This window comes from Atractosteus spatula, chromosome 2 (genome assembly GCF_055471065.1).
Source record: "Atractosteus spatula isolate fAtrSpa1 chromosome 2, fAtrSpa1.hap1, whole genome shotgun sequence".
NCBI classification, from domain to species: Eukaryota; Metazoa; Chordata; class Actinopteri; order Semionotiformes; family Lepisosteidae; genus Atractosteus; species Atractosteus spatula.
Genome location: NC_142707.1, coordinates 11903556 through 11974114, shown reverse-complemented (window position 1 = coordinate 11974114; position 70559 = coordinate 11903556). Strand labels below are relative to the sequence as shown.

The following is a 70559-nucleotide window of genomic DNA, read 5'->3' as shown; positions in this document are numbered from 1 at the left end:
TTTAAAATGGCTCACTGGCTCCGTTAGGCTCTGATCTCTCTGTGTTTCCTCTTTCAGGTGGTTTTCAGATGTTCCACAGATTGTACCCACAGCACTGTGAGAGTGGTACCAGTGTGTCTGCCCGTTGGCTCGCCCCCCCTGCCTCAGTGTTGGGTCTCGGGGGGCTCCGCTTGGGTTCCCTGGGCTCTGATGGGGACTCAGACCCAGACCGAGACCCGCTGAGTGGGACAGGCCCGGAATCAGACAACCCCAGCCCCAGCTCCCAGCCTCCATTCCCTGTGCAGATCCTGCCTAACCTCTACCTGGGCTGTGCTAAACACTCCGCTGATCGAGACACGCTGTCCAAACTGGGAATCCGTTACATCCTCAACGTCACCCCTAATCTGCCCAACATTTTCGAGAAGAACGGAGATTTCCGATACAAGCAGATCCCCATTTCTGACCACTGGAGTCAGAACCTGTCGCAGTTTTTCCCAGAGGCTATCCAGTTCATCGGTGAGTGAACATGATAGCTCAAGGTATTTCTGCAGAGAATGATCACCCTGTTACACATTAAAAGGGGAGATGTGTTATATAATTTGTTAGTTATTACATTTCTTAATCGCTTACTTGTGCTGCTTAACTATACGTATTAGCCTTTTTTGGTCCCTTGATATAGAATTCTGTTCAACACATTAAAAACTTTAAAAATCCCCCCCAAAAAAGAATCTACATTATCACAATGTCCAAGTTTCCTTGATTGTTTTATATGTCACACTGTGCGAATCTGTGTGTGTTCAAATGACATTTTGTATGCTTTATATACAGTATAGGCAAGGGACTGTCACTCCATATGTCCCTTGGAACATCTTACAAAGCAGTGAGGACTAGCCACTGACAGCACAACCTGTTCGTGATCGTGCTGCACGCAGAGGAGGGGAGTGACGAAACAGCTTGGCTTTTGTCTGCTTTGTAAGATGTGTTGCTAGGAACATTTGGAGGTGGACTCACTTGCTATTTTTTTTTAAATTCATTCAGGATTGTGTCACACAACACACGGGTGAATAAACAAGGAAACTCAGATATTAAGGGAAAATATTGGACTTTCATTTTCGGTGGAGTAGTTTTAAGGCCTCTGACTAAAAAAAGTCACACCCTACACAAATACGGTAACAGGTTCATACAAGGATTTCAGAGAAGTGTGCAGTGGCAGTATTCTTCCCTCTTACTCTTTCTGGTCATCCACACATTTTCAGATCTGTTTTTGTTGGAACAGTTACTTGGCCTGGCTGATACAATCAATGCAGAATTAACAACAGAAACTCATATTAAAAGCAGCAGGGCTCCATAAAGAAAAGTGAAATGATTATTACTATTACTATTAATGGAGAGCACCGTTTCATTTACTGTTTGGTAAAAATGATTCGCCAGAACATCAAAGCTTACTTTGAGAAGGAGGCTGATCAGGCATTTTACTTCAAGTACTGTGCAGCGCTGAAAAAAAAACAGGGTGTCACTCTCTTTTTCTGCAGACTTGATGTAATGTGGAGAAGAAAAATCTGATTATAAGTCTTGATTAACTTTTTTCCAGTACCTACTCTGATTCTGCTCATTTGCAGATAAACTGACCTTAATGCATGAAGAATTGGAAATAAATAGAGACAAACGGTGATTTCCCTCTGTTTCCTTGACTTTCACAATGACAGAAAGATGTGTTTTCCTGCAGAGAGAAATTGCTGTCTTTTTATAAGTGACGCCAGAGGTTACATCAAGACTCTTTGACCTCCTGCCTTGATTTAATCTGTTGCCTAAGTCTGACTTGGCAGACGACTGGGAGTCTTAGACTCTTTATTCCCTGTGTCCTTCCCAGCTTCCATTAAACAATGGACCAATTTAGAGATCTCTTTAGCCATTCTTACCAGCAAGCTGTGTCTTACTCTGCAAGGGCTTACTGTAAATTAGGTCATGGTCAAAAATAGCAGCAGTCTTCTCGAAAAACTGCAGTGAGACGAGTTCAGATCCTTAACCCTTTCAGACCAGCAGCCTGGGGCAAAAGACTTTGTACAGTACATCAGCTGATTTTTTCACCACTTCTGGTTTATGGTTCTACTGTTCGTATTGACCAGCTTGTTCACCGCATAACCCCGTTAGGTTCCCGATTGATGATTACAGCAGCCCCTCTGGGGGGAAGCACGATGCTGTGATAGACTTATCACATGCCTTTGCACACACCAGCCTTTTCTGTCCTGCTGAGTTGCTGTATATGATGACATTGCTTCATTGGCAGTCTAATCATACGGCGCAAAAGAGAATTACTCAGAAGTCTGAATGTGCATAACTGAGGAGGAAGGAAGTAAGAGCAATAGCAGATAAGGTCTTAAATGCTCCAGTTACTTTTTTTTAGCTGTTCATTTGACCCAGTTGAATTCATTAATGGGAAGCTCCGAAATGTGGGCAGTGCTATTGAAGAGTTTGGAAGATTAGAATTGCTAAGTAGCTGTTTCCAAATGGATGTTATGCAGGTCTATTAGGATCAGATTGAGAGAATGGCCGCTCAGCAGACCTTCAAGGTATTAATCTGATGAAGAGAAAGAGGTAGATCTAGATAGTGTTAAAAACGTGACTGCAAAGAGAGGTTCTTGCAGGAGAAGGACAGATATTGCAATCGAAATCAATAATAAAGGGGAAGACATTGTGATGGCACGATTCTTGTTAACTTGCTTAACAAATGGCACTTAGACCTCTTATGCATACACATGTTGAAAAAATAAAGATACTGGTGTCGTATACAGTCCAATCACTACAATTCTAAAAGGGGCTTCATTCAGGCCAGTGAAAAGGAAAGGCTTCATTACACAAAGAGTTCTGGGTATCTGGAACTCCCAGACCTGGTACACTTCCAAGCCAGGGAAGACTTTTTAGGCACATATACTGTAAGAATAAGCAGGACACAATTTTAGTTTGACTTAGCTAGCATACTACCAAATGAGCAAGATGGGATGAATGGACTCCACTTGTTTGCATCCTTTGTTCTGTTGCTGGGGTTGAAATGACAACTCTGGTAGTTTTAGGCATATTTTTCTTTTGCGAGCTAGGGTATCGAAAGTGCAAGCTTTTGCTAAAGTTGCCAAGACGCTGCAAAACTCAGTCCTTCTGAAATCTAGTTCACCACAGTGATGCTTTTTTTCCACATACGTAGTATCCAAGCAGTTGTTTCCAAAACTGGAGCTGGTGTATTCATTATTTTGTGGGGCGTCCCTTCCCTCTTTCTTCTCAGACGAAGCCCTGTCCCAGAGGAGTGGGGTGCTGGTGCACTGTCTGGCTGGGGTCAGCCGCTCAGTCACGGTCACCGTGGCGTACCTCATGCAGCGGTTGGGCCTCTCGCTGAACGATGCCTACGACTTTGTGAAGCGCCGCAAGTCCAACATCTCGCCCAACTTCAACTTCATGGGTCAGCTGCTGGATTTTGAAAAGACCCTGCGCAGCCCCTGTGACCAGCTGGCCAATGAGGAGCAGGCCTTCTTCACCCCTCCAGCCAATCAGCATCAAGACCCACCTCCGTCCCCTTGAGGTGGGCGTGCCCAAACGCCGGGTAAATGCTGAATATAATAAACGCACTTGTTAATCCAAGGCTGAGCCATGGTTGATAAAGGATTGTCCATCTGGCCACGACAAAACTGTCCACTGGTGGCCTGATGATTACTCTGCAATGCATTGGAATGTGAGGATAGTGCAGTCAGAAGCGTTTGATTGTACAACATAAATCTGATTATATACAGAGCCAAGACAACACACAAGCACAAAGCTTTTCTTCCGCACTCACATAATCCAAATGTAAGCCAAATGACAATCGACTGTTACATCTTAGGTTTCAACACAGATTTCAACTGAATGTACATAATCCTGCTACTGTCTTGAGATTAAACACAAGACAAAATGAAAAGCTTTTAATATTATATAAAGGAATTGCTTTTGTATAGCAATTTGTTGCTGGGCACATCTTGCTACTGTTTTTTTATCTATTTTTTACATTACGTGGTTGGTTTTATATACTTGCTTATATGGTGATTTTGTTTCATTTCTCTTTGTTTGTAATTTTGATTTTTGTAATTGCTTTCAACCAACTCGACTGTCAATAAAAGCCAATCTTAAAATACTGTTCCTTTCGGGTGATCTCTTTCTGGAGTTTTTAGTTCCTGCAGCACTTTCTGATTCAAAGTAACACATTCTGTCTTCTGGATACAGGCCAGAAGGACTGGTCCCATCATTGTATTTTCATTCACAAGCTGATTTTACAGTCTGAAACCCCAGTCTGCAGCCTTTTAAAATTTCAAAGTTGTCTCAAGTTCAAATGGTTACAGCCCCAGAAGTGAAAGCTGGATGGATCCAACTAACATCTCAGTGCAGTTGCTCGTGCATCTACAGAATTACTGTTAAACTAGCTGCGCAGGTTTCCTGTTATCCTTTGAAGGTGAAAACACAGTAACCATGAAGAATCCAGCTATATTTACATCAGAACCCTACACTGAACAGATCAATACGAATCAATCTTCCTAGTACGAATGGAACTGTCCTAGGTCCTGAATGGTTAGTTCTTAACTCTAATGCAGATTACTTCGGAAAATATCTCATAAGTAGTCTATAAACATTTTGCTTGTACCAAGTCATCTACTAGACATAGGAGCCTTAAAAGACATTGACATTATTGCATCCTTGCGCTAATAAAAATATTCAAACACATGCAGATCTGTGCATCGTAAGAAACAAATTCCTGAAAACTCATTCTTCTTGCAGCTTGGAATAGTCACTTATTCCTTTTTTGCACCAGAATTTCTGGACACTTGCTCCTTGAGTCGACGGTTCACTATAGTTCAATTACCTGCATGGGCAGAGGAGACAAAAACATTCAAACTTCTGCAATGTGTGCCACTGGGCCTTGTGATTCTTCTCTAAGTGCAGATCTCACAGCCCGACTGAAGACAGTGCACTCAAGACAAATGGTGATAATGGTGAAATTGCTAATTCCAATCAAAGGTGTCTCAATTACTGGGCTAGGTGAAGCATCCCCACTTGACTACTAATGCACCCATGCCTTCATCAGGTTTGCCAACTGTGCCAATTACCTATTTATATAATGTAGAGGAGGTCTGGATGACAGTTTCCTGTCTTGGCTTTCAATTAGACCTTTGCCAAATGAGCCAATTTGGCCCCACAGCATAGTTTGAAACTGCCCAGACACTCCGGCCTGGTTTCAAAGACCAAGATTAGCAATAGGTCCAGACTTGTCTACCTCAAAAAGCAGTAGTCCATCCAAGGTTAATGCTAATCAAAGTCTGTGAAACCACTAGTACAAGTAGGGTCAGCTCCTTGGCGTGACAGCCACCAAATCTCCACAGGAAATTTATTCATTAGTCACATTTGAATGCAAATGTTAAAAGCTTTTCTGAAATTGTTTTGATGTGACTTGCCATTAGCTCACCCTGCAAAGGACCAGCAAGTTCGGGTTGCTGGTTGGACTTTACAGTCCAGAAAGGAGTGGTTCAGACGAGGGCTGCACCTTGCACGCAGTGCCGTGCATGTGCAGGGCTGGTGCTCCTCTTTGCCCATGCAGGAAACATGTGTCACTTCCCACAGGAAGCAGGCTACAGGATGCGGCCCGTATTCTGCAGGAAGTGGGCGGCTGTGAGAAAGGAAACGGAGGGAACAGAGTGTGGCCTGTTTTGCTGCGCGGGGGAACTGGATAGTTCGTTTCAAACCGGGCGACCTTTTTGTCTTTTGTGAAAGAGAAGGGCAGCTCTAGAATGTCACTTCCATAAGAGATCCATTCAGTGACTACAGTATTGCTGGTGTTGTTTTTTGCTTATTGTTGCATTTTTTTCCAAAAGCAATACTAATTTGATGACAGGAAGAAAGTAAAACTGAGCAGCAGAGGTTATAGTGTCCCACAACTAGTAAATTGTACTTGTTATCTTTATTTTACAAATGGAATTTAACATTACAGAAATAGCGATTTGATTTGTAGATCAAGGCCATTAAATTGTGCTATACCTTAAGCAATAAAATGGACTTACTTTTGGCATCTGTATTAAACACATTTAAATACCTTTTGTAAAATGAACTAGTCATAACTGCATAAATCTCATGCCCTGTGTCATGGTAGCCTATGCTGGTTTCTTGATCAGTGTTCTTGTTGAAAGTCGGTATTTGAAGGAGTGACACAGGACAGCCTCTACAGGAACAGCAGTACCGAGAGCACCCAACCAGGTCAAGGGATGAAAAATAAAATGAAGTAAATATTTGGATGCTGGCATATCACAATGTCTGGTGGCCAAGAAAAACCTTAAAATCCCACTTCATCAGAAATCCCTCTGCCCAATAAGAAATATAAAATGAGGAATTTGAACTTCATGGAGGATTCACCCATAATGAATTAACTGCAGTCTATTTGTAAAGTAGATAGCAAGGCAAAAGCTCTGTCGTCCCCCAGATGGGGCCTGTTTAATTCAATGCACTGCACCTTCAGTAAACCAGAAGTGTCTTGCTGGCCTTGACTCACCCTGCTTTCTACAATGGAACAGAGGGCTGACAGGAGGGGATTTCCGAGCTCTGCTTTCAGACAACACTGCCACCCAGCAAGGACACCTCTTCCTCTGCCCTGGCCACAGGCTCTAAAAGGCGAAGCAGACTTCATCGACCCTTTCCTGTCTCTCCACCGACCTCACTGCGCCTCTCGCCTTGCAGGTTCTCTGTGTGCAGGGTGCTTTCTCCGTGTCCTTGGGCTGTGCGTGTGTGTTTAAACCATTCGAGATGGAGGCGAAGCAAAAACAGCTTTTAGAAAAAAGAGATTTACAGTAAAATACAGTCTTCACCACTGCTGCCACATGATGAGGCTAGCCACTAGGTGGGGTCTTTATCCATTTTTGTCCTTTCAGGGGGTTGTCTATTCATCAACTATGGCAATTAATCAAGTTATAAAGCATCACATTTTTGTGGAGAAGTGCAATGAGCATTCATCACCAGAAAAATAAATAACAGTTAGAAACAGACATGTGCCAAAACACCTCATTCGCAAAAGGACAATTCATAAGTTCAGTTTCCTGTGATGTTGTGATTGGACAAAGAGATAATTAATATTCATTCCCATAAAAGTGCAAATTACAAATACTGCTCTTGGGTGGATCTTCTTTCTAATAGTGTTGCATACCTTGAGTGGTGCCATAACCGGAACTTTAAATAGGTGGGTCTAGGCAAAAACAGATACCAGCTCAGCTACAAAGTAAAATAAAAACAGTGCTCTTTATTTTACAGTGCAGGGATACATACTTAAACACAAACAAAAACCAAACTCTTCTTCTAAGTTCTAACTGCACTTTTTCACTTCCTTTTCTAAGTAACTGGGCAGCTATGTTGTTTACGAGCTCCAAAACGCTTCTCAAACACAATCTTTTTTCAGCTAAAGTGTAGAAAAAAATCATTTTTCATGTCCATAGGCTCATGGCTGGGAGCTTCTCGGTCCCATTCTCCTTTGGTACAGCCTAAAATGAGAGCCTCAGCTTCCTAGTTTTAAATGTCACCTGATCAATTATATTCTTCCAATTGGTCAGGTGATGGGGCTTGCCAGGTTATCCCCCTTTGCTTTCTGGGAAATGTGGTTTAGATGAGAATCTCCATCTTGTCTGTATTGATGACCCTCTTGCAAAAGATTAAACACACTGAAAGCAGTTCAGTCGACATCAATTCACAATTGATACCCAAAGACAATATTTATATTTGGAAAAATATTTTGAAACTGGACTGTTTGGCTTTGTTGGACAGATGTGAATTTGGTGTTGCTGGATATTTGATGCTGGATTATTAACCAGTAGGTGGTCTGAGGGCATCTCAAAATTGCAGGGCCAGTGTAGCTCCAGTAATAAACAGTTCCTCACAATTGCTGCCCCTGTGCACTCAAAACTGGCCAGTCTCCTTTCAGTTTCGATCTGGGCAGTTCCTTTTGCCCTGCAGTTTTTCTCTCTGCAGGTGTGTACGCTGTGTATATGTGTGACTCAGGCAGATCTCTGTTGCCGCAGGGCTCTAGATTTCCCACACACTCAAACCGTACAAGCAAAGATTACATCATATTGGGCGGCGCTCTGCCCTCAGACATTTATGACAATTAGGAAAGAACTGAGTGCTTTCTCGTATTCGATTAGAGGGATATCACTGTAATTCCTCGGAGAGCTGGTAATGGGGAGCATTACATTATCAGGAGCGAGTCTGGCGAAAATGGAAGGTGACATCATCAACGCAAGTGCATTCCATCTCTTTGCACAGTGCATTAGGAGACGGCCCGCATTGAATAATAAAGACAACAATAGGACTGTTCTTATAGTGGTGGGTGGAAGACATAAGATCTGGTGCTCTGTGCAGTATTAACAAAGAATAAAAATAAAACAAAAAGCTTTTATGGCATTTATTGCTCCTTCCGAAAATGAGACCTTTGTCATGTACACTACCGAGTAAACATTTGTGAACTCCCACAGTAATTATGGGAATCACACTTTCTTAGCACGATGCCCTTGTTTAATTGACATTGTTCTTTTCTTAAATAGTCATAAGGGTCAATATTTACTCATTCAATGTGTTTTGAGATGCAAAGGTCTAAGAAGTACAATAGGAGAAAATGAGTAATTAAGATTCAGTCAGTATACTGTACGTGAAATAGTAAGTGAACCCCTGTTTACTTATTACAATTAAACAAGAAAACAAGGACTGTTTGAGTTTGAGTTTGAGTTTGGGCAGTCCAGTCCTCTGTTAAAAGTGAGATACTTTGTGAATTAGGTATTTACCATACAGGTTAGAGAAAGCACATCAAAAGAGATTTCAGAGGACCTCAGAAAAAAAGAAGTTGATGCTCATCAGTCTGGAGATGATTGAAAAACTATGTCTAAACATTTGGGGATCTATGCACTGCAAGACAGGCTACAAAGGGATAATAATCAGGACCTCAGCGACTAGACCTAGGACCCACTATCCTACCAAATCTCCCCAAGAGCAACAAAGAACATCATCCAGGTAGTCACAAACAACTCCAGGGTAACACCCAGGCATCTGCCGGCCTCTCTCACCTCTGCTAATGTCAGTATTCATGACTCGGCCCCCAGGAAGAGACTGACCAGGAGTGGTTTTATGTGGGAGGACGGCCCAGAACAAAACAGTACTTTCTAAAACAGCACTGCCGCCCGTCTCAGGCTCTCCACAGGACGATCCGCAAGACTTCTGGAAGAATCTTCTCCGGAAGGACGAGACAATAGTTAGTCGTTTCTTTAAAAATTAAAATGTGATTTTTGGGGAAACAATAACATTTGACAGAACTGGGGTGTATATCCGTATTATACTATCTGGGTGGGTTCAAGCACTGTTTGACTTTTGATGCATTGAAGCGTGGAAGTTTGTGAATGTGTGTGTGCACCTACAAAACGTCCAGAGAAATCTCCAGACAGGAGATATTGTCTTTGGTTTTGCTATTCTCTTCTGCAGGAATACTATTGGAATTTCATTGTGTTAACTGGGCAATAAGGAGTTGAGAAGGCAGTGCCCCATTTTAGAGAGTTCACTATATTATTTGGTGCAATTTGGTTCATTTTATTATATATGGCTAAATAAATACTATTGATTACAAAAACCAATATTTAACTTTATCTTAGAATTATTAAGTAAATAGCTTTTTAAGGCAAATTAACAACTGGTGTTGAAAGAGAAGCACATAGTGAGGTAAGTGTACCCTCTAGAGGTAGACTGCTGTAATAGCAGAAGAGTATTTTGCATCTTAACAAGAGCGTTTGACACGGCAACTTTTATAACTAGGCTCATACCACTCATGGAAGTGATCAACCCACAAGTAAGGATATCCTTCCCACATCACTTTAATGATCCATCTGGTTACTCAACTGGTCAAAACGAGTGTTTTATTACTTTTTTTAACTGTTGTTTATTTAAAGATCCTCCTAAAAGCCACAGGCGTTAACCCTCCACAGGACTGGGTTAATCAAACTCACTTTGCGTGTCAGTCAGCTGTGCCAAAACTGAAAACAATCACTGTAGGAGAGCATATTACTTGCCCTTTTGTTTTATTCTTATTGTCAGTAATCATCATCATCATCCTACTGCACTGCTAACGCGCACGATTTCCATCATTTAAATTGTATCCAGCATTACACTAAACCACTCTTCGATGTAAAGCTCCATGTAATTCATTGACAATTACAAATGTACATCCAAGATGCATAAATGATAATTACAATAATAGTAATAAGAATTTTACCTAGTAACTTCTGTTCAGCAGGGGGGCAGATAATGCCCTTTTTAAGGTTTTTCTGGTGGCGTCCTTCTTGTACACAATTCTCTGCGGCCAGTTCGAAATGAAGGCGCATTTTATAAGCTTGTAACATGACAAGGGGGGGTGATGTCGCAGACAGCAGCTGTGTCAGACTGCTGGGCACATGGGTGATATCACGTGGCACCTCACAATGGTTCTGTGACATCACTGACCTAAAGTATAAACAATCTTCTTAACAGCTGCATTGCTACCAGTTTGTAGTCATATCTCCAAAGGAAAACAGGTTGCTGTAAGTGGTGTTTGTCTACCAGTAGGTGGCAGACTTCCCTCTGTTCCAGAATTTCCAGACCACAGTGTAACTGGACACATTGTGCTGTATGAGGTGCAGTCCTTTGGATGAAGTCAAGGTCCTGAGTATTTGGTCAGTAAATCAATCCCAAAGCACTGCTTGAAATTTCACTCTCGTCTAAGATAGTCTGACCTTCCAAACAATCCCCCTTAATTCAATTTCCCCACCTCATTTGCTGTGCACTGATGTTCCTGCTAGATAAGGCCTGCTGTACGGTATAGAAGAGGATGTGTTTTTTTTTAGTGGTGGATAAAGTAGATCTCCTTTTATATGTAAAGCAGTGTGATCCTTTGAGGTTGAAAGTTTAATATAAACACAACTATCAATTAATGCAGTCTCAGACTCATTCAACCTAGCAAGTGTCAATTTTAGCAGATTATAATAAATTACACACCCGAAGATGAAAGATGAAACATCCATTTTTCCCATTGTTAGGGAAAGTTACTTTTGTAAGAGCAGTAATCCGTTAGATTTACTTGTATGAGGAATTAATTTTTAAAGTTAACTAACTTAGAGTGTTCTGTATAAGCACTATACTGCTTATAGTGTTCCCAGTGATTTATGCAGTGTGTATACTTAATATGTAAAGTAATAAATGACCTCTTTAAAGCAATTTCCTGCAACTTGTTATTAATTTTTAAAAAGTAATTAATTTGCAAGCTACTTCTGTCTGTAATGGAAGGACTTTTAAAAGCAACTTTTCCCTATGCTACATATTCCTGGGAAGAGTCACAATGTCTGGAACCTGTCCCATGTGCATAGAGCACAAGGATTGCACTCAGGATCTGATGGTGGTCCATAGGAGTACAGAGACACACAGGGACAATTTTTGCTAATTGACCTATCCAGCATGTCCTTGTTGCTGTGCCAGGGTATTGTCTTGCTATATGATTTTGTTACCGAGATTTAATAACCAGTCTGAGAAATTGGGACTGTAGTTCCCCTTTAAAGATGGCTGACCTTGAGCGTGTGTGGTCACATACTGAGGCTACTATGCCAGCAACCATATCACCCTACAACTCAAAACTGGCAACCCACTGAAGCTCAGCAGGTGTAAGCCTGGTCAGTACCTGGATGAGAGACCTCCTGGGAAAAACTAAGGTTGCTGCTGGAAGAGCTGTTAGTGGGGCCAGCAGGGGGTGCTCACCCTGTGGTCTATGTGGGTCCTAGTGCCCCAGTATAGTTATGGGGACACTATACCGTAAAAAGGTGCTGTCCTTCTGATGAAACCGAGGTCCTGACTCTCTGTGGTCATTAAAAATCCCAGGGCGTTTCTCAAAAAGAGTAGGGGTGTAACCTCGGTGTCCTGGCCAAATTTCCCATTGGCCCTTACCAATCATGGCCTCCTAATAATCCCCATCTATGAACTGGCTTCATTACTCTGTTCTCCTCCCCACTGATAGCTGGTGTGTGGTGAGTGTTCTGGCGCACTATGGCTGCCGTCGCATCATCCAGGTGGGTGCTGCACATTGGTGGTGGTGGATGGGAGTCCCCATTACCTGTAAAGCACTTTGAGTGGAGTGTCCAGAAAAGTGCTATATAAGTGTAAGCAATTATTATTATTACTAATACATGCTGGAGTGGTCATGGGTGACCATTTGTTTCAAGTGCCCTGGGTTGCTGTGCCAAGGTATGGTCTTGCTACATAATTGCACCAGACTATATACACTGATAGCCTCATGATGAAGCAGATCATGATGTTACAGTGCTTTAATAAGTGGGTAATAATATTTATTATGTTTTTCTTTTAACATATTAAAAAATTAGATGACAATTCATGGCAAACATAAAGTGAACGTTTTCATTGCCTTGACCCATATTTTGGATGAGTACACACTCTGTGCAGCCATCCATTTTCTAGTGCTTCATCCAATTCAGTGTCATGGGAGAGCCAGAGCCTATCCCAACAAGCCACAGGCACAAGGCAGGATACACCCCGGGCAGGAGGCCAGTTGATTGCGGGGCACGGACAGACACTCACACACGCACTGTACACAGACTAATTCCTTGTCAAACTGCAATAATACAGGAGTCACAGGATGCTTTCCAGTTTAATAAAGGCTCACAAGGTTTACCTGCTGTTGAATCCTGCCTTTGTAAACCTTGGCCTTTTATTTTACTGAACTATATAAAGAAATATAAACCTTACTTTTAATTTAGTACCTCACTATATCAGCCTGATTGTAGACAGTTTCCTCATTTCATATATTAAATTAATTTAGTTGTATACATACAGTACTACTAGATTGTCAAATGAAGGAAAAATGTGATTATTTGCCCCCCCCCACACACACAAGCACGCAAGCTCCACACACATTCTTAATATGAAACACAAAGAAAAGAAAAGTAAAAATGTGGATGGTTTTGGAGGGGTGGGCAGAGTAATAAATGAAAAACCTTTTTGGAGTTAGGTGTCTATTCAATATAGTTAAAAATTACATGTGTTGATAGCATTTTGAAACATGACAAAACATTTAGACACATTTCTCAAAGAGTCAAAGAGTCCAGAAGTTTTATGTGAAAAAAAAACAGGCTGGACAGGATTACCCATCTACCTTTGACTTCTGCCTTTGGAAATCTTGACGTGCTTCATTCCAGTATCACTCACTCCCATAAGCCGTTTCAGTTTTGATTCAAGACAATAAAAGTATTGTTCCAACACAGAATTTCATTAAGGTAGTTTACAGCAAAACATCGGTAAACTTGTTTCATATAATGATTTTATTTTTAGAATGATTTCATGGAACAGTCCTAATGAAGAGCTGTGGCTGTGATCAGCACGTACAGCACCATTCCTCCAGTGAGCCACATTACAAACATGTGGAGAATTTATATAAAGGGTTCGGGGCACACGCATAAATACAGTATGTACCTTGCAACACTTTGCATTTTGAGCTGTCCAAATTACATTTTGTTATTCATTATATTATATTAGGTGATTAGGGTGTGCAGAATCCCCCACAGAGTGCAGAAAGTATATTTGAGCTTTTGAACTTGTTTTCATTGTTAAATATCTTTAAGGCACAAGTCACTCCCATTTAAAAAGCCAATTACACCACACCTTAATTTTTTGTTGGGTGAGATACCTGTACAAGTTAGTCAAGTACTTGCAAACAGTCATGCAAAGAGATGGAAAGAAGAAGTAAAATCTAGATCTAGAGCAGTTTCATTATTACATTTCATTATTATTTTTTGATTCTTATTCCTGATGAAGTTGCTCAAATTATCATTAACCTGAGAAAATTGCTTTTCTTTAATAAGGTAAGATATACTACTGCATGCTTACACTGTTTACCGTGTCACTGTTACACTGGAAAAAAAAAATTTTAAGGGGAAAAATAAGATTTGATTTCCTATTATTTCTAATTTTTTAAAGTTAATGGATGTCCTTATTTATATTAAATATATCATTGATAATGGATTAACAATTCATCAGTAACACTGTATTAATATACAGTAGCATTAATTCAAAAGTGGGTGGTGGGAATAAATTCAGACAGTTTTCAGACATATATTAATAAATTCAGAAAGATTAATCAAATGTTTCTATGTCTTTTTTAAAAAATGAGTCCCTTACAGCTTTGTAGATAGAGGGAAAATAAAGGTTGTCTTATTTAAAGATCTCCATTATTCTAAGTGCTCTGCGAGGACACAAAATACACACAATGATAATGAAAAAGCGATTGTCTCACTTTTATTTTAATAACTCATTTAGCAGATAATCTTATTTATGTTTTAAATAGGGAACAATTATGTTCTTTGAGTGTTACTATTCCTTGCTATAATGAGATACAGAACTCTTGTCATGCGATTTCATGAAAATGCCAGGTACTCCATGTTTGACATTTTATTTCAAATTGATCAAATTAAATTGAAATTTAAAAAGATCTGTTTAGAATCAACACAAGAAACGTTATGACCATGACCATTACCAGGGGGTAATAAAGACTGCTGGATAGTTTCAGGATAACCAGTGGCAGTTATCTGTTGTGTTAATCACCTGACTCATCTAGAGAAGCCAAAACACTGGCTCTGTGAGGGACAGCCTATGTGCTGGAAAGCAAAAGGTTACCTTATCTGTTAGCTGCATCTGTGTAACCACTTTCTGACTGGAGCAGAAGAAATTCCAGGACTAAGTACTCCCACACAATTAGGAGCATGAAAATGAATGCTCCAAAGTCTTGAAACAGTAGTATGTTAATTCACGGGAGGTAAAATCCCTATCTTCTGTGAGCCCGAGATCATCTAAGGTGGTGGCGGAGTGTGGAGGAGTGATGAACGACATTATACCCTTTACAAATTAGACAAATGGGTAATGGGTATGGAAGAATCATGGTCATAGAAGAATGAACGGGAATCAAGCAATTTTCTTTAACTCTAGAACCTTTAACTTGGTTTTACAAAAACTTACCACAGTTTAGGTTTAAGCAGCTGAAGGCCCATGGAGACTTTAAAAATACATGAGCCTGTACAAAGCCTGACCTCAACAACAATGATTTAGGTTGTCAACGGAAAAAGAATGTGAATTGGGTTGGTATATTATAAAGCTTTATTCTGCCTTTGATTCTATTAACAGTTTACATCTGATGCTTTCAGAAATTAATGTAATTATTCAGTATTGAAAATTAGCGCAATTAAAAATTAACAGAACTTACACACCTGAATACATATTGCTACAGGCTGCTTAATTTAATTAGCGGTTCATCAAACGCATTTGCATTTTAGACAAATACCTATAAAAGGTCAGCAGACTGCGACGGTGAAAAATCAGGACACCACCAAGGGTATTGCTAAATTCTGTCCTATGGAAACATGTAAAAGAAGGTCAAAAACAGTTATTTCTTGAGCATTTTTTTAAAAAAGCTGAACAAATGTTGTTCTCAATGTACATTTTTCCTAAATATTGAAATAATTTCCAACAAAATTTGGAATTAATTGATCTGTCTACAGTGTATGAAGAAAAAAATGTTGCTCTGAGTTAATATGACGAAGAAAATCCTCAATGAAATTGCATCACAGATGGACTGCAGTCCATTGCTGGTTTTCACATGGTTTTGTTACTATGATTTTGAATTCAGAACTGAAGTCACTTTTCATTAACTATCATAAATGTTATGCTAATATACTGTAAAAATACAAAATATTCTTAAGCAGATGGAAGAGGGTGTATTAAACTGCCTATAAAATGATGAGTATAAAATCTGCATTTATAAATGCAGTCTGCAAATGACCCACTCTGAGGTAGAGTTGTCCCAATGTTATGGGCACACAGAACCACCAACACAGTCAAGTCCAGTAGTTTTTATTACACTTAAAATACAACATGTAGCTTGAACCTCAATCATCTGGGCTGTCATTGGGAAAAGATTATGAATTAGGTTGGTGTATCATAAAGCTTTATTTGAGATTTTTCAAAGATTTTTCATTTTTCAGAATGTGCGCCAACACCATTCACCAAAAATAAAATCAATTAACAAATTATCACCCAGTGTGTCTTTATCACAAGGATCTGATCTCCTCTAGTGGCTGATTGGCATTAATTGCAGGTCACGTTTTAGGCTGGCATGTAGATAAAGATACATTTTTCTTAAAGAGATTTGTCATTAAAGATAAAAGAAATGGTTTTCTTTGTGCAGGATCTCCCAGCTGAGATGAAATGAGCCTTTCAGCTGACTTGCCTGAAAAGATTGAAGACTGGACCAAAGACCATGTTTATAACTGGCTGATCAGCAGCCTCGGAGTTTCCAAAGTATATGCTGATCAGCTATACCATGAAGATGTCTCAGGATCAGATCTGGTGTTTTTTGAAATAGAAGATCTGAGGAAATTGGGCATTAAGTATGGTCCAGCTGTTAAAATTGTAAAAAATGTGAGACAACTCAAAGTGTCACCAGGAAGAATATTGAAATTCCAAACAGAGGAAAATCAAGATGCTTCCCAAACAGTTCAAACAAGTATGCAGGCTGCATCAGCACACATGTTTCAACAATGTTCTATCTCTAATGAAGAGAAAGTGGTTAAAACAAACATATCACTCGCTTCTGAATCTGATAAGAGTCCAGCAGATGCAATGTGTTTGAAAAACGTGGATATCTCTTCAGGCACAGACATAAAAACAGAATTATTACCCAGCAGAGAAAAAACATGCCCAGAAAGTACAATTTTTGACGAACCTGAGCTTGAAGAGAAAGCTCGGTCACAAACAGCCGATGACAACCAACCAGAAGCAGAAAAATCTTTTAAGATGATCCGAGATGTACCCACAGCTGCCCTTCCAACATCCAAATTCAGAAGTGAGGAGACACAGGCCAACACCACAGAAGTTAGGAGAGATACAAAAGTGGACGATGAGGAGCCAAAACATTCAAGCAATGTTCAGCCAGGAAAAGCTGAGAACAGACTGAAGGGAGTCATTGCTCACAATCAAATCGAAACATGTGGGAAACATGAGTCACCAACAACATTTAAACCCGCAAAGCGCAGGCATTTACCTTACCCCTTTGACAAAAGTCACGAACCCTACACATACTCTCAACATGACATCCTTCCTGCCGAGAAGGGTCCTAGCAATCTCATTGAGCCAGTCCACGAGTACAAGCTGTTAGGAAACACAGAGCGTGCAAGTGAAGCTGAAGTCCTGAAGAAGTTCAGCAATGAGGTGTTCCGGTTTGCAGCAGCCTGTATGAACTCTCGCACAAATGGGACCATTCATTTTGGTGTCGGAGATGAGCCTCACTTTACCCATGGCGAAGTCATTGGAATTTCAGTGCCATCACCCAATAAATTTGTGGATCATTTTAATAAGAGTTTGAAAGATTACTTCACAGAGCACACTAACATTGCCAAAAACTGTATTAGACAGCCACGGTTTGTTCAGGTTTTGAGCCTTGATACCACAATGTCAAACAGATGCGTTATAGAGGTTGATGTGGTTCCTAGCTTTTCTTTAACTCAGGAGGAGGTGTTCAACATCACAATGATTACGTGTGACAAACAAGGGAAAAAACATAAAGAGGACTTTCTTTTTATACGGGATGGTGCAAGCAGCAAAAATATTCTTGCAAATAAAAATATGCGAGAATTGCAGAGTCAGCTGAGTGAAATCAAGGAAAACGTGAAATTCCTGGCGTCAATGAGAAAAGCTAGCGAGATGGAAGGCTCTAAGGAGCCAGGACAAAGCAATCAAGGCCAGAGGCTAAAACGATTGATTGGCTTTGGGAAAGACACCCTTGAAAACTCACTTTACAGCACATATGTCATTGTTACAAACAAATGCCACCCGAGCGAATTGGAATTTCTGCAGTTCTTAAGAGAGATGAAGTTGTTTGCAGTGTTAGAATTTGATCCAGAGTCGGCACTAAATGGAGTCTGCAACTTCTTCCGCAAGGACCGGATAGCAAACCTCCACTACCCCAGGAATTACAACACCGGTGAGGCTGTATCAGTTATCATTGGAAAGCTGAACTTGTTCAGGCAAACCAGTTGGGTATTTTGTAATGGAAGAACAAACGGTGACAGTGAAGCAGATAAGCCGTTTACTCCCAGCGAGTGGCTGAAGAAACGTGCAGGGGAGGTCAAAGATGTGATTCATTTTCTTTGCAATCCTGATGTCTTGCCAACAGGAAGGAGCCTTGTTATGTTTCTGCTACATTCAGAAGTTACTGAGATATCAGACCCAGTCCTTGAGACATTCTGTACATTCTACCAGAAGCTCGAAGGGGCAGATAACATGCTCTGCATTTGCAAAAATGCATCTATTTTCACTTACTGGAAAGATTTAGTTGAGATCCGATGCAAAATGGATATTACTAGCAAGTGCATTTATGATTTGAACCTAAATGAGATCAATGGCACAATTTTGAAATTAAAACAACCACATACACAGTCTTCTAGTAGATTTTTGCCATCTTCTGGTTCCAGCTCTGTACTTCTGGTAAAAAAGGATGAAGACCTTATGACAGCCCTTGACATTGTGTGTGAAAATGAATGCGAAAACACAGAAATTGAAAAAAATGCTCGTTTTGATGATTTTAAAAACATAAAGGAGGAAGATTTCTATAGAGGGGGGAAAGTCACCTGGTGGAACTTCTATTTTTCTGAAACTCCTGGATCTCTGCCATTTATTAAAAGGGACAAATACGAGGAGCTATACAACCTGATCACACCTGAAGGAGGGTTTGCAACTCCATGTGTAATACTAAATTTGTTTCATCATCCAGGCTGTGGAGGAACCACACTGGCAATGCATGTTTTGTGGAACCTGAGGAAAAAATTTAGATGTGCTGTCTTAAAAAATAATACAACTCAGAGCACAGAAATAGCTGTGCAAGTGATACACTTACTGACTTGTGGAAAAGGAGAGCAGTCAACCTATACCCCTGTCCTTCTTTTAGTAGATGACTGGGAAGAAATGGAAAGTATTAGAGACTTGCATCGTTGCATTCTTAATGCAGCACCTGTGAAGCAAAAACAAGAAACTTTGATGGTTGTAATTCTGAATTGCATGAGGTCTCAATTCCCAGCTGAAAGTTCCAAAAACAGTCTGATCGATAGTGTGTACATCACTAACAAACTCTCTCAGAAAGAACAAGGTTTCTTTGAAGCCAAACTTAATGAACTTAGAGTCCATCATGAAAAACCAGAAACATTCTATGCTTTTATGATCATGAAAAGCAATTTCAATGAAACTTACATTAAAAATGTGGTCCATAACACTCTAAAAGACTTGAATGTGTCCACTAAGGAAGCACAATTAGTTTCCTTTTTAGCTTTGTTGAATTCTTACGTGAATGGCTCCTCTATGTCAGTCTCCCTCTGTGAAGAATTTGTAGGGATCAAAAATGCCCTGTGGGGGAGAGAAACACTGGAAGAGAAAATGAATCCTTACTCTACGCTCCTGATTCGCTTTAATGTTGAAGAATACGGCACTTATCAGGGCGTTCGATTTCTCCATCAAATGATTGCTAACCACTGCCTCCAAGTGTTGACAAAAAAACACAATCTAAAATTAAGTGAAATGACAACAAATTTACTTCATTGTGATATGTTGTACAAATCTGGCATGGGCAAAGATATCCTTATTCAAAACATCCAGAGTATGTTAATTACAAGGCAGCGCAGAGAATATGGAGATGACAAAGACACGCTTTTTTCTCCTTTGATCGAACAGATGCAGCAGGAAGAAGGTGCTACCCAGATCAAAGATGTCTTGGTTGAAGCCACAAAGAGGTTTGACAAGAATGCAACTATTCCTCAAGCACTGGCGAGACATTTCTACCTGAGAGAGAAGGACTTTGAGTCTGCACTAAAATGGGCACAGGATGCAAAACACAAAAAATATAATTCCTACATTGCAGACACTTTAGGACAGGTCTTTAAAAGTAAACTGAAACATGAAATTGAATGTGCCGAGACTAAATGTAAAATCCTCACACCAGAGGACTTGGAAAAATACTTGCAGTTAGCACAGAAGGCCACAAAAGCATTTAAGGATTCACAAGAATTGGCAAAGAGTGATGATTCCACTGATACCCCTGAATATCGCAAGAAAAAGCATAGCACTTACAATACTTCTGGGCATATTGGTGAAATGGATGTAGCTATGATAATCTTTGATGTTGTCAGGGAGGTCCCCTTCTTCAAATCTGATGAACTGAATCACATAAAAATGATGAATTTTCTCAAAAACAAGATGCCAATCAGCAGTCTTCATGAAGACGATAGTGAAGTGAACGCTCAATTCATTTCAGTACTGCAGAATCACGAGAAGTTTCTTGTCACTTTAAAGCCTCAAGTCAAAGAGACATTTGTTTTCTTTGAGAACTACTTCACTTATCTGAAACCAAGGTCTATAGAGAAACAAACAGCAGAAGACAGAAACAAGAGAAAGGTTTCAGACCACTTCAAAAAGTACATCAAACTTTTTTGCAGCTCTGAAAACGAAAGGCAATCAGAAAGGGTCAACCAACCAAAACTCAGTTTACAACAAAACATTGAAGACCACAGGAGGTTTTTAGAAGAAGAAAGAGCAGATACCTTTTCTGGACTGCTCCAATGTCTAAATGAGAAGAAAGGGTATGACATGCAAAAAATCCTAAATAGCTGGTCGTTCATTTATAAAAATTCAACAAAGAAAAGTTTGAAAGATACAACAAACATTATCTTGGCCAACATTGTTCTGTACTGCATTAATCGGAGGTCAGCCCCACTCATGGATTACACAACGCTGACAGCCCTTCTCAACGAAGCCTTGCAGGAAGAAGGAACCCATTCGAATTGTACAGAACTCTATTACTTGGCCATGTTACTGTTGTGGCCTGGGAGTAATGTTTTGCCGGAAAATGCATCTAAAAACATTTGTACCTACGTGACATCGATTAGGAGATCCTTTCATCGTCGCTTTGCCCATGTTTGTCATACAAAATCTGCCATAGCACACTTCTACCTCGGCAAATCCACCCAACTGAGAAGAATAGTGCACAAGGGAAAGCTTGATAACAGCTTAGGGCCTGAAAAGAATTCCAAAAACAGTCTCTGGCAAAGTGGAGCCATATGGAGGGAGAAAACAGTGCAAAACCTTTTGCTTCGTGTAAAAGGCACAACCGAGAACGGTGATGTTTATGTCCATTATGATGGAAATCTAAAAATTCCAGTTCGTCCAGTTTATCTTGGGGGTGTAAGGAGCGGGTACAGCATTGAAAAGGTTTCTTTTTACCTTGGTTTCTCCATGGAGGGGCCAGTGGCTTACAACATAGAATACCTCAATGACTCATAAACTAATTGTGTCATTTTTCTCCCTTTTGAAAACAACAAGTGAACATGTTGTAAAAACATGCAAAATATTATCCTGATGAAAGAAAAAAATGGTTCTAATTCATATTTCACATATGAGGTCGGGCAAACAAACAAAAAAAAAAACAACTGTTTCTCCTTGAAACAGTTCCTTCTCCGTACCATTGGCTTACTGACATTCCTGTGGTCAGACAGGTCTGCACATCACAAATATAGGACAAAGAAGGAAGCCATCTTAGTCTATTCTAATAATTCTAACACATTATTAGTGTGATAATGTCTCACAGCTGGGTTGCACTTGGAAGAAGGTTGACACATTTATCTTCACAGCTACAGAAATTGTTTAATAGTTTCCAGCCAGTGCCTTTTGATGCGAGGTTGCTGAAGCCCATTTAAGGAATACTATATGTATTTGGGATTTATGGATTATAATGGGTAGATTAGACTACAATTGTGCCTTGGGTAGTCCAAAATGTCTGAAAGCAAATATGAAAAATGTAAACCAACTATTTAACATAATGGAAAGGGTTAAGGTTACCATATGCAAATATCTATGCAATCTCAGGTGTCTGAAACGCATTACATGTAAATGTTACTTAACATATCTTGAATAAAATGATCTTTAGCCTGATGAAGACTTTACATGCATATTAATGCTAGCTACTGTAAATGAACTGTTTCTTGTTCTGTTACTTTGTGTTAATTCTGAAACTTTGATCGTTAATACTAATGAAGTATGTCCTCATTGTAAAATACATATTATAAAAAGAGACCAGTGAAAAATTGCTGAGGTTCATGATCTGAAATCTGAAATCATTTCTATTGCAATTGCTGCAGTTGTTCTGTATTTTTACTGTGTTGTACTGAACTGTATTGGATTTTTTTTTAAAAACTGTGATACCCACGTCTAAAGAACATGCAAGTCTCAGGCAAGGACCAGAATCAAAACTCTTATCCTAAACTCTATAATTATTGAAATTGTTCTTTGTTTTACTTTGTTAGAGAGCTTTGTGAATGTTTGGGATTAACCTGCTTGGTTATCAATGGCCATAGGATAAGGAGGCTTGTCCTTCATTCAGAAAGAGGAGTTAAGCAAGGAGCAGCTGCAAAGAATTTGCTATTTGGGGTGGAGGTGGGATGAATGTGAAAAAGTGAGAGATGTGTGCAACAGTTATATATAGCAAAGGTCTGTAATGATTTGGATTTAAAACAGCTGGGTGAGATTAACTTGTCTCTCGCTATCCCTCCTGAAGTTTAGTTAAGAACGTCCATTTGTTGATGCCTAAAACTTGGTATTCTACATTGGTGCATGTGGGGCTCACTATGGCCAATCATCAAATATCACTATCATCCAATCAAAAACTATTCTGCTGCTTTTGCTTCTAAATTTGAGTTTGTCTGTTACTTCTGAATTTATACACTACTTGAAGTGACAGACACTCTGTGTACACATTGCTATTAATCTATTACTTCTGTTTTATGCTTGTTTATACACTGCTGGAATGCATGGAGTGGTTTAGTTCACTTTTTGCTCCAGAGTAAGATATGCTTTTAGTTTTCTGAGTGCAACTGTCAATGTCTAGACCTGCAAAGCAAAGATTTGTCAGTTTGGATAACAGAAAAATAAATGGAAAGTTTTTCTTACATCAATGTTTTTTTCTGATTTTTTTTTTGGAAGTACAAGTAAAACTACAGCAAAGGTTGTTCTACAGCAAATATCTATCAAATCTGGTTCTAGCAATGTATTATTCTTAACACTTATCCTTTTGTCTTTGCTATTGTACTATCTGTGCAATATTTTCATTTTGTATAATTTAAAATAATCATATGAATAACCGTGTACTGTATGTTTACTTCTTTTTTAGATAAAAGGACACTTAAAGTATATGGTGGTTTCCTGTTGGGCAAACAGAATAATCCTTAGTTAAAATGCCATTTTCCTTATATATGGAAGTAGACAAAAAACGTGAGCTTCAGAGAGTGTGTGTATTGCATGATGTCAGCATCTTAAGTTAATTATTACAGACTACAGAAAATGTAATCAATCTGGCATATATTACACCTGAGTTTAACATTGAGATCTCTGTAACTAATAACAGAGGATACTGTAACTCTAACATATCAACATGACTCAACAAATGACTCTTTCATTTCTCACTTCTCTTCCCTTGAACAAGGCTTCTCTGACCACTTGGCTATTCTCTTCAATCTGGAATTACCTGTTTCTAACACTTCCCCCTCGCGCTCTTTAAATTTCTGCAACTGCACATCAATCCATTTTCTAACCACTTCATCCACTTCAGGGTCGCAGGGAAACCAGAACCTGCAACAGGTGCAAGGCAGGGTACACCCTGGATGGGACGCCAGTCCATCACAAGGAACAAACCCCCAGAGCTAATTTTTCCGGGAGCCAATTCCAATAACAGTATGTTTTTTGGACTGTAGGAGGACACTGGCGCACCCTGAGAAAACCCACATGAACACAGGGAGAACTTTCAAACTCTTCACAGACAGCGCACTGTCACGATCATAGTCCCTCCTCCTTAAGGGTGCTCCAGCCCTTTCGCTTCAGACTTGATTATGTGCACCTGACCCCTGTTCCCAGTCCACCTTAAAAGCCAGGCGCTGACGTTCATCCGGGCTCTGCATCTGATTTCCGTATCGTGCGGGTCCGGGATCTGGAAGCCCCTGGTCCCGTTAAGGTTTTAATCTCTGTTCAATCAACTGGCTATGGATTTATTCTTGTGTTTTTGGATTACCCTCTGGATTACTTTTGGATTGTTTGCCTCGGCCACACCTCCACCGTGCACCAGCACACCTTGGACACGCCCCCCTGTTTTCATCCCCATATTCCTGCATGATTTTTTTCCTAATGTTTCCTCACAATTCTGGATTATGTCGTCCGCATAGGGTCCATAAAGAACTGATCGTTACACGCACCAGGAACTGAACCCAGGGTCCCAGTACTGCGAGGCAGCTGTGCTAACCATTGCAAGACCATAAATAAATAAACCTTTAATAAATGACCCCAGCGTACATAAACATTGTTGAAATGTTAAAGATGGCTGTTGAAAGTGTGCATGTTTGTTCTTACCAAATGGAGATCAATAATTGCAAATGTTTAGTCACTGCACAGATTTGGATAACCTCGTTTTAAAGTTCCTGCGCGGCCGAAAGAGGGAAAATAGTCCTGGCGGTGTAGTAGCATATTAACCTGGATATTATTTTACAAGACTTCCATCATTTTGGGTATTACACAGTTGACACAGACACATATACAGGTATAATGATAATATTTTTCTTCTGAGGAATTTCTTTCCAACAATTGAACATACATATTTGAAATGTGAGGATTCCACAAATTCTGCCTGGAGACCTTAAACAGTATGAGCCAGGGCTTTGGGGAATTTCAGAACAGAGAGCACTTGCTACAGCTAATCCTCTTTGCTGCTGCAGAATAAAGGAAGTGGTAGAAAAAAGGGTGAAAGTTCATTTACTACATTTACTGTGCTCAGCTTAAAGTGCTCCACTCTTTGTCAACTGCTTGATTTAGATTAGAAAATATTCCTCAAATTGGAGCAGGGTGTTCTGTGATGACTGTGTTTCTCAAGAATAAGTCCCTTTTGCACCAAGGAACTACTGAAACCAGGTACAGTGCTGTTTCTGTTTTTTTCAAACTGCTTTTTAAACTTTTTAAATTGATTATAAGTAGAGGAAAAGTATGGTTTTGGTATTTGTATTTTATTCTAACAATAATTAAATATCAATGCTATGTTAATCATAATAATGTCAAAATTATACGGAAAACATTTTTTGTGATTGTGTATGCAATGTTAGATTGATTTAGTTAAACATTCAGTAAAGCCTGAAAGCCATGTACAGTATTCCTACAGAACAAAACAAAAATACAACAATTACATTCAGACCAGTTACATTTTAGTGTTTTTTAAGTGTTTTTTTTATTTTGTTTTTTAAGAACAAAACCCATTTAAATAGAATGTGAATGGTTGCAGCTGAAATTGATTTTACACAGATTTGAAAGCATAATACTTCACCAACATGCAATGAAAAACTTTTAATTGTTAACTATGACAGTCAGTTCAAATCTCAAAGTCCACAGACCTCTATGTTTTCCAATTATTTTTAATGACTTGGTTTTGAGATATATTGGAAGAAAAACAGAGCATTAATAGAATAGGTAGTTTATAAAATTGGGTACTTAAAAAAAAATCTGTGCTATGCCCCACATACGGCTTAGGTCAGACTTATGTTTTCTTAAAAAACATTTGAGTGTTTTTCTTCCGTGACAGTTCAGTGATATGTAATAACTGAGTAAAATCATTTGAATAGAACGGCAGTTACAGTAGCTCCTGTCTTGAAGGGCCACACAATTTTTTTGTTTTAATCTCATTTGCGTTTTGAAATTCCTCTTTAAACTACCATTTTAATCAGCTGCTTTAATAATCTTTAACAAATGAAGAGTTAAAAATATCCCTGTCTTATTTATTTTAGACTACAAATGCTGCTATCTCCAGCTGTCACCTTCACCCTCCTCACTCTGTTTGTGCCAGGCTGTTTAAGTGGTAGGATTCTGGTGTTCCCTGTGGATGGCAGCCATTGGGTAAACATGAACATCCTCCTCTTGGGCCTATATGAACGTGGCCATAACCTGACTGTGATACGGTCCTCCACAAGCTGGTACATTTCAGAGAAGGCACCCCACTACACTTCCATCACCGTCCCACTAAATGAAGTCTTGAACTTGGAAAGTCACGACTACATGTCTTCGTTTCTACGGAGGAACATTGAGATTCGCCGAGGAGAAGGTTCTCCTCTTGCTTTCATTGCCCTGCAGAGAGAAATCATTTCCTTGCTCAACGATGCACACAGGATGACCGCACAAATGGTCCTCACCATGTTTGAAGACAAACACCTTATGAAGCGACTCCAGCAAGCTCAGTTTGACCTAGTCTTGACCGATCCTGGTTTTGGTGGAGGAGTCCTTGTGAGTTACTTTCTACGGTTGCCTTTGGTCTTTAATGTCCGCTGGATCACAAATGGGGACGGTCACTTCGCCATTGCCCCATCCCCTCTGTCCTATGTTCCTACAATTGGCTCCCGAATGTCAGATAAAATGGGCATCATCCAAAGAGCCAAGAACATTCTCCACTATGGCATAGGCCTCTACATTGATCATTTCGTGACCCGACCTCATTACCAGGTTGTATGTGATCGCTACTTTGGCCATGATGTTAACATCTACTCACTCATTCAGGGGGCAGACCTATGGCTAATGAGAGTGGACTTTGTCTTTGAGTTCCCGCGTCCCACCATGCCCAATGTCATTTACATGGGAGGCTTCCAATGCCAGCCCTCTAAACCCCTGCCCCCAGATCTGAATGATTTTGTTGAGAGCTCAGGAGAACATGGAGCGATTATCATGTCACTGGGAACACTGGTCAATGGCCTTCCAGCTGAGCTGACTGAGAAAATAGCTTCTGCCTTCGCCCAGCTTCCTCAGAAAGTCATCTGGAGACACCTAGGGGAGAGACCTTCTACCCTTGGTAATAACACCTTACTGGTCAAATGGATGCCGCAGAATGACCTCTTAGGGCACCCTAAAACCAGAGTCTTTGTGGCTCATGGGGGCACCAATGGTATATATGAGGCCATCTACCATGGGGTGCCAATAGTTGGCATCCCTCTGATCTTTGACCAGTTTGATAACATGGTTCGTCTGGAGGCCAGAGGGGTGGCAAAGGTTTTGGAAGTCACGACCCTGGAGACTGCTGACATGCTTCAGGCTCTTCGGGAAGTCTTGGAGGACCCTTCCTACCGGCTGAACATGCAGAGGATGTCCAGACTTCATCGGGACCAGCCCGTGAAGCCTTTAGATCATGCCTTCTTCTGGATTGAATACATCATGAGGAACAAGGGGGCAGGACACCTGCGCACAGAGTCCTATAAGATGCCTTGGTATTCTTACCATTGCCTGGATGTGGCTGTGGTCTCGCTCACTTTTCTGTTGGCCATCCTGGGCACCATGATAGCTTTTTGCAGATGTCTTTGCTGTGGGAAATGCAAGAAACAAAAATTCAAGATGGACTGACTTTAAACATTAGACATTATACACTACTGTATACAGTACATAGTAGCATACCTCACAGTGCCCTTTTTTGATTTACATTTGTATTTAACCTTGAGAAACAACTGTAACCGTAGAAGCATAGATTACATTACTTCAGTGCTGTTGACATTGTTTTGCTTATCACTGAAGCCGATTATGAATATGCCAACAGGTTAATTGTAAAATCTAGTCTAGCCCCAAAACCTGAATGAAACATATAATTTGTTTTCAAATGGATAAATGTTATGTAGATTTTTTAAATTAAATCCTCAATTTGAATTTTGACTACTTTCGTATACTTTTTATGCAGAAAAGTTTTTTTTTGAAGAAATGCAAAGTATTGTCTGTTTGCAATCAATAGCTTCCAATATGGGTGCTGTACTGTCTGTGCAAAGTTATGTCTAATTGGCAAAGATTTTTTTTTTACCTTGGTAGCAGCAATGCGCCTCCATACATTAAGAAAGAGCAAAAAATATGCATGGTTTGTCACATACAAAATATTTTTATTTATATTTGCTATTAAGAAGACGGATGAAAGTTAAGTTTTCACTTACCAAAATCAGAGAGTTTATTTTAAATATTTAAGCTTCTTAAAGTTGAAATCTCAAAAAGAGTACTTTTTGAAACCTCATTCTGTCTCTAGTAGTGTATTTGTGGAATCCAGTGTAGTTTCCCGAGTTGCAGCATACAGCCAACCACATTTTAGCTTGACATGATTTATTATATTTTATACACTGTACAAAGAAACAATGTTAATTTCATGCTCTAAAGCAGTTTAAAATACATAAAAAAAACTCTGCTTTTAAATTCTTGTGCGAATGAAAAATTTTTATTTTAATATTTTTGAGTTTTTTAACCTGGATTTTGGCATTTAAAAAAATGAAATACAAAATTCAATATCCATGTACTGTACTTACGCTACACAGGCTGTGAAAAGCGGTTGCCAAGAAACGCTTGTAAACAAAAACGGAGGCATAAAGATGGCGTCGAGCTTCACAGCTAACCAGGTAAGAATACTCAGAATCTATATTTTCTGCAAGCTTTAATTCATGATTTAATTACCTTGTCTGTTGTCGTCACATTTTGTGTCACCTTGACAGCCAAACGCAGTGTTACGTTTCCAGAAAAAAAGAAGGGGAACTCCACGGGGAAGCGTGTCTTTCTTGATAGTAACGTTACACTATGAAATGCATAGTGAAGAGTAATCACCGAAGTCATTAATAAGTAACCCTCTCAACACATTGTAAAGTGATAAGATGTCATTTCTTGTTACATTTGCAGCAATAGAGACAGTCTTCAGACATTCTTTATAAAATAATTTAAACGAAAGGATAGATCTATAGGAGTAGGCGCTTATTCTTTTAAAGTTTGAGGTTTAGCATTTTTTTAAACGTGAAAATCATACATTACCATTGATAGTAACAATATGAGGTTAATAATGGAATAATGAAAGAGAGAAAGAAAAAAACAACGTTTCTTTCAGTAGTGAAGAAAATATATACTGGCAGTGGCAGATTTACTAGTTTTAAAATGACGACGATGCACTATCTTTGATTTTCTAGTACGAAGACGCTTTCAAATCCCAAAAGCTTCAGAGCTGGACCATACCCAAACAGTTCAAAGAGGTATGAGATGTTAGTGTGTCGTAATGTAATGTTTAGCCACATGTTTCTTTTGTACTGTAGCTACATTTGTAGCTAGATTTTACTGCAGGCTGTTCTACCCAAAATAGGCCAATATCAGGTATATCGTAATAAACCTAATTGCTTTTAGGTTTTCATGTCTGTTCACCCTTAAGAAATTTTACAATGGTGAATCTCCCTGGTTATTTTGTACTTTTGCTCTGCGTGTTGTACCATTCTACCAAGCTTTTGGAGTGCTATGATGATTCCATGACTTGTGTACTAAACTTCTAGCACTAGAATTCTGGGACAACTTCATTGAGGGATACAGGGTCTTAAACACATACTGTGCATCACTTTCAGGTCTTAAGCAAGTGATTGTTTTAAGTCAGTTGTAATAAATTTTAGGGCTGCGTATCTCAAAGTATTTGCTACAGTAAGACATAGTGTTTTTGTATTTTTAACAAGAAAACATGTTATTCAGCACAAGGGTAATATACTGTACATCATTTAACATCATTTTTGCAATACTAAAAATGTTACATTAGTCATCTTCATCTTCAATTTCTGAACCTACAGTGTATACTGTTGGTGCAATCATGATTCTACCCTCTTAATGGCAGTTTCTGTAAGTTACATTAAAAGTCAAATGTTTATTGTAATTTCAAAATTTTGTCTTTTGCAAACCCTACCCAGCAACGTTATGTCTATAGGTCCCAGGCTAATGGAACAGTTAGCTTTCCTATCAAATTTAACATCCTTAAATACAATTTTTGCAACTTTTGTACATTAGATTAAGATGTTAATGCCACTTTAGTCCTATATTCTGTATGAACCTATATTGCACGTTAAGTTAGTATTATACATTTCAATATCTGTTCCTTCAGGTTACATTGATAGTACCAATTTCAAATCCAACCTGACTTAACCCTGAAATATTCTCAATTAAACTGTTTAAAACATCATTAAATCCCCCGAACACACAAAATATTTATGTTAATGTTATTATTTAGCCTTGAACAAACCCCAAACTGTAAAAAATATAAGTTGATCTTAAATGTGAATCACAAGCATTGTGGAAAAGTACACCTACATAGTACTAATATTTAACATTCTACATTGTAACGCAGGCATAACCAAAGCAGGTCACAATGGAAATCAGATCACAAAGATCAATACCTCCATTGTCATTGTCCATTGTGCCTGTGACAAAAGTGAGTGACTGAAAATAGGGACTAAACTCACCTCTTTAAGGTGGAGAGGTAAAGTCAAGATACTGTAGGTACTGTAACAAATGTGTGTGCTCTACTTTCCTCTGTTATGGTTTCTGCAGAGGCCCTCTACATTGGATGGACACACTCAATTCATCGTCAATGACCGCGGTCACCTCCTGCACGGATTAAAATCCAAGGTTGGGTCTTCTTCCTTCACTTCCAACCTGGCCTTTGTTCAATTAAAAGTATTGGACTGTTTTTGGTTTTCTTTGACCCCTTTCCCAGTTTGAGAATAAAATCAAGCAAAGAAAACATTTCTTTGCATATCTTATCTAGTACATACTATCTTTTTTGTTCATTGTGTTCTGGGAAGAAGCCATGATGTATCACATTTTTACACCAACTAAAAGCTATAAATACAGTAACAAAGAATATACAGTACATTATGGCAAATCATAGTTAAATTATCATTATTCTTTGAGTGCAAACCTCTCTGATTTATGACTTATTTTTCTAGTTATTGGTGTTAAAAATGTATTGACAGGCATTAAAATGTAAGTTATGAGTATTGGGAAGAGTTATATTTCAGAGTCTCACAGTTCTGCTCCAATACTTCTTTGGTGAAAGCATTTCCACTTAATGTTTAAATCCTGATCTCTATGATACAGATCTGATAAAGACGCTGGAGTTATATTTGTGAAAGCCTCTGATATTTTTTCTGTACAGAAGCAGACAGCATGGGGCTCATATGTGGGAACTTGGGATCTGCCTCGCCGCATCTCTCCAGTTTACATCAATTACACTGCCAGGTCAGAAGAGGGCGTTGCAAAACTTAGAACCTGGGTAGAAAGGAATTCTTTCAGCACCAACAGCAGAGCCGAGAAAGAAAAAATGAACAAAGACCCGGTAAGAGCATTGAATCCCTCTGCACCAATACACAGAGCTAAAATAAACAATTGCTTGGATTTCACAAGCATTTAAGGCAAAGTTTTCCGAACCTGGTTTGGGGAGTCATCGAGAGTCCAAGCGTTTGGAAACTCATGGTACGTAAATAAACCCCACAATCAAATTCAGGTCTCAGAACTTTTTCTTTTATAAACTTCGCCCTTCCCCCTTTAGAATCACTAGTTTTTCAGCTGTTGATTAACTTGACTTGAGTGTTTTCACTCTTGTGTGGGCATGAGAGGGATAAAGATCTTGTACGGTTAACTCAGAAACCTGCACTATTGCAACACTATATGGGTGATGTGTAGGCAAGGGAAGTTGAGGATAGCCTGGTCCACTCACTTCAGCCAACAGTGCGTGACTGCTTTGGGAATCCTATCCATAGCTGATTGTGTCAAAGTAGCATTTTCTGCAGTGCTGAATGAGTTTCTTAACTACAAGCCAATTATGACTTTGTTTAAACACATTATAAAGTGGTGTTGATTTTAAATAAAACTTTGATGGTTGGAACAAATGGAGTTAGGACACAACTAGTTGAAACAATAGTTCCAGCCATTTTGTTGATGCACTGAACTTGTTTTACTCTGTTTTTCTGCTTATGTTCTTTATTTGCCTTGCTAACAATTCTACCCCAAGTAGCTTCTAGGAAGACACTTCCAGGCAGGGCATGGCCACTGTAAAGCAGCCTGCAGCAGTAAATTCAGAGAGGTATTAAAAACACAACAAAGGAATATTGGATCCAGTACGGCCTCAAAATACAATTTCAAGTACTAGTCTTTTTCTGATCCACAAAGCCTTTTCAGAATACATTCTTTCCAAGTAATAAGTAGAATGAAATACAATATAAACCAGAGATAGTTCACTGCTGACCGTGTCCACTGGTTTTCATGCTACTCTCAATGACTTGCTTTGAATCAATTCCCAGTTGATTCATTGTTGTTTTAAGAACAAGCAACCTCTAGGAGTTATGAGAATAAACATTAGAGCTTTTCACAATGCTGAGAACAGAACCATCTGAAAATTCCACTTTGTGAAAAGTCAATAATTCTGCAGAAAATATGTAGCTCATATGCAACTAATGAGCCAGAAAAATACAAAATTGCACCTTTTAAAGTGAGTCCAACTGCAGACAGTTCAAATGCTTTAAAGAGGAAGATCAATTTATTGATTGCAATGTCATTTCTAATTATTCTAGGCAATTTCAACACAGAATAATTGAATTTAAAATAGCCTTACAGCTGATTATGACCAATGTCCGAAGACCCAATCCAGCTTTATTAATTGTAAGTTACTGGGTGTTATCTCCGTTTAGCAAACTCCAATTAACCAAAAAGAAATACAGCAGCCTGAAGCCTCACCGAGACCTCCGAGTCTTGAAGAAGCACCTGCCACATCCCGACCTGCAACCCAGGAGAAGACGGACTCTCCTCAACGGGAGGCTTCACTTCTGCCACCAACTGCAGAGAAGCCCACATCTGAAGCAAACTGAGCAAGGGGTGGGGGGACTTCTAAAACTTCATAAAGTAATCAATTGTGCATCATAAAGTAATCAATCACGTCTGCTGCATTTTGTGACATTTTGGAGTTAGGAGGTTTGGAGTTCAAAATTCACAAAAATTTAAAAAGGTTAAGTAAAAGTGTACTTCTACTCAAGGTCTGTTGTGCTCATATGTTTTATAATATGAAAGTGAGGTAAACCAAATTCTATAGTTTGCTCAAGGAAGAAAAGTTTAAAGGTGAGCTACTAAAAACAATAACAATATACTGTACTTATTTTTTAGCTTAGCAGAACCTAGTTTCTCTGCGTGTAGTATTACTGTATGCTGATGTCTTTCAAAGGTCAATAATTTTATTTTCATTCACTGTTTATATTGTTTTAGATGGACATCAATAATTAACATAATTATTACAGCAATTCCAAGGATTCACATGGTATACAACTGCTTACAGGAACCATATATGCCAGTTCAAGTGATCAATCTTTCCTTGTAACACTTTTAAAAGCACTGATTGCTTGCGTTCCTAATCTAGTTTCTCTTATTCAGTTTAGCTGCTGTTCCCAATGAATGAAATAATCTACTGTAACTCAAAGTGAAGATAGAGAGCATGTATTATATGGATTATGGATGTATAATGACCAATGTTGAGTAATCTGCTCACCTACTGTAAGTGCAAAATTCTCCTGAGCTGAACTCAGTTTTGAGTAGGAAGTGTTTCAGATTCCACAGCTAAATGGCTTTCAGTAGTAATTAATGCCAAAAAGGGAAAGCTTCCTGAAAAGCTGAAATAAAATTAAAATAAAATTCTGATCCATACTCCGTACAGTTAAAGTGAACAATGGAAAAACCACACAACTAGTAATTCAGCAGAGGATGAAAAAACTACCAGTGCCAGTTAGTGGCCACAGTCGTGAGTACATACACAATTTTAGCATGTGATTCCATCATGTTTGTTATATTTTCTAGAAGTACTGTTGCAACTTCTTTAAACGCCTTTAAGACTTTTAAAAAAAATACAGATCCCCCTTGAAGAAAAATGTTTTACATGTTCATTTTAATTTGTGTGTCCTTCCTCATTTGTAGCTGAACCAATACAAGCATAGACTTCTGGGCTAGTTTTATTTTGCGATTTTATTATATCACAAGCTATACATAAAGGAAAGCAGGGTGCTCTGGCTCACTGGCCAGGGGGTTGACAGTTTGATGAGGTTTTCTCATTGGTGTTTTTACCTAGAGGATATATCAAACATCAAGTCTTTTTTTTCTTTACATCTTAGGATAACTGCTGCAACCAGACAGAAGGAGCCTTCACACCATTTTCAGTATAATTTTGTGAAATTCTCAACTCCAATCATACAAAGTCTTTAAAGAGAAGTGTCCCAGGCATACATTACAACAAAACTGATCGCGGTCTGTCCCTGTACATTCTTTCATGTCACTGCAATGCTTTGCTGTTCAATTACAGATCAGACTGAGGACAGTCTTTTGACTTCAGGTTCTTTCAAGGCAGCATTACATGGTAAAAAGATGGTTTAAAGTTAAATGTACTGGGTATCATATTTATATTACTTTTGCAGGTCTTTGAAACTATTAAGCAAAGGGGTTGGACTTTCAATTCATGAAAGCAAGGACTGTAGATAACAGAAGCAGAACATTTTAATGATTTTGTCCAAAAAGAATTTTGCTTTAAAATATCCTATTTCAACAGCTGGCCCAGGTATTCAACTCCACACTCTTAAAGTAAAAATACTATAGGTCCATTTTCCTAGTTCAGGCCATTCAAGGTTCTCCATCTATGTCTACATCAAAATGTGTGACAGGAGCAATCCATCACATTTAAACAAACTTAAAACGCCTTATTCAAGACATATTAATATAACAGTCTGTAAATAAGATTGGCTGGACAACTCCCTCTTGTAATAACAAAAGTTAAGAGAATTCATAAAAATTAAAAAGCTCCCTACTAGCTTTTGAATTTCTTCTGGAGGCTTTACACAATTGTGGATAAAGGTATACACCTCCATACACACGCTTTGTAAATATAGGTGCCCACTGTTAATACATTGTAGTTTTTATTGTCCTTACTGGTTTATTTAGTAGGATTAGAATTCGCCAATGATACTGGCATTCTGTAGTGTGCAAACATCTGTCCACGGCTACAGTGTCAAGATATAACAGGGTTCTTCATGTGCTGAAACCAGGTCCTACAATATCAATGTACAGTGAGCACCACCATCTCTATCCCACATAGCTGAGTCTTTAAAAAAAGATAAAAAATGCAACTCATAGTGAATCTGCATGAACTGCTCAATACAAGCCTTACCTAACCTAAGGTCTAGGAAATAGAATGCCGTGAACATATGCTGTACTGAAAGGTGTTACAAATGCAACAAGAGAATACTGGAACCAATAGCCTTTGTGTTTTTAATGCCTTAGTATACGGTGTATATATACACACACATAAAATGTTAATTCTTTGTGTTGAGAAGACATGTTTCTCAATTTGGTCGTTGTACATATCAGATAGTTCCATTTAAAGGAAATGAGTTTTGAAACACGAAGTTAAAAGCATAATGCTCTTCGTAATCATCCAATATGCAAGTTGCGTTACTGGACTCCCACTTTTGCTCTTTGTTCATGCTCTGATCACAGAGATTCTGCACGATGTGTGGCATTCATTTGAAATGAATGACCCATTGATCAATTTAGAAACCATAGCTCATTTCTAAAGGGGATTTTATGACACTATTCTGCAAAACTACTGAAATAAGGCACAGTCTGACCATAGCTCTGATGTTTAAAAATATCCACAATTAGAATTACATGGGGTGCAGCTGTTCTTTGAAAGGATTTAGCACTAATAAAAAAGCATATTTAACAATTTCAAGATATAACACTATACAGTTCTTTTTACAGGCATTAATACATGCTCTTTCTACCTGATTCACATGTAATAAAAAATAATGTTTACTTATGTTGGAAGTTTCACCTTATTAAAATAAATTAAGTACCATCTTTAGTAGTGACCTAAACTTTAAAATGGACAAAACAGAGCTGCTGTACACTCATGAACTCTATTTCACAAATTACAACAAAGCTTCTTTTGAAGTCAAACCAAAACATTCTATAATTTAAAACCATACAAAAACGTTTTCAGTGCAGAAATTAAATAAAAATTCCAATGAAGCACAAAGGCCAAAATCTTAATCTGCACCACTGTTAACTACCCCAGTCAAAATGTATGCAAATTATAACAGTGCACATGGGTAGCACAATGCCTAGGGGGTCCATTTAAACAACAACTGCAGAGATGAATGTCACCAACTCAATCACCATAAGCAAGAAGCAGTTTTCTCAAGACTACAAGCTATTGAGAACAAGACAGTGTACAGTTATTCCTCATACACATCGCGCTATGTGCTTTAATACAAACACCTATTCTATTTGAAAGGGATAAAGGAACATGTGCAAAAGAAACATTGATCTCTGGAGTGCAATGAAGCACACAGAACAGGACTCACCAGAATCTACTAAAGGATGCCTCTGGCCAGCTACATTCAAGCAAATTGGAGAAACCTTCAAGTTCTCCAAGAGGTTGTCAGCCATCATTCAGATTAAGGATGCAAAACCTTACCATCTTCATGTGTATAATGTAATTGATAAAGAAAAAAAGAAAATCTGATTCCTTGTTAACTGACGTAACCAGTTAATGCATGTAGTCATGAACAGCATAAAGAGAATATAAAAGGACACCTCTGAATATGATTCTGCTCCATTTCCTTATTTTGACTGACATTCTCTGCTTTACAACCAATCAGCTGTACAAACAGGACTAAACTGAACAATCTTTAATAAAGCTGAGAAAGATTTCAACAAACAGGAGGGGGGTTTGCCTTCTTTAGAAGGAACTCACAATGATACTATCATATACAAATTTGCTGTATGATCCGATACTTTCACTACAAGCTCAGATAGTAACAGCTCCATGAAACACTCCAAAACTGTCAAACAACTGTACATGGGACACAAACTCATCTTTAAAGGCTTACAAACAAGAGGTAACTTTCCAACAACTTCAGTTTTCAAAAGACATTTAAAATCTGTCAAAAATAACCCACACATTAGATTATATAAGGTTAATGCTACAAATAATAAGATTAATTCAAAGAAAGCACTTAAGCTGTAGCAAAGATTACCTTATTTAACTTTTTCTAGAAAACCTCCATATCCCTAGATTATGGAATAGCAGAGGAATCTGTGTGTTTTCTGGCTTGTCTTAGAATTTGTTTTTTTATAAATGAATATTTTCATCACTTCTTACTTATGCTAGAATATCAATACCATGTTTCCTTTATTAAACTATTCATTTACAAAGTATTACCATGTAGCATTGAGTTATGGTGGGTTGGATGGCCATACAGAAAAACGTTTACTTGTAACAACGGAATGGCCACACTACAATAGCTTGCCTGAGCTCAAAGGTGTAATTTTCAGGTTCTGCAGACCAATGCATACAATGTAAGATTTTTTGCAATTAATTATTCACAATCCAAGAACAAGAGCAAAAGGCTTACTTTATTCTAAAGCAGTAACATCCATTCCTGCTTCTGAAGGACTTGTGAATTTCTTGGGACCTGAGCTCTACATGACCAGACTGAATCATAGCCCGAGTTGAGTCCAGATATTTTTTCCATCATGGATTTTACGATACCTAGCAAACATGCAAGGCTGTGATTACTCAAGACATGTGCGTATTACTGTTATAAACTTTAAAGGAGGTCAACTGAATTTGAGGTATGTGGGGAAACAAGAGGTAAGCACAGGTTATATGCCCCACCCTGCATGTACTGTATTTCATGCATCAGACTAATGTATAGCTTTACAAGATTTACACAGTTGGAAAAGTGTAGATCCTACTGAAAGGACTTCTAAAGTTAATAGACATGAGAGCTCAGTCTTCAGTAATATTCTAGTTCTATTCACACCACTGCAAAATGTATTGTTCCGTTTAATTCCTTGTAAATGCCTTACATGTTGTCTGAACACCTTAAATAAAAGTATGTTGAAAGTTACCTCCCGTTACGTCAAAATCCCTCTCAAAGAACTCCAGTCTGTCTTGGTCATCCACCAACTCTCACACACACTCGCGCGCACTCACACACACACAGAGCGGTTCTGTAAATGTTATTTATATATGTACACCCAAGGGAATTCTGGTTGACTGTCTCCTAGGAGGCTTCTCTTGCTCCAGTGCCCCCTATGATCAGGTTGCGTAGTAGTTTCCGTCGGCCTGCTTGGTAGTCCTCCTCGTCTACATTGACAAGCAGTTTGATGGCTTCATGGCCTACAGCCTGCTTCAGGGAGTCGGTGATGAAGACACCCTTGAGGGCCTCCAGCAGTGAGCCATTGATGTAATCCCTCCAGAAGGCATCCAGGTACGTTAGTTCCGAGAACTTGATGTCGCAGATGATGGAGCCCAAGTCCCGGGACTTGAGGATTGTATTGGCCTGGTTGAACCTCTCAAACTGGCGCTCCAGGGCCTCCTGCTTGTTGGAAAAGACATTGCCCTGGAGGGCTGACTCATGTTGGCAGTACTCGGCACGCACTCGCAGTCTGATGTCTGGAAGAAGTTAGAAGTGAGAGATAATTTACATTCTTAAACCTTTAAAGAATTCCCAGTAAACAGAAAAGTGTAGCTGAATCATCCTCTCTGCTTATAATTTCATTATATTCCATTTTGAAAAGGTACAATTTATCAATTTCCTAAACTTTCTGTTAAAATTAAATGTATGCTGTTGTGGAGGATTAAATCTTACCATGACAAAGATCATTTACTGAAAATGACAGTGTAGAAATGGGTTTTCACCCATGCTGATATACCACCACACAAAACCACTCCCAGCTAAGCCCAATAAATGATATACAGGCAGTGCGTTTCACCTATATTGACATTTAAGTGATGAGATTTGCCATATAAACTATCTGGGTAGAAAGTTTCCATTGCCCAAAACTTCCAATGCCACATTAAAATAGAAGACATTTTGACAGTGCTCTCTGTAAATTATTTTAATTTGCTTGGTTCATCTTAGAGTGTTCACAAGCAAATATAGATCAGCAATATATCCAGCAAAAAAGCATTAAGTAGGACACACATCAATTGTACAAAATAGGCTTAACATGCCAATAGTTGTCAGAAAATGACAAACTATGGCATCTAGTTTATTAGCTGTATTGAAGGAATAGTTGAAGTGGTAGCATTGCAATATGATGTTTTAGATTGGGTCTGATGAACAGCACTGCAATAGCAGAAAAGTGAGTAGTTAGCCAAGAACTATGCTGATCAATTTAAAATAAATACAGATAAAAAATGTGTTCCATGCTTCAATCAAGCACAAAAAAGTTAACATGGCCTGTTGGTATTCTTTGATGCATGCAGTTGGTCGAATGAATGCATTATTTAAGATATGTCATTAACCAGATGTTTTCAGGATTCACTGAGAAGTGCTAGATAACTGGGTGAGCACTGTCAAGGTTGACTTCAGTATCCAGGGTGTCTGGTTTGCCTTCTTGCTCAAAGTTCCCTGCAGTTACTTAGGCACCTGTGACAGCATGATATTGGTGATAATCTGTTATCCCTGTGATTGTCTCGTTCCGCAATTCATGTTCATGGCATGCAATATGACTGACAAAAATAAATGATGTTGTATTAGATTTTATTCTTATCCTGGAAAACAGCAAGATCTCCTAGTTTTCCTTATATCTAAATCCTCTCTTACTGATTTAGTTAATCCAATATGTATGCAATTGGTCAAGCTGACTAATATCACATAAAGACCTTACTAAATGGCAGTACCAGACACATTAGATCATTCCACAATAATCGTATGGAGAACCTCCTGGTGATATGTTTTAAACTTAAAGTTCATGCTAACCTGACGTAATTAGGCCACACTCCTGATTCAATTAAGCCACTGAGAGCAACGGTGAAAAAGAATCCAGAGGACGCACTGGCTGTAAAGGACCAGAAACGAGTATCACTAGGTGATATCTTACCACAGGTCTGCTTTTCCCTACAATCTGTGGCACTGTGAGCTCTCTTCCTCTTCCTGCTGGGGGCACTAGAGGTGGGTTTCCCTCTGCCTGAGCACACCTGAGGGCCTGTTGGGGAGCAGCAGATGAGTGGTTGTGTGCCTAAAAAAACCCAAAAAGGTAACATGGGATTTATTTTACTTTGAGCTGCTGTTCTTTAAGTCTGCAAAGGAACAAGTAAAGGTTTATTCCATCCTGAAAAGAGAAGAAAGGAAATGCAACGTTTCGGCGGTGGAGCCTTCTTCGGGTGTTCTTTAAGTCTGTCTCCCTAAAATGTTGCGTCATTTCATAAATGGCTTATAAGTTCCTCATTAAATCCAAGAATTAGTGCTAAACATACACCTAAAGAACACCATTCAGAGGCTAATGTCACTCTTTGTAATATGGATAGTAATATAAAAAAGCACAGACACCATTCGTTAGCATTTTCTTTATAACAAGACTTTATCATGATGTGAAGTAATATTTATAAGGATAGAAATACCCAATAGGGGGATCATGCAAAGTCTCTTTTAAGTTCTCAATTGAGAAGTTCAGCTTGAAAATGAGATAAAGGTTTATAAGCAGCATATAAAGGCTGATTGCTGTGAAAAGCTTCAGTAAGGTCTCACCTGAGATCCACTGCTACACAAGACACACAAAAACACAGATGTTTTTGATTATGAAAAAAAAATTCTCAATATGGAATAAGTAATTGTAGTAACATTAAGAAAGAAGTAACCCTTAGCAGACATGCAAATAAACTGGTAACAACATTTATTTTCACAATAGATTTTTGATGATATTCACCATGTCTGGAAACTTTTCCTTTATGAGATGAACTAGCCCTTTTATAATACTTGCAGCAACCACAATGGTAAGTATAAAAATGTTGGTTCTTCGGATTTTGTGGTAGGCAAACATTTCCCTTTACAAAATACACAGGATAAACTTATCAGATTTTCATTGCATATCAGAAAAAAGAGTAAAGAATTCATCTTTGTTTTCTTTAGGTGATTTTGGGTGGTCTGATATTTACTCACGGTCTTACTGTGGTGGATCACTCCTAACAAGAATCACTGGACGTTTTTAGGTGCTGCTTACCCGTCCTTCGCTGAGATGGAGCCCCCCTGTTCTCTCCAGCACTTCTGGGTGAAACGTAGCGTACCGACGTCTCCTCCAGGTACTTATCCACTGGATCGGGACACACTGCAAACATTCAGAAACGCACAGAAAATTCAGGCCAAATAAGAGCTGCAGCATGTGAACAGTGTGTTACTGTATAAGCTAAACAATGGCATCTCATGCAGATTTAAGAAGAAAAGCAGAGTGGCTCTGTGCAAATTTATATTTCACAACCACAGGAAATTCTATTAGTTATTAAAACAAAAACAAATTCTTCCTATACATCTCATAAGGGAAAATAATTATTTGTAAATCATTTTTAAGAGACATACTAAAAATGGTTGGGTTTAGAAAGTTGAGGTAAACTTAAGTTATCTGAACTGTCTGATTCACTATCTTTCTGTTTTGTAAAAGATAGATGTAAATATTGGAACATTAGCAATGTTAAAACAACGGAATTTATTTCCCTTTTGCGAATTAACCACAGTATATCCATTTGCAGAGCTACATTTGATTTGCTGCTAACACATTATGGTGGAAGGTTTTTAAACACTCTGTACTCTGTACATGAGAAGAAAAACAACAGAACAGATACCAGCAAGATATGGACATGCACTTCCATGCCAATAAGATTCTTGGCTTGGGAATCAACTTACAGGAGAATACACACTGCTGGAAAACATTTAATATTCATAAAGCCAAAACACAGAACAAAATAAACACCAAAAACAATACAATGACACAAAATTGTGATAGAAGCCATGTAAAGACACCTTTCATCTATATGTACAATCATTTGTACCAACGTCATTGACGTGCAGTGTCCACTGACATAATGAAAGGTTTGTGTGTAAACCATACCACTGGGCTCTGAACAACAACACATGGCAAAAACACTACTGGCATTAAATAAGTATGTGGATATATATGCACCCATCCTTTGGTTTAAACATTTTCACCATCACAGTTGTCTGTGAGTCTCATGAAGAGATTTTCGCAAAATTAACAAAGGTGTGTCCTTGGTAGCCAAACAAAAGACACCATCCTTATACTGTGTCCTCCTAAAACAGTTTCTCAGTGCGTCTGCTTCAGATATTTTCAACTTGTCTGTTTATCTTGGTAATTATTGTACTAGGATAAATAGGGTAATTATCATAACCAATAGTGTTCTTAATTAGACGAGTCTACGCTCTGTTAGGTTAAAATATGTATTGGGTGATTTTTTTAGAATGAAGGGATGAATGGGAAGGTTTTACATGTCAGTAATGAGAAATGTATTTCACATTTACTGTATGTACTTTCACAAATACAAGCGAATTACAAGAAATAAATTAATTTTGTAAAACGAGTTGGGCATATATAAACTAGAACAAGTAAAATAGATGAAAAAAACTAACTTTACCGTCATATTATATGATTTTTGGTGGGGGCTCAGAAATACACATATCAGAACAATGTAAATTTTGTGAAGGTTTATTTTGGAGCACAATCACAAGTGGATCTGTACCACGTATGGCAAGTATGAATAATCTTACATCATGGAATATTTCAGTTTAAATTTTAAATGGTCAGTGCTTATGCACATTTTGAAAATTATGCACACTTTATACAAGTATTAAGACTTACTGTTGGGTAACAGGATTCGTAATAAAAACAGCTTTACTATCAAGCAATGCAAAATCTCATCACTGGTTCAAGATGTTTTCCAGAAACGTTTAACTTTCAAAGCTGTATCCCACCCAATGGTGTCGTTCACAAGAGCGTATAGAGAGACACAGACTCACCAGTCTGTCTTTTCCTTAGCGTGACGTAGGGAAGCAGGTCGTGCCTGGTAATAATCCTCAGGAGCTGCAGAACATGTCTGAAATTAGTCTCGTCGCACCTCCCCTGCCGCTCCAGGGCTAGGAAGAAGTCTCGACCGTTGCGGATGCCTCCGCGCTCGTATTCGTCAATTACATCCACAAAGAGGAAGGACAGTACTCGGACATCGCGGTGTGTGAGCTGGGCTCCCACAATGTCGAACATCCTATGCAGAGAGTACAGACCATAGGCACTGTCCACTGCCTCCTCAGGCCAGGGTTCAAACCTGCCAGTCTGTGCTCTCCGAGATGATGGCCCGCGTCCACTGCCAGGTGTGGAGGTTGACGCCACACCCCCCATGGCAGAAACTCTGGAGCTGGAGCTATAGGACGTGTGAGAGTCTGATGGACCGCGGGCGTGGCTGTGAGATCTGCCTGGGTTGGTGGTGAGGTTCCTGGTGATCAGCAAGTGCGGAGAATGGTTAGTGTTGTGCTGGTTTTGATTGTTAGGCGGTTGCGAGGTCATCACTTTGGGTGGAGCTGGACGCCGTAAGAGCGCGTTTCCTTTTAGCATGCAGAGTGGCCTAATCGATCACTGCTGGCAGCCACTCAGATTTCTTCATTTACTCTCCTTCCTCGTTCTTCTGGTTTCCAATGGGGTCTCTGAAAGACAGGATAAGGGAATTTTTAATATCTTCCAATTAATGACTATACAGCAATTCTTCTCTCCTAAAGCAAGGTAATTTGAAATCCAGAGAAATTTAGGTGGGTCTGACTGCTTTTTCTTTAAGGGAATAAAGTTTACATTTTCAGGCCTATACGTTAAGATATATGCTTTGTATTTATTTTGGGGAAATTGAGAAAGGAAATCGGATGAAGGAAATGTGACCTGTGTCACTCTTTTTCAACACCATGTTGAAACCATTCCCAGAAATTATGTGACTAGTAGTCCACGTGGCATTTTAGATAGGACAGCCAAGGCATTCCATAGCCATGCTCTTTCCTGCATTTTACAGCCCCTTTCTCACTGGCAATCCAACCCCAGATTGTGGTGACCTGGGTTAAAATGACTGCCATATGGAAGCATTATCTGGGTCAGAGCAGGGGTGATCCTTGTTCCATGTGCAGGTGCATGTGCCTAATGTGACCAGGGTCCAGCAAGACAAGAAGCTGACTGTTTCTTGTGAGCCAAGAAGATGAAAACCCCTAGTACAAATTTTTACATAGCTCAAAACTCTCAACAGGAAAACTGCATTTTCACTTTTGGGGGTAACAATTTTATTCCCAATTTATGTTTTAAAGGATTTGATACCAGGTGTGTAAATTAAAATAGAAAATGCAAATGAGAAAACAATCCATGCCACCTTTTACATTTTAATTCCATGTACTTTTTTCAACATATTAAAAACTTTAGACATCAAAATCAAATATAAAACTATTGTTACAGCTTTAGGTGATGGAGAAGTTTCTCTTAGATTTTAGATCAAGTTTGTGACATGTGGAAGAGTAAACACTTCTAACTTCAAAGCAGAGAGGATGTTTGCTGAGGTCTGGAGGGTCCCTGGAGCAGAAACAATTGTTAAATTTACCTTAGTATACCTTGGTAAGTTGCAGGTTAATGATTGTCAAGGAGCAGTACAGAAACACACAATATAAGATCACATTAACCGCACATAGAAAAACGCAAGCAGAGAAGAGAGAGGAGTTCGGGCTTGAAGTTTGCGCCAGGCGAGAGCCCCTACTTCATGATCATCCAAACCAAATCTGACTACAGCTCGGTATTTGAACCTGGTTAGAGAGAGCGTGCTATTCTGTGTTTTTAGGGAACTTGGGTTTCCTGCGTAAGATACCTCAGTTAGAAACGTCTTTCCTGTTTAGGGTGCATTTTTATAGATAGGAATATTGGCTCCTATTTATTTATTCTGTGGCATCAGGGGTGCAGAGAGAGAGATTTAAATGCAGGTTGCATTGTATTTAGTTAGAAGGCAGCTGATCTCTTATGTGGCCTCTGTAGGCATTAAGAGTTCAATGCTTAGTAGCAGTCTGGTGTTTTCTGAATCTTAGACCTCTGAAACGCCTTGTTTGTAAATACTGTACATAGAGTAACTTGTGTGTTGTATGTCTTGTTGTGTGGAGTGTAGTTTGTGTATTGGCACTGTAATAAATATTTGTTAAAGCAAGTGTGCCTGAATTATTACTCCTCTCAACAACACTGTGCCAGAGAACAAAAAAATTACATGCCTTTAATTATACCAACTGCTCAGGTATATTGCTGGAAATCACTTACAAGTTGGGGGTAAAGAATAATTATTTCACTTATTGACTAAACCGCTCGGTCAATTCGTGACTTTCACCATTCTTGTAACCCCCCATTTGTAACAATATTTATTCGTTCGGGGCTGAAGTATTAAAATTCCTTATATAGCCCAGTATTTCCATTTTGATATTAAACACTGTCACATATTTTTAAGATAAAACACAATCAGTAATTTTGTTGGAAGTATTTCATACAAGACTGGCTAACCATCTCATACAGCAGAAAGAAATCTAAATCTTTTGCATGCTATCTTAATTTCCAATGTAAATTAAACACTGTGAAAGATGAAGTGCTGTAGAAAATGCATAGCACTTCTGATTGACATGTACAGAGGCCATTCAGTAGAAAGTTCAGGTCATAATCTTTATGACAAATTGTTTCCAAAGGTGTAGAACACGCAGATTGATCATACTTGTATAAAATGTAATGTGAGATTACGCACCACAACCTAGGCAGACTTGTATATAGGTAGAGCATCCTAATGTAAACATCTTAAAACAGAGAGCAACTCCCACTAAACAGGAACAGAGCTGCATCACAGCTCCATAACAGTTAGATAAATTGATTGCATGCAAACAGTCAAAAAACAAGACAGACCCATACAAATGTTTCCTTTCCAGTCACAATGCAGCAGGAGACAGTGTGATGTGCCATGTAACAGTGAGAATTTTGTTCTCTTCAAAGATGAATCACAGGTCGACCGGGTATGGAGATCAACTGTGACTGTAAATAATTTCCAACTGAAAAAAACACACTGCGAAATAAGGTGGAACTGATCTAACATACAGAAGTGACACTGGCCATCTACTCCTTTACATAAGGAACAGGTAAAGGTTTATTCCCTGCTGAAAGGTAAAAAAAAAGAAAAGTTTCAACTTTGGAGCCTTCTTTTGGTGTGAGGGAGAGAGGGAAAGCAGCAAATAAATAAGGTAAAGGAGAACATAAAGCAGGTGAGAAAGAGGGTCCAAAGAGGGAGAACAGGAGGAGAGGTGTGGAAAGCCACTTCATATGAATTGAGAGAATTAGAAGGAGATGAGTCTGTCTTTGTGAGAAGAGGGAAGCCAAGATTCAAGCTGTAGGACAATTATGGTTTTGGATGTCTTTCTGCAATAGAAGTTCTGAAACCCCTCTTTGAGGACTCAGACGGAGAGATCAGTGCTCATGGTCATTAGAGGTGAAATAGGGAACTATCGTTTTGGAGAGATTTTTGATCCTCATAGCTCTGACATGTTTCCTGAACTGGGCTGTCAGTCTTCTTCCTGTCTCACCAATTTAAATGGCTATACACACCTACTTAAACGTATCTATTTACATAAGGTACTGCAACTGCTAAAAAGGTAACATCCATCCAAGCAATTTCTAACCTAAGCTAAGCAGGTCTGAGCCTGGTCAGTACCTGGATGGGAGACCTCCTGGGAAAAACTAAGGTTGCTGCTGGAAGAGGTGTTAGTGGGGCCAGCAGGGGGCAATCACCCTGCAGTCCATGTGGGTCCTAATGCCCCAGTATAGTGATGGGGACACTATACTGTAAACAGGCGCCGTCCTTCAGATGAGATGTAAAGCCGAGGTCCTGACTCTCTGTGGTCATTAAAAATCCCAGGGTGTTTCTCGAAAAGAGTAGGGGTGTAACCCTGGCATCCTGGCCAAATTTCTTATTGGCCCTTACCAATCATGGCCTCCTAATAATCCCCATCTATGAACTGGCTTCATTACTCTGTTCTCCTCCCCACTGATAGCTGGTGTGTGGTGAGTGTTCTGGCGCACTATGGCTGCCGTCGCATCATCCAGGTGGGGCTGCACATTGGTGGTGGTGGAGGGGAGTCCAGAAAAGCGCTATATAAGTGTAAGCAATTATTATTATACTGGCAAGACAACAGGTGTGAGGCAGGAGTGTAGTAGAGGAGTTTATTGCCATAGGTACTAGTACACTGTACCTTCTTATTCGTGCTGAATATGAATTATGTCTCTTGGTACACGGTACAACAGACAACACCACACAATGCAGACAGTACATTAAAAACATAATAAATAATAACAATATGAAAAATGAATGCTGTGGGACAATAAATATGTAGTAGTGTGAAAAAAACCTGGCAGACCATGCAAAAAGTGCAAAGTGCAGATGTGAATACACAATGGAAAGAATGCTGGTCCATCACAGGGCAGACACAGACTCGCAATGTCTCCGGGCTGTGGGAGGAAACCAGAGAACCTGGCAAGAACCTCAGGTCTGGAATTGAACCCAGGGCCAGTCACTGTTGATCAATCACCCAAACCCAGCCTGTTTTTATCTCATTCTTCGGTACAGAGGAATTGCCATGAATTATAGGCCTGAATTCTGAAATTAGCATCACACCATCCTAGAAGCATTTCACAGCTGGCTGCTGCCTGGTGATGAGCATGAATCCTACAGATCCTACAGAACGACCCAGCTCCTTTTCTCAGACTAGGAAGATGCATGACATACTGGTGCTTCTGGTGGAGTACAAAACAGTGGCAACCAAGACAGGTTCCATTTGTCATTCAATTTTTTAGTCTCTTTTTTGGTTTGATTATAATTAGAAAATTAAAATTCACACCGTGTACGATGACACAGAGTCAAGCAATGTAATTATCTACCTCTGTCAAGCGGAAGTCACGTTTTTCGTTAATAGTGCTTATATTTCATGTATATCCTATTCATGTATACAGTAACATTAGCTGCATTAACACGTCTTAATTCTGTGTAAGACAACAGTATACTTATAACAGTACAGTATTAACAGTCCAGTTTACGCATAAATGACGCCACTACATGTATGTTTAATATACGCCATGATGTTTAGATTCATACTGCATGTGTTTCCTATGACGAAAAATCCGAACACGGCACTTCGTTAAACGGCATAAACCCCGACCTGCCCAAATGCTCAACCACCTCACTTCCCTGGAGACGATGTACTAGCTGACTCTTTTAACGTATGACCCGAGGAACAGGTCGGGTCTCCCCCGTTCAGTCGTGATGCAAGAGTCGTGTGCACATTACAGTCCAGGATAATTCTACCCCCATTACCAAATCAAGCTCACGAGAGACCTTCCCCCCTGATCTGTCGAAATATCCGACTTCCATTCTCAGCCACTGCCAACAAAACAATCGAATGTAAATGATTCTAAGAAAAGTCGCTATAATGCACATACTGCGAAAGGGGTAGACGCCAAAGCTTTTGAACACATAACGACATTCCACTGTACACAACACACTGTATGGCTCGTTATAGCCCTTAAATCTATAAAACCTGACACGAAAGCCATGACAACTACAACAGAATAAGAAATATACATTTAAATATAAACTTACCTGTACATTTATTTGACGTGCAGGTATATTTTAACCTAGAAAATCTCAAAGACACGAATGTAGAATAATTCTGGGCGTTTGAAACGATACACCTTTCTTCAGTCGTTAATTGAAACTTACATGTCGCAAAAAGCCAAACAAAAACAAAAATATAATCATATTTACTGCCCAGATTGACCTGTATTTGCTGAGCCAAGTCGAAAACAAAACAGCTAAAGAAACGTTCTGTTTACTTTTAAAATATTTCTCCGCGTTGTTTTTATGTTGTGTTGGGTTATTCCGATAGAAAAAAATCACAGTCCTGTCTCAGTTTCACTTATTTCCTTCATTTACAATTATACCTTGCGTTTTTTCCTTACTTATAAAACGATTTGATCCTTTTCTGAAAAGCTTTTCAAATATTTTACAGTTTTTTCAGTGTTATTTTCTTCCTCCTCCAACTAAAACCCAAAAGAGACAGCCATCTTTGCTCCACGGCTAAAATGAAGGAACATCCGGGACATCATCCAATTGAGGGCAACATCCGGGCAACGTTGTCAGCTACAAAACCTCAAGACAGACCGTCGTCATCTTAGCTGCTGGTGTGTGGAGCATGAGGATGGAAGGTCCGGGAACGTTTTGGTTAATTTGAATTTTAAAATGAGAATTTCGAAGTAATTGTTTTTAAAGCACCTTTAGAAGTATTCCTGAACATCTCAGCGATTGTATTAATAATAATATGAATACTAGAAATACTTGATTATTAACGTTTTTTAATTAAAAATATTCCGGAAAATAATGCTTCATAGAATATATGTATGCAATTTTTGCTTTTGTGTCGAAAACATTAAGTAATACTCAATATCTCGGCAGAAGAACTTCAAATTTAAGGTAAAAAGCAAAGCTTTTGTGAAACAAAGCCTGTGATAAGAGAACACAACGGAACACGATACCACCGGGTATTTTATCGGACCAATTAGGGTGAAGTACACTACTCGAGTACGGCACCTCGTTTCCTCTGGGTTTTCACCCATGCTTTTCCTTACGAGTACAGAGCCTTGACGACTGCTTTACATTGCTACTCTCCTGATGTGTGCTGCGTTCGCAAATTTATTAAGCCACTCTGCTTATAAAAGCACTGTATAGCTTGAGTTATTTCTGAATTTAGAATGTTCCATTGTGTGTTTCGAATTTGTATTATATATTTATTTCCCGAGTAATATCAATCTGCAAAATAAAAACATTAGCAAACGACACAACTGACATTTCCATTCCTATTCTTAGAAATGTCTCATTGTGGTAGCACTTTCTAGAATACAGGCCCTTACCTGTTCCTCTGGTGCTTCTTCTCTTTTAGTTACCTTACTGGTTCTCCTTTCTAGAGGATCTGGTATGGTAAGGAGATGGGAGATTACACCAGCTGTGAAGCCCACTGAAGCCCTGGAAAGTGATATCTGTGCAATGCTGAAATACTTGTCCCCCTAAAATGACATGCGATCTTTGATATTCAGGAACTATTTAGGTCATCTTATGTGAGAGGAAGCACTTCCTACAGCTTGAGGCCATGCAAGAGACATTGGCTTTGAAATTATGCTTCAGGGTCTGTGTGTGTCTTTAACCACCTCCCCCAGCAACAACATAATTTTCCCATGATACCTTTTTCACATCACAGACAACCCCAGTACACCTGAGGTGGCATGAACTTACCTAGAGCCAGAGAGAAAATAAACGCGACTTTGTTTAATGATGATTTATCAATGATTAACATACTTAATCATTTACATGCTTTACATACTGTGTAAATTCATTTTAAAATACTTAATTCATCCCAGGGGGGGCAACTTAATAAGGTAAATAAGAAGCTTTACACAGTTATATGTCTAAGTTATTTCATTAAAATTGTGTATCATTTAATTTCATGTTGAAGATGAGCAATTCAGGTTCTTGAAAGGGATTTCTTAAACTAGTCATACAAAATATAACTTCTGTTCAAGTGAGAAACAGAGTAATCTGGGGAAAATACCAGCAGCTGTACATGCTTTTGTCTGCTTTAGATCATTTCACGGGCTGGATTCTGGTAGCCACCTTGTTAGCCACTTTTAGTACATTTATCAAAATAAGGTGAAAGAAAACAGGGTTTCAAGATTCTTCTTTATTAATTACCAAACTGTAACAGAGTTAACAGATTATACCTCAAAAAAGTAAAGCAGTCACACGAACCCCCAAGAAGTATTGGATAATGACACCCGGATGTTGTTTTTCTTATACAGTAGATCTTCAGATTATACTATATGTTATGGTGTGGTTTCTGCTTATTTGCCATAATAAATAAATATTGTAGTAATGATAGATTTGAAAAAGAGATGAAGAAGCAAATCAGTGCAGACAGCTGATGTAAAAAATAGTTTTCTCAAATTGGTTTTGGTGGCCCTTAGAGGCCACATGAAATGCTGCAGGCTCCCAGCCTACACTACCCAGGCTGCACCTGGGCAGCTGTGCACGGCCACTAGGACTCACTCTGTTACAGCAGGCTAATGACATACGCCAGTGATTGCCAGCCGTGGTCCTGGAAGAGCCAAAACCGATGTCTTCTGGTTTTTGCTCCATTTGAATTCTTAATCACAGGCTAATTGATTTTAGTTTTCTATCTGGGGCATGCTTGTAAATTTGCTTTCAGCTCTCAAGAGTCAAACGGGATTTATAATTGGTATCAGCTCTGTACCTGTTTCTGAGATTCCGCCATCAGTTAGCACTGGAAATTAGAGCTCAGCCGGAATGAAAACTAACCGAGTGTTCCTTCAGGGCCCGCTTGAAAAAAAATCCGATGTAAAGCACAGTCATTCCAGTGCTGCATGGACTATAGGGTTCAATTTGTGTTTTAAATAAGGAACTTAAATGGTTGATTTATTATATCTAAAGCTTCAGACTGGCTATTTACATTCAACATCTGCTGCACTCTCTAAATTGACCTGGGCCAAATTAAGTAAGTCCCACACTTGTAACTTCTAAGGTATAAGTTTGTGAAGCCGACCACTCACTTCACACCACAGTCTGAAAATGGAACTTTAATCAGCAGCATGAAATAGGTGTCTGAAAAAATATACACGAAACATCAAAAGAAACATATCACTCCATGAATGTCAAGTAGGTAGCTATGTCAGCATGCGTAGGCTGCAAAAAAACAGGTAAAGGTTAATTCCACGCTGAAAGGTAAATAACAATATTTCATCTGTGAAGCCTTTTTTAAGAAGCCTGAAACACTGCATCGCTTTTCTTTTCCTTTCAACATGGAATAAGCCTTTACCTGTATCACCCCGTGCATGTGTTCATGTGCAGAAAAATGACAGAGCACCTGTGATTAGGTGATTTAACCTGGAGATCAAGAAAGCAAAACTCAAAAAGGAGCTAACACGCCTCACCTAGATGACAAGATGTTGCAGCCAAACACAACCTATCAATGAGCAGCCACAATCCGGGAGAACACGAGCCACAATACCTCACCAAAATCAATGGAGAGGTCCAAGTGTGATGGTCTAGGCAGGAGTGGCTCACCTCTACAGAACCTGGAGTGCTTGTTGGCAACCTGACTGCACAACACTACACTGATGAAGTCCGGGGATCTCACTTGCTGCCCTCCTTTTGGGCCCCTCCTGATATGAGTGACTGCAGTCCAGGAGGACAGCACATGTCCTCATGCTGCTTGTACACCAGTCTTGAGCCCCTTTGAACACGTAGCATTCGGGTCTCAAAGACCGCTGAGAAGGCGCAAGCTTGTCTAGGCTGTGAGAGGACTGGGACAGAGTCCAACAAGACAGCATCTGCAATCTGTCATGAAACACGCAGATGTGCAGCTTGCGTTGAAGGCCAGACATTCTACTAGCCTGTGACTCCCACAGTAAACCCCCTGTTATTGACTTTACCAACGGCATGTCTATCCCATATATTGTTAGTGCACCTGCAGCAAAAATGATCTTGATCTTGAGAGTAACTTTGAATTTGTTGCATTTGTAAGGGATGGGCTTTTTTAATGCTATAGTAAATATAGTTTTACTTCTCCATCCATTACTACAACTGTTTAACATACTTTTTGTCTTTGTCTAGGTTATCCTAGACTAAAAACCTTAGTGAAAAGCTGTCATTTTCAAAATGACTTCTGTAATATGTACCGTAGGTGTAGCATGGCCTAATCCTCTAGGTATCCCAATGAAGAAGATGTCTTTTAAATCAGAAGTGGTTTGACTTTTCTGTTGAAAGGCAGCGGTCTGTACTAATAATAAAGCCGTGTCTTGTTGTGACTACTTTTAAGAGTTTCACAAGATTGGTTGCTTTGCCTTTTTTAGAGGTCTATGCACCAACACATCTGAAGGGACTGAGACCGATTACGACCTTCAACACAACACTAATGACCTGCCACACACCCTGAACTAAAACCACAGTGCATGCAAGCAAATATCAAACATTGAGTGAGATAAACTCCAAACAAAAGTCAAGATGTTTGCAGTGCAAAAAGAATGACTAGTTGTTTCTTACTAGATCAGCTTTAGAGACAGTAGGAATGTAGGAACCCCAGAATGTGCGCTTTAAATTGAATTTGGAGGATAGACACGGCAGTACAGAGTGATGCATGGCTCTGTGGGTACATAGCAGGCGTGTCTGCTGTGTGGTCCTGGATTATCACACCTAATCTCAATCACATAAGAGGGGGACGTGGATGTGATTTAGTCTGGATTGCAACAAGCAATCCAGTGAATCCTGTGAAAGGACATACAGTATCCTTCACTCCACATGAACACCTCTGCTGGATGAGTTCCACTGCTTGGTTCATTTCAAAAGAAAATGCACTTTGTTTTCATTCCAGGTTTCAGATCCACAGAGTGACAATAGTGTAATATTAAAAAAAAACAACAATATTAAAAGTATTAGAATAGGTAGCTGAAAGGAGAGCAGCATGCAGGTTTGCTGGTTTTTTAGCTCTGGCAGCTCATTATAAGGATGTTCCAGTTCAAGCAGCCAAACAGCCTAGTCTGGTTCCATAATCATAGACAGTGGAGTGATGGCAGGTCATTTCCTCTACGTGGATTTTGTATGTTTTAGTTAATTAAATACGCTCATTTCTACCTCCGATGTGCTCAATTCATGCAAGTTACAATTCGTAACATGCATAGAGTGAATCGTCTTCCAGGGCCACAGTCCATCCGGACAGGGCACTGACGAGGCACGCCAGTAGATGCAGAGTGGGGACAATGATCATGTGTGTGACTATGACAGGGCAGGTCGAAGAAGTGAGAGAGATCTTCAGATACGGGAGGAAAATAAAATTCCTGCAGAGTCCCAGCTGTTCCGAGAATGAAACTGTGCAAGTCTGCCCCAACAGTCCTTCATCTGCTGGCTTCACAACTGCTCTGTTTCTCAGACACATCCCTGTCTTCCGGCTCAGAGACCCATAGAGAAATGGATCTGCAGGGTACGGATGGATCAAGGTTTGGTCTTAAATATTTCAGGAAATGTGCAACTTCAAAGCTAAAACACTAGTGAAAAGCATACGTGTGTGATGGGCTGAAGGCGGTTCCCTAGTCTCTCTCATGTCCTTGAGGATCTTTAACAGGTAACGGTAACTTCCCTGCACTAGAGAAAAGGAGTTTATAAAGTTAACCAACACATTACTTTCTGTTCACTTGCTAACTCCTGGGGGCTACAATGTTTTCTTCCTCCCAGAGGGCGTATCTGGGGGTTGGCCCAACGCAAGCTCCCAGAGGGCAGGCTCTCATTCATGAACCCCTACTCGGGCACCCAGGGGCAGGGGAGGCTTGGCATGCACAAGACGGTGCCTCTTGAGGTGCTGGAACTGGCGGAAGCTTTTCCCACACTGGGCGCAGGGGTAGGGAGTTTCCCCCGAGTGGATCCGCATGTGGACCCGCAGGTTCTGGACTTCGCTGAACCTCTTCCCGCACTCAGCACAGACGTGCGGCCGTTCCCCCGTGTGGATCCTCTGATGGGCCTTCAGGGACTCCAGGAGGTGGAAGTCCTTGCCACATTCCCCGCAGTGATAGGGCCTCTCCCCAGTGTGGGTCTTCCAGTGGCGCTGGAGGCTACGGTAGTGACCGAACCCTCTCCCGCATTCAGTACAGCGGTACGCCGGCTTCTGGGCGTTCCCGGGCTCATCCAGGTCCTCAGCGGAGAGGTCCCGCCTCCTCCCGTCGCCGGCGTGGAGCCTCTGGTGGGCTTTGAGGTTGCCCAAGAGGTTAAAGGTCCTCCCGCACTCGGTGCAGAGATAGGCCTCTCCCGACGCCCCCGCAACGCCGGGCGTCCAGGGCTTGTTGCAGTGCTGTGACGGATTCAAGTCCTGGCGCCAGAAGCTCTCGCCTGCGTACACGTGCTGGAGGTTTCGCAGCACGCCAGCCGTGCCTGCATTACCGCCACCATCCGCCTGGCACTGTGTGGGCTCCGCGGGCTGCTGCGAGCCGGCCCCCGCTCCGGAGTATTTTCCGGAGGGTAAAATCATGGAGGGGAGCAAGGAAAGGGCAGACACGTTGGGGACGGGCTGGTAGGGCTGGAGACCGTAGTTCCACGGGACGGAGGCAGAGGGGGACAGCTGTCTGGAGAAGGGGGCAGGAGCAGGGTGAGGGCTGCTGCCTGTCTCGGGCGACAGATTCTGTTCTTGCTGATCAGACGGTGCTTCCTTGATAGGTACCTCCAGGCACTGATCCGTTTCCACTTCTGAAACGTGATGGAAGAAGGAGAACCAGACAGGCGTTATCTAATAGCAACTCAGGCAAATTACTTTACACATTATAATTCTTCAACTCTCCTGAGGGCTTCTCTGTAGGTCAAGCCTGGACATTTTCGCTTACCTTCTCTGTAACTGTTCAGAATATTCTGCTCTCATATCTTGTATCTTGAGCTCAGCTCTGAATTTTTAACTAGCCAGCGTTAGTGTTGACTTTTACTCGGTGTACAGTATATTCTCATATAGTCCCATTCTCACCTTTTTCTGTGATTTTATCACCATGAAAGAACCAGAAACACATAATACACATTAATAGCTAGAGATATTTGTTTTCTTTATTCCACTTTTAATTATATCATCACACTGCCTGCCTACTTTATCTAGGCAGACAGATGTCAGAGTTCCTGGTGGCAGTTCAAGCAGTAACTTAGAATTTTTGTCACATTCCATGTTATTTACTTTCTCAGCAAAAATGTGAGTTGCCTGCAGAGAAGGACAACGCCTTCTGTATACGGCTGTCAGCTTAAATATCTGTGCAGGTGGCTAACAGCTTCCTGATTTCTGTGTAACAGGGCTCAGCGCACTGAGCGTGTTATAGCTGTGATGTCACACCCTCTCAAATCTAGGCAGTACAGGACCTGGTCTTTTACTGTAGAGGAGTTATCTGCTGTCTAGGAAGTGAAGCTCTGTGTGCCCAGAGTCTATGTAGTAGGGGGTGCTGTGACTTGGATTTCTCTGGCTGATTTTGCTGCAGAGCAAGGGAGGAATTTAGAGGGGAAGAGCAACGGGGCTCAATGCGCTGATCCAGTTACAGAAGTGACATCACCTGCTTCAGAAATCTAGGCAATGTAAAACTCTCCCAGGGCAGTGGACTGATCTTTCGGCTTGGCGGAGTTATCCACTCTCTAGTGAAGCCCCACGTGCTCGGAGTCAGCGAGAGACAGGAATCAAACCCCAGCAGGCGCGGGGGGACACTCATCATGACTGCTTGCGTACTCACTTGCTCCACCATCTGCAGCTGGCAAGGATATAGGACCACCATCCTGTGTCGCGGGATCCTGGCAGGACAGCTCCCTCACCAGACGCCCCATTTCGTCGCAGCCAGACACACAATCCAGACGGGGGTCCCCCTGGGACACGCCACTGTTTCTGGGGCACCCTGCAGTGGGACTTCCCATCTGCTTCCGTGGAATCACGGCTCCAGCAGCAGTCCCGTTCCCGAGGAAGAAGGCAGAATCCAGTGGAGAAGCATCTCCTTCACACACAGGCTGGGAGATGCCGAGCTCGTCAGCCGATTCCGATCCCGATTCCAGCACTGGGACCTGTATGATGTTCAGATCCATCTCGGCATCTTCTTCCTTCACGCTGCATGGCACTGACTCCTGATCCTCTCCGCACCTCTCCCTGGGTCCCTGGTCTCCGTTTCCTTGGATTCTCGTTATCTGGGGAAACGTGTTGCCTTTGGCAAAAGGTATCCACTTCTTTTCTTGTTTTGGAGCTGCTTCTCTGCTCGTGTCCTCTTGGGAATGCAGACCTGCTTACACACAGAAGCGAAAGGTCACAAGACAATGCTGAGGGTTCTGCCTCTGTTGCAGCCTAACAAACAGCTGCTGGTTGTCAGGAAGGCAGGCAGGGAGTAGAACGGTGCATGTCCAGGATGTATACACAAGCTAAACGTCATCTGATATCAACTCAAGTCTTCTGCGTGAAAACGGATCACGATCGTTTTCGCTTCGAGGATTTTGCAGGATGTCGTTCATTATGCTAATTTAGACATCTGATGTTTTTATTACAATTTGGAACTACTTGTACATTTACACAAAAATGCTCACATGACATCAGAAAACCGATTTTCTGTGGTCCTCTGATCGGTAGGTATGACCCGGCTTGCCATAATATCAAAGCACGTGAAAAGTTACTCCTCAGAAATGAAGACCGATAATTGTATTACTTACAGTATTAAAATGTATTTCCCTTAGTTTTTACTTTCTCCGAGAATATTTCATTTGAACTCCTTTTAGGCTTTACGTATACATCATATGAGTTATCTTATATAATGTTGCTAAATAATATATAACAGTCGTAACTATATTATAAATTATGCAGTCACATTATACGCAGTGTTTACTAAAACAAATCTGGCTTATCACACTTTCACTTGGATCAGCTGAATGGTAAATATTTTAGGCACTTTAAAATAATGTTTAGAGCGTTTAAGATATTTACTCAGATAAGAGCCACTTTAAAATCTAGACTGCTTTGAAAAGAAACCCGTAGGGAATTACATGAAATTGTTCATTAAAAATCTGCAGAACAATACAGGATTTTTTACATTAGTGATGCTGAATTGAAAACAATTTCACCTTTCTCCGTTTCCAGGCTGGGAGCGGGGACACCCCTGTTCTCGCCCCGGGAGGTCGGTGTGTGATTTTCCCACAGAGCCTCAGTCTGACAGTTTGGGGTTGCCCGCGGAGGACTGTCCCCAGTCTGGGGTGCGGGTATGGAAGAGGCGAGCTTTCCTGCGAGCGACTTCGCCGACAGCACTCTCCTGGTGCGCAGGTCTCTCTTCGGGCTGCCGACGCGGCTCCTGGAGGATGAGGGCACACGTAGCGCCGCTGCCTTGTCCGCGGAAGTCAAGATGTATCCCCGCAGTGCGCTCAGCTCGCTCTCGGCGATTTCCACCCGGAGCCTCAGGTTCGCCATCTCCTCGCCGTTCTCGTCCATTTTGACTTGGAAAACAGCGAATTTGCTGTCGATAAGCTCCGACATAATGGCTTTGAGAAGCGCGTCGGCCCTGATGACATCTTGATCCTTGTTTTGGACAGGAGAAGGATAGCTGTCACTCCTCTGCGACTTAATGATCTCGCCCATTTCCGAAGCCGGACAGTTCATTGCGAGTCCGCAGTCCAGTCTAAAATACGATCTACAGTACGAACTGTTAACGGCTTAGCAGTACTGTTGTAGCAGTGCAATTCTTGTAAATCAGGAGCAAGCAGTACTGTAGCTGTAGCAAAGCAAGGCTACAGCAGTGTGTACAGCAGGACACAAGACGCCGTGAACGGTTTCAGTGAAATGCTCAGACAAAAGAATAACCGTAGCGACAGACCATTAAGGCATTCAGTTTATCACTTGATTTTGACGCCAGAAAAATGTCAACAGCTCTTCTTTTCCTTGTTTTAATTTCCTCGTCGTTTCATTCTTAAAAAAAAAAAGAGAAGAGCAAAAATAATCGTCTTACCGCTGTCGACTACAGCGCCCCCTGACACTTCCCTCCATCCCTGCTTTTTAACAACTATCTCTAGGCTGTAGTCTTTCCTGTCTTTTTCATTTATTAATTAAATGCCTTGGATGTATGTTTTGATGTCATATGTTGTATATAAAAGTTTGTGTCAGGGTTCCGGGAAGAACAAACTCATGGTCATCACAGGTTAACGACATAAAAACCTAGGTTCTTCAGTGGAATAAAGGAACTCATAAAGAGTGATGAGTTTCTCCTTTAACTCAAACCAAAACCAACTGTACAGTTAAAAGCCTTTAAAATTGCTGTAAAAGTATTTTCTTATATTAACAAATAGCATGTGATAACAAACATTTCCCCGAAAATAGTAATGACCAAGCAGTTCTTGGGTGAGATCGGATTACAGCAGTGACGAGCGCCAGAGGCAATGTCAGTTCACGCCTTGCAGCCGCAGGTCTGACTTGAAAATCCGGTACTGAGGCACTTTTCTCATTTGTTTGTTCATCGTGTTACTCCGTTGTGGCTGTCTGGTGGAGGTGTTAAAAATTGAAAGCGAGAAAGATGCACTATGAAACTGGATTTCTGCTGGTAAGGTTATTTAATTAATATCGATTACAACCTTTAGTAATATCTTTACTATTAATCACTATATGTCGGGGCACATGTGAGGTATCCTTTTGAATACTTTCGTGTCCATGGCAGTGTTTTTACAAAATAACAGCTTGGGTCTGTTTTAGGCATACTGTACATAACTGTAATTACTCTGGGCTTTTAAAACCTGACCTTTCCAAAGTTCTGTGAATTCTAAAATATGTATCACTTGATAATCGTGACTTTCTATGTAGTGGGATTAATCGAGTGGGAGCTGTACTTCAGGTGTGGATGAAGTCGGTCCTATTATGTGATTGATTGATGAAGGTGCTTTGGGATTTCTGTAACACAGAGCGACACGTACTGTAGATGTGAAGAATTTATTTCAATACTAATTATACCGGATTCTAAACTGTTACATAACAGTTACCATCGCCTATTTTATATAAAATTCATTTGACTTAATAAACCAGTCCTGATCGTTTTAGTTAAAGAATAACAATAGATAAAAACACGTTATGCACTGACTGTTGCGAGCTCAGTTTTAAGGCGAGTTAAGTTTCGATTTCCCGACTGATGCTTTAGAAAAGATGCGCGTGCAGGTTTCGTCACCAGAGAGTTTTCCGGAGAAAATGAATGGAGACAAAGGACCACTCTTGACTGGACATTGTGATAATGAAGTTTTCTCATTCATTCCTAAAAATTGTAACTCCAATAATGATTCACCTTGCTGCCATTTACAAAAAAAACAACAACAAAACAACTTTGAGATTGGTGCAGAGTTACCTCAATAGAAATTAATATTTTGCATCTCAGTCATATTTTTGTATCCCTATGTTTGGAAGTCTTGAAATTTACAGAAAAAAGAAAACTTTCAATTTCCCATTCGAAATTTCGTTTCTGCTTGTTTTGTACGAGATACACGCTCGCTTGTAAACCTGTAAGACAATTTCTACGTGTTAAACTGACGCACGGAAGTTTACAGTAGCTGGACACGTGAACATGAAACATTAAAGACCTGTGTGTGAAATATGTCTTCCGTGTTAAAATAATAATTGATTTAGGTAGTCAGAAACCTGCTGTATCTGAGGAGCGAGAAACTGGTAATGTGGTAACTTTTCATGACCTACCCAATCAGATTCTCAAGATCTGTTCCAATTACACACGATTCCTTTATTAGATACACTTTCCGAAAAACCCAATTCCAGAAATCCGTGTGAATACATCTCATGCACCTTCTCTGTTTCATAGATCATGACTGTCATGTCTAGAAGCTGGGCATGCGTCATTATCTGAATAAACTATACAGATTGAATTTACCTTTGAAGAGTAAGCTTGTACTTCAGACATGAAACCCTTTCAGTCTTATACTGTATAGCTGGAAAGTAAATTAATGATGTATAAAAACATGAGGGACTGACAGTGAAAGATTTCTAATGTTTCTCTCAGTTTTAATTCATTCATAAATAAATTATACAAATACTCAGTAAGTAGGTGCATTCAATTGTACAAATACCACTACTAATCACTGCTAATCATTCATTTATCCATTTTCTAAACCACTTTACCCAGTACAGATCTGTGGGGGAAGCCGGACGCTACTCCAGCAGGCAATGGGTGCAAGGCAGGATACACCCTAGATAGGATGCCAGTCCATCACAGACCAGCCAGACACAAACATGCACACTCACGCCAGGGCCAACTTTCCCAGAAGCCAGTTACCCTACCAGTATGTCTTTGGACTGGGGGAGGAAACCAGAGCACCCAGAAGAAACCAAAACGGACTGGGGGAGAACATGCAAACTCCACGCAGATGGTGCCCCAGGAATTACTATTAATTACTATCAACCACATTTAAATGTGAAATTCAGTGTTAGGAACTTTAATCATGAATGCGTGGACTGTTCAAAAAGTGTTTTTGTTGATGTCGAAAGATAAATCTTGAAATCAGGGTGAGCTGTACTGACTTCAGGGAGTGTTTTTCAGCTCTGCTCCCTCCTGGTATCTGTGCTGGGATCCTCGTCATTCCACACTTTCCCCTTCCTGGCTACTTGCTCCAGGGAAGCAGAAGAGAAGTCTTGCACAGATCAGGGGGAGACGGTGAGTGAGGAAAGCACATGGAAGATTTGTTGTGAGAAATTCCAAATACATACACAGAAAAACAATCTGGTATGCGTTCAGTTAACAGAGTATGTTACAGGAGAGTCCAGCCCTGGTCCAGTTGAGTCACAGACCTGGAAGCCGAAATCTGGAAGCATGTTAACTTCTCCCTTCAAAGGAACAAGTAAAAGGTTTATTCCATGCTGAAAAGAGAAGAAAGAAAACACAATATTTCGGCTGTGGAGCCTTCTAACACCTGAAGTGTGACACCTGAAGTAGGCTTCATAGCCAAAACATTGTGTTTTCTTTCTTCTCTTTTCAGCATGGAATAAACCTATTACTTGTTATTTTGCAGCCTACGCATGCATTGAATTAGTAAACATGGACTGGAAAATAAAATGAATCAATTAAGTTTCTACAAATTTATAGGAGGATTGTGCATCATCACCATCTTCAAGGTATTTGTGTGAATAGTTTCACACAGAGGCATGTAGAAAAAAAAAGTGACATTTACAATGTGACCTAAAATATCAAGTTTATCTTAAGGTTTGCTACTGTAAATTCTAAAAAGTTTTATAAGCCAACATACTGATTTATAATATCATGACCAAACTGACAAAGGATGACCAATCTACTGACAACCTGAACCTTGTTCACATTACTTCATTCAGGTCCCATCAAATTTTGCTGGACTAGTAACTACTATTACTAGTGGCTTAGGACTGGTTAACCGGGACACAAATGTCTCAACCCATTTTTTAGTTATCTAGTTATATAAGTTTACTGGTGAGTTCTGAGTGTCCAGATTGGGGTATCTCTCTCTTTACCTTAGCTGACAAATGGTGACAATACCTTGGAATTAAAGTCTGGGCCAGAGATGGAGAATCCAATGGAGCTCGTGATCAATAGGAATGGGAAGCTCTCTGTCAACCAGGAGGCCTTACGGGTGCTGTCCGAGATTGATAGGCCAGTAGTGGTTGTTGCGGTGGCTGGGCCAGCCCGAACTGGAAAGTCCTACCTACTGAACCGACTAGCTGGCAGGAAGAAAGGTAAGGGACCATTAGATGTTAGGTTTCCATTGGGTGGATGTGTGGCACCTTTCCCACCAGCTAACTAAAGACTGGTGTTTGTGTGACAGCCTGTGATCATTGGAAGTGGGCTCAGGCAATAATTTGGCTTCCATGGCATAACATGGGTCAAACTTCTTACTTTAGTTTGAAGTGAATTTTACTCTTAAGAGGCTAAGGCTAATGTGGACACAGTGCATGGGAATTTGATTTGAGGAGTATATCATTCAGAAAGCATTTGTCAAAGCTTGATGTGGCCAAATCTCAAGGGCTAGGCAGGCCTGGGTCCACTCCAGGCTTAGACAACTCAGGTACTGCATCGAAGGCAAATTAGTTGCGTTGTAACATTTCAATAAAAAATTCAAAAGCAACGCCCACAAATGGTAATAGGAGCTTTGCATTACAGATGATGCTGTGTCCTGGGATGGGATGTTTCGTAAGAGCATGGGTGTTTATCCTGAACTCATGATCAGATTGAAAAACAGGATGTGCGACATAGCCTGCCTACAAATTACTCCTACTTCAAGTGGTTTACTGTGTCTTGCCTGCATCAATGCCACCCAGGGGTAGCTTTTTTAAAAAGAAATAGAGATCTCAATGGAAGTTTTTAATAAATAAAGCAGACTGTAGTTGAGAGACTCGTTTCCTTCTAATCCTCTCTATTCATCTGCAGGTTTTGACTTCACACCTCTCTCAACTTCACTCCACCTGACTGCTCACTCTGCTTCTCTCCTGCTCCCGCCTCCTCTCCACTCCTGTCTTTTGTTCTCCCATGATTTATTAACTGCTGACTTTCCTCTCTTTCTTGCACCTGCAGAAGGCTCCACAGCTGAAACGTTGTGTTTCTTTTCTTCTCTTTTCAGCTGGGAATAAACCTTTACTTGTTCCTTTGCAGCCTACGCATGCTGACGCAGCTCCCTACTTGTAAAATGTCTTTATCTGTATGTGGTATGTTTCATAGAGAAGCATTAGTGGGTTGAAACATTAGAAATTTGTATGGGTATGGGAAAACACAAGTATAGTTTACAGTTCATCGTCAATATAGGTAATCTGATGGAGGGATGGACCTTCCCTATAAAGCTGTTAATCAGGATTAAAAATGGAGCACAGTCAATGAAGCCTGATATATGTAAAATATTATGCAATTAGAGTGAATCCTTCTAGCTTCATCCTGATGATGTTGGAAGAAAAAAAAACTTTTGAAAAAATCTATTAATGTTATAGTGCTACCTGCTGGTACATTCATTCCTGAAGCATTTGGATAGCAACAGTGTGATCATGAAGGGTACAATAGGTTCTAGGACAGTGAACATGACTCTAGCTGTGTATAATTTGTACTGCATTCATGTGCCATTACGAGATACCATCCTTGTCCGATGTTAGCTGTCTTGCTGTGTTTGTCTGACTCTGTTGTCCATCCTGGTTGTCTACTATAGTTGCATCTCCCATCTGTAATGGGAGTCATGCTGGCTGAGAGACTGTCACTTCCATGTAAAAAGCATGTTTGTTGCTCTAATGTCTTTCTGCGCTGAAGTCTTCTGCAGAGAGTGTTGGTGATGTTATTCCTTGAGTCTTTGTTTTCTCCAAGAACCCTGCTGGTACCTGCTTTTTTGAAAAAGCTCTGATTTTTTTTGTCCTTTCTGACCTAGGTTTTCAGTTGGGTTCTACTGTTCAGTCTCACACTAAAGGAATTTGGATGTGGTGTTTGAGACATCCCACAAAACCCGATCACGAACTGGTCCTGCTGGACACAGAGGGCTTTGGAGACCCAGAGAAGGTGGGTTTTCATGTTTTCATCAGAAATAACAAAAACACAGTTGGGTATGTGTTTCCAACAGCAGTTCTATCCACCTAATTTTTAAGTCAAAGCAGGCAAGCAAATGATCAACAACTCTGGATCTACAGAGCTATTGAAACAAGCGCATGAGGTGTTGCCAAGGAATTCAATTGCTTAAATATTTTTTGAATATGAAACTGAAACCTTTGTTATGTGATGCAAAAAATATTTTCCTGATCAATATATTTAAAAGGGGGGTCAGTATATAGTAATGACTGGGGCTCTGGACCACCTTACCTGTGCCCTTGAGCAAAGTGCATTGCTCCCAGTTACTCCAGTATACCCAGCTGATTAAAGGATCCTGTCAGCTGAATAAACCTGTGATCCTGTTGTGTGCTTATGCTGATGATAACACCGCTTCTTACAGGATGGTTCCTCTCTTGCAGGGAGATGACGACAATGATCATTCGATCTTTACTCTAGGCATTCTTCTCAGTAGTATGTTTGTCTACAACAGCGTGGGAAATATTGACCAGAACTCATTAAAAGATCTACAGTATCCTTGAGTTCATTGTGAAGTACATGATTTAACAGTGGTGTTCCAGTGATGTGTAAGCGATCTGTTCAGGGTTCCTTATTTATTGATTCTTATTATAACTTGTACGTTTAGCTGTGTCAGCATGCGTAGGCTACAAAGGAACAAGTAATAGGTTTATTCCATGCTGAAAAAAGGGAAGAAAGGAAACACAACGTTTCAGCTGTGGAGCCTGAAGAAATCACTCTTTAGAACATATTCTGCAGTCTGACCCTTATCAGAAATTCCAGTGTTTTCGCAGATTTTGTAAATGATAAAAACTGAAATCATCCGAACTCTAAGGTTGACTGTGAAGCCAAAGAGAAATGTATGTTTCTTAACACATCTCCCAGCTTTGTTACTAAGCTTGCTCAGTGGATTCAAAAAGACACCCAAACCAGTGGCAGCAGCACGAGTGACTTTATAACCTTCTTTCCCGAGTTTGTGTGGACCCTCAGAGACCTAACTTTGGATCTGGTGATTAATGACCAGCCAGTCACTGCAGACCAGTACCTGGAGCACGTTTTGAGGTTAAAAAAAGGTGAGTTTCCATTGCCTAAGGCAATGTTACTAATTGTTACTGTTTATTTTTTCTTGAGTACCAGTATTTCAGGTTCAATGTGTCATACAACCACCTCAGGAGAGAAGCAAACCACAGTTCCTCTATCACAAAGCTTAGTCGTATCTTTACTGCATCTTTCTGGATTCTTAGCTTCAGTATACCACACTGTATCTCATTCAGTCTCTGGATTGAAAATCGAAATGTACAGCAAGTTCTTGAAAGGAACTGGTAGTCAGGACAGTTCTAGGTTCTTAGTTGGCGGATCAGTCAATTTAATTTGCCAGGGAGCTAATCCTGGATTGAGGGCAGAAAATTATTTTCCAAGTTGTCCAAGCAACCAATGAATTCTCATTCTAAAGTATTTATTGGGGGAGAAGAAGTCAGAAAAATCTACATTTTCTTCTGTTTTTCTTAGAACTCACAAGAAGTAAGCTCAATGTAAAATTGCTCAGTGGTATACATTTTTTCTTCATTTTTCTATTTCAGACACAGATGAGAAAGCTAAAAAGTTCAATGACCTACGAAGATGCATTCGTGAATACTTCCCTTCCCGGAACTGCTTTGGACTTGTTACTCCGACAATGGCATCCAATCTGAAGAGACTGGAAGAGCTGCAGGATCACGAGATGGATCCGCTGTTCATTAAACAGTTTGCAAATTTCTCAAGTTATGTTTATAACACAGCAAAAGCAAAAGATGTGGATGGAATGTATAATGTGACTGGCCGAGGTGAGGTTACATAAAGGCTGCAGAGTGGTCCAATTGCTGTCATCACGATCATTTTCTCTGATCCTGTATATTGTGATTTTGAAATTTTACAAACGGGTGGGGTAATAACTGTTCCTTTTTATTTAAGGTAAAGATTATTCACAGAAAATTATTGCAAGTTTTTAAAAATATATATAATCCTTTTCCCTGCTTATTTTGTCAGTTGTGTCCAGTGTCATACAAAAAGTTTAAAATAAACTTTAGAGACAGGCTTGCATTTGAAGTCTTTTATAGCGCTGGACAATTTAATTTCACTTATATTTACACTGCTGACAGTACATGGAAGAGTAGTTTCGGTTGAATGGTATTGCAGTTGTTGTAATTCTTTTTAATCTTAAAATGTAGTGTAACAAGTAAGTTTGTCCTGGTCTGGAAATTCTGTGTAATGCAGTTTTCCTTTGCTTTGACATACCATGTCACATTCAGATCTTGAGAAGTATAAGTTCTTGGCATCTTGGGTAATGTAGTCTTTCCTTGATTTCACAGTGCTGGGCAATTTAGTGGACACATATGTGCAGGCCCTGAGCCATGGTCAGCGCCTGTGCGTGGAGAGTGCTGTGGAGAGGCTGGCTGATATTGAGAACTCTGCGGCTGTGGAGAAAGCTGTGACATATTACACCAGCCACATGAACAGCTCCCCTGTAACCAGTCTGGAGGAGCTGTTTAAACAGAACACTGAGCACTTCAACAAGTCCCTTGAGATCTTCCTGAAGCACTCCATGATGGACAGAAACCACACCTACTACCTGAAACTTTTCGTATGTGATTGGAGCTGTCCTCTTGTAGTAGACGATAGAAAAATGTCCGTTCTGGTTAGAGGGGCATTAAGGCCTTCATTTTAAGATTTAGATTGGCCTAAATCTGGGTGTTATAAATTAATTATAATATTTCGTATAATTATTAAATGAACTGAGTAAAACAGCAATGGTCTGCTTAGACAAAAAATACTGAGCTGATTCATAAGAAACCAAAACTGATTATTGTTTTAAAATAACATTCCCAACACTGAATTACCAATTTGAATTCTAGATGTTGTATTTAAAACATAATTATCCTGATTGGACTGAAAATAAGGTTGGCTAAATTCAGGGATATGGGCCTTGTTTATTTACTGCCATATTGTGATATCTAAAAGACTTGAATTAATGAGACTGTCTATATTGTACTTGAGAATGGTAATGAAAAATACAGGAATTAGCTTCCTGTATGTTAAAATATATAACTATGAATTCAATATTATCTATTATTAAGCATAATGTGTATATATAGCTATGTCTAAAGATATGTGAATAACTTAACACTTTATATCCATTATTTTTTTTATTAATCTAATATTTAAAACACCCCATCCACTGTAGTTGTGTCATTTATGCTGTCCTAAACTATTTTACTTAAATGATCAGACATAACACTTGAATTCTTTCTCCTATTGTAAAACTGTCAAATGTAGACTGTAGCTGGCTTTTTTCTATTTTCTGTTTGTGTTGGATTGGAAACTATCCTGACTATTACCATATGCAGAGTGCCTTGACACCTGTAGCCATTTGTCTTTTCCACTTTCAGAGAGCCTTGAAAGAAAAGTATGAAGAGTTACGCCGTAATATTGAGACTGAGTCAGAAAAAAGGTGCACATCAGTGCTGAAGGAATTGGAAAGCATTGTGAAAGAACGCCTTACTTCTGGCTTCTATATCAAACCAGGGGGATATGGAGACTTCACAGCAGACGTAGAAGATACTGTAAAGAAATACAATGCAAAGGTGGAGGGAGAAGTCCTGGTATGGTATTTTACATTTCTGTGTCAACATGAATCAATAAGAACACTAACAGATGTACGAGTGAAAACTCTTGTGTCTCTTTCATTGTGAGCACAGGAGAATTTTATAAGGAGATTTAAGTTCTAGAAAACTTCATCAAAGATACTGGTGTTGTGAACCCAGAGGAGTAAAATGTTTGAGTGAGGAGCTGAAACAACGACTGTTGACTGCAAAGGCATAAGTACTGTAAAGGTTTAATCCAGAAAATAAGAAAGGGGAAACACATCATTTTGGTTAAGCCTTTGCCAGGTGTCAAAAAAGGCTGGATGAAGAAGGTTAAACAAGCAAAATTGAAACTTTGGTTACAATTGGAACACAAAACATTCTAAGAATCATTTAAAAACTGAAGCCTGCCTAGAGATATACTTAGACTTTCCTTAAAGATCTCTCTTGATTTGAAACTTAAACCATTACCTAAAGTAGCACACTCTGAATTAAGCTGAAGGTCTTTCTCTCATCATAGAGAAAACAGAATTCTGAAAATGACAGAAAAGTCTCTCTCCCATTGTTCCTTCATAGACCCATAAAGACCTAACAGATGTACGAGTGAAAACAGTATTAAAGGGACTGTTTTTCTCCTTTGTCTAGGCAAGCAAAGTTCTGGACATATTCTTGCAGCAGATTAATTCTTACTCTAAGAACATACAGAAAGCAGATACTTTGTTACAACAGGCAGAGGTGAAAGGTAAGAAAGAAGCATTTTTTACATTGTAATATTTTACATCCTTAACATTTGATGTCAAGGAGTGGAACTAATTGTTTATTAAGCTTATTTGCTGCTTAGTTGGCCTCTCTGGTGTTCCATATGATGTGGATCAGCCCAAGAAATGGCCCAGAGATGGTTTCAGTGGGCTGCCGGAAACAAAATGTGAGCTAAAGTTAACAAACCTGTTTTTATACAGATATATCCCACAAATTAAGCTTCAATTTTGTGTTTTATCTTTTATAGACCTGAGGGAGAGTGAAAAAGAAACCAACTTTTTCTGTGTTACTAACATTTCTGTGATATAGTTTTTGAAACTATAGCTCTCGAGACAGAAACAATTAAAGCTTTTATACATTTTAATCTTTGTGAACAAGACACTGGATATTAGAAGCTAGCATGTAGGTATTAAGTATCTCTTGGTGCTTTTTTCAGAACTTCACTTTTTGCAGCTCAATTCAGAATGTTTTGTTAATGTCAAAATCTGTCATGTTTTTCCTGTCAATCTATCACTTTCTGCACTTCTCCATCCTTAAATGTGTAAGTATGGTGCAGGCTTACAGAGACATTGATGAGATTGATACATCTGTATATTTCAAAATCATATCTCCTGCTTAGTTCTGCATTACAACTGAAGTTCTACACCTAACAAGTCATTCGGCCGTGACATTTCTGGGTGAGAATTGTCTTGTGTGTATTCTCTCGCCCCTTCTTCAACCCCTGACAAGAGCTCCTTGAAGAGCAGCAAGAAGAAGCAAAGGAAAAGGCGAGGAGAGAAGGAGAGGTCGAAGAGAAGGAGAAAATGAAGCAGAAGGAGGTGGCCATTCGAATGCTGGAGGAGAAAAATGAAGAAATCACTCAGGGGATGACTAAGAGAGCTCAAGACATCATTAACAGGAAGAAGCAAGAACAGGAGGACTATGAAAAAGAAGGGAGTAAAAAAGACTGGGAACGGATGAACCGGGAAAAAGAAAACTATGAACATCATCAGGAGGAGCAAAGGAAATCTTATTTTGAGGCATTTAAGAAGTTTTTGCATTGGTTCTTCAGTTGGTTTTACTGAAGCAAGTTAGAGAGTTCAGGACAGCAGTGGGATAGTGGGTTTTTGAAGATGGTCGTATTTAATTGAAGTGTAATGTCACTATAACTTGCCACCTTTGCTTTCAAAATATTCTGTTCACTGTGGCGATGCAATGTAGAAAAATGAAAACAAAGTCCTTGTTGCTCAATTACGTTTTTTTTCCCTTTGATCATCTATTTTTTGTGGTGAATTTGATCTGATGGAATACAGTATGTCCATTTATTATTTCTCAGGTACCAGTGGTGACAGACATTCTTGACATACCTTCAATGTCTAGTTTAAATCTGCTGCTCAGATCTCCTTCTTTCTTCTTTAGTTTTCAAAGGTTTACAAGTTGTTCATGTGCTAATGCAAAATCAGCCTCACACAAAGATGTACTTTTGTTTTTTCGTAGTACCTGTAAACCCAGTTTAAAGTGCAAATGGGAAAAGGTTCAGTACTTCATATGTATTCCTCTGTTCAATAAAGGTTTTAGAACATTCATGTTTCTTTGATATTTTTAAGGGGTAGATGGACATAACTTATTTTACTGCATTTTTTTCAATCGCAATAAGTATCTGCATCTTTATATCCATGACGGATTTCACTTTTTCCTGTCTGAAAGTGTTGCATGTAGTCAATGCCAGACTCCCAGTGTGCTGAGTTACAAAGCATTTCTACTGTACCTTCCTGTTAACCTGCATGTTAAGACACACTTCATTAGCAGCACACTTTTAAGCTATTTATCTTTTCTCACCTACTCAGATTGAAAATTTAATTGATTTATTTTTAAATGTATTCAAATATTTTTTAATTTTGGGATTATAATGAATCGGCAATGATGAGTGCCACAATGCAGATACTGTACCAAGTAAGATAAGATCACTTTATTGACCATATACAATTTCTTGCATTAGGAATTTGTCTTTTCAATTCAATTCAATTCAAGGTGCTTTATTACCATGACCGATGGGTACAATCAGTATTGCCAATGTCTTTTCACATAGCCCAACTTGCTCTCCATGAGACACACAGACAGAGAGAGAAGCTTGGGGTCAGAGCGTAGGGTCAGCCATTTATATGCCACCCCTGGAGCAGTTGGGGTTCA

At 39.8% G+C, this 70559-nt stretch overlaps 7 protein-coding genes across 9 annotated transcripts in view; 5 read left to right on the top strand and 2 right to left on the bottom strand.

Annotated features, from left to right (window-relative positions):
• Positions 1 to 4137, top strand: part of LOC148839258 (dual specificity protein phosphatase 7-like) — a 12942-nt gene extending 8805 nt beyond the window's left edge. For both annotated transcript variants that reach the window (XM_088930982.1, XM_088930977.1), the window contains exons 4-5: positions 58 to 495; positions 3257 to 4137. In XM_088930982.1, the coding sequence (XP_088787108.1) occupies positions 58 to 495; positions 3257 to 3549 (731 nt within the window). In that variant the 3' untranslated portion in view covers positions 3550 to 4137. The remainder of the gene's footprint in view (positions 1 to 57; positions 496 to 3256) is intronic.
• Positions 4138 to 13776: 9639 nt separating this feature from the next.
• On the top strand, positions 13777 to 24460 carry LOC148839257 (sterile alpha motif domain-containing protein 9-like). Its single transcript, XM_088930499.1, has 2 exons — positions 13777 to 13907; positions 16283 to 24460. Exon 2 carries the CDS (start codon positions 16303 to 16305, stop codon positions 21418 to 21420), a length of 5118 nt encoding a protein of 1705 aa, XP_088786625.1. The 5' UTR covers positions 13777 to 13907; positions 16283 to 16302; the 3' UTR covers positions 21421 to 24460.
• A 184-nt stretch (positions 24461 to 24644) lies between these two features.
• ugt5e1 (UDP glucuronosyltransferase 5 family, polypeptide E1) lies at positions 24645 to 27842 on the top strand. Its single transcript, XM_088930732.1, has 2 exons — positions 24645 to 25086; positions 25950 to 27842. Exons 1-2 carry the CDS (start codon positions 25031 to 25033, stop codon positions 27544 to 27546), a joined length of 1653 nt encoding a protein of 550 aa, XP_088786858.1. The 5' UTR covers positions 24645 to 25030; the 3' UTR covers positions 27547 to 27842.
• On the top strand, positions 24657 to 33881 carry cfap126 (cilia and flagella associated protein 126). The gene is made up of 6 exons (XM_088931190.1): positions 24657 to 24718; positions 28491 to 28571; positions 29127 to 29189; positions 30520 to 30597; positions 31127 to 31306; positions 32658 to 33881. The coding sequence occupies exons 2-6, from the start codon at positions 28545 to 28547 to the stop codon at positions 32832 to 32834; spliced, it is 525 nt and encodes a 174-aa protein (XP_088787316.1). The 5' UTR covers positions 24657 to 24718; positions 28491 to 28544; the 3' UTR covers positions 32835 to 33881.
• Positions 33882 to 33960: 79 nt separating this feature from the next.
• dedd (death effector domain containing) lies at positions 33961 to 48955 on the bottom strand. Its single transcript, XM_088930943.1, has 5 exons — positions 48491 to 48955; positions 42822 to 43499; positions 41017 to 41121; positions 39898 to 40035; positions 33961 to 38464 (listed from the first exon to the last, which is right to left on the bottom strand). The coding sequence occupies exons 2-5, from the start codon at positions 43408 to 43410 to the stop codon at positions 38073 to 38075; spliced, it is 1224 nt and encodes a 407-aa protein (XP_088787069.1). The 5' UTR covers positions 43411 to 43499; positions 48491 to 48955; the 3' UTR covers positions 33961 to 38072.
• A 1651-nt stretch (positions 48956 to 50606) lies between these two features.
• On the bottom strand, positions 50607 to 58772 carry LOC148839253 (uncharacterized). Its single transcript, XM_088930676.1, has 3 exons — positions 57560 to 58772; positions 56197 to 56730; positions 50607 to 55186 (listed from the first exon to the last, which is right to left on the bottom strand). Exons 1-3 carry the CDS (start codon positions 58086 to 58088, stop codon positions 54234 to 54236), a joined length of 2016 nt encoding a protein of 671 aa, XP_088786802.1. The 5' UTR covers positions 58089 to 58772; the 3' UTR covers positions 50607 to 54233.
• A 106-nt stretch (positions 58773 to 58878) lies between these two features.
• On the top strand, positions 58879 to 69952 carry LOC148839252 (guanylate-binding protein 1-like). Of its 2 annotated transcripts, none has more exons than XM_088930709.1 (11): positions 58879 to 59022; positions 61012 to 61125; positions 61958 to 62174; positions 63842 to 63969; positions 64416 to 64525; positions 64897 to 65084; positions 65592 to 65834; positions 66360 to 66631; positions 67437 to 67649; positions 68277 to 68373; positions 69010 to 69147. In XM_088930709.1, the coding sequence occupies exons 1-11, from the start codon at positions 58996 to 58998 to the stop codon at positions 69024 to 69026; spliced, it is 1626 nt and encodes a 541-aa protein (XP_088786835.1). In that variant the 5' UTR covers positions 58879 to 58995; the 3' UTR covers positions 69027 to 69147. The 2 variants fall into 2 exon arrangements, with proteins under 2 accessions (XP_088786835.1, XP_088786825.1); XM_088930699.1 differs by having other exon boundaries at positions 58881 to 59022; positions 69120 to 69952.
• Positions 69953 to 70559: the final 607 nt, after the last annotated feature.

Excerpts from the sequence above, each read along its gene's own strand:
- ugt5e1 (XM_088930732.1), top strand. The coding sequence starts at position 25,031 with ATGACTGTGTTTCTCAAGAATAAGTCCCTTTTGCACCAAGGAACTACT. Across the intron at positions 25,087-25,949 it reads CAAGGAACTACTGAAACCAG|ACTACAAATGCTGCTATCTC; the intron begins GTACAGTGCTGT and ends TATTTATTTTAG.
- LOC148839253 (XM_088930676.1), bottom strand. The coding sequence starts at position 58,088 with ATGAACTGTCCGGCTTCGGAAATGGGCGAGATCATTAAGTCGCAGAGG. Across the intron at positions 56,731-57,559 it reads CAGCCTGGAAACGGAGAAAG|GTCTGCATTCCCAAGAGGAC; the intron begins GTGAAATTGTTT and ends GTGTGTAAGCAG. Across the intron at positions 55,187-56,196 it reads AGCTGCAGATGGTGGAGCAA|AAGTGGAAACGGATCAGTGC; the intron begins GTGAGTACGCAA and ends ATCACGTTTCAG.
- LOC148839252 (XM_088930699.1), top strand. The coding sequence starts at position 58,996 with ATGCACTATGAAACTGGATTTCTGCTG. Across the intron at positions 64,526-64,896 it reads AACTCATTAAAAGATCTACA|CTTTGTTACTAAGCTTGCTC; the intron begins GTATCCTTGAGT and ends CACATCTCCCAG. Across the intron at positions 66,632-67,436 it reads CCTACTACCTGAAACTTTTC|AGAGCCTTGAAAGAAAAGTA; the intron begins GTATGTGATTGG and ends TTCCACTTTCAG.
- dedd (XM_088930943.1), bottom strand. The coding sequence starts at position 43,410 with ATGCTAAAAGGAAACGCGCTCTTACGGCGTCCAGCTCCACCCAAAGTG. Across the intron at positions 41,122-42,821 it reads GCTAAGGAAAAGACAGACTG|TGTGTCCCGATCCAGTGGAT; the intron begins GTGAGTCTGTGT and ends GAATGTTTGCAG. Across the intron at positions 40,036-41,016 it reads TCCATCTCAGCGAAGGACGG|GCACACAACCACTCATCTGC; the intron begins GTAAGCAGCACC and ends GGGTTTTTTTAG.
- cfap126 (XM_088931190.1), top strand. The coding sequence starts at position 28,545 with ATGGCGTCGAGCTTCACAGCTAACCAG. Across the intron at positions 28,572-29,126 it reads CGAGCTTCACAGCTAACCAG|TACGAAGACGCTTTCAAATC; the intron begins GTAAGAATACTC and ends TTGATTTTCTAG. Across the intron at positions 30,598-31,126 it reads TGCACGGATTAAAATCCAAG|AAGCAGACAGCATGGGGCTC; the intron begins GTTGGGTCTTCT and ends TTTTCTGTACAG.
- LOC148839257 (XM_088930499.1), top strand. The coding sequence starts at position 16,303 with ATGAGCCTTTCAGCTGACTTGCCTGAAAAGATTGAAGACTGGACCAAA.